Here is a 63,595-nt window from a genome sequence, read left to right on the forward strand (position 1 = left end):
TACACAGGCACCCAGGCTCAGCTCCCCAGCGCAGCATACAGCCAAGGAAGTAACGCTGTTACCTGGCAGCAGCAAACAGCTGTTACCCTGCAGTGGTACAGCCACGGTTGCACAAACATTGATTACATGAATTCCCTTCTGAAATCTTTGGCATGGTTTTTATATGGTCTACTTGAAAAAGCACCTAGAATCACCCACTTACACAATTGTCTGAAGTTAAAAGTCAAATTCTGGAACAAGATCTGACGTTGAAATGATTGATGTTATTGGTGAGGCTCCAGTTAATAGTCAATCCATTAATTCAGCTTGAAGTTAACACTATTTAAGAACTGGAAAATTTTTCAAGGAGGCCTGGAAAAAATAAGTAACACAAGAGATAAGGAAGGATGATTGGTTTCAGGTTTTAGATTCCTGTCTGTTAGTGAAACAATTCTGCAAGACAACTCTGAATATTAAAAAGTATTAGAATATTATTCATATTTTCTGTGAAATTAAATTTCATGTGAACGACAAACATAGATGCTTTGTCCATATTGATACCCAGTGACATATTACTGCTTTCTGAAAAAATAGTTGGGGGATGTAAATGACCAAAATAAAATAGATAAGTACTAAAAAGAAAATGCTTTTGAAGCATTGAAATACTTTTGAAGCCAGTACCTTACAGTAAGGAGCATATAGAGAAAAATATACATTTGAAAATCTCTACCAAAATAAAAGATGAAGGGAAAAAAGTTAAGCAAACAAGTGTATAGTCATAATGCAAAAAATTGTTGCTTCTATGGGCTTTTTGTTTGTTTATTTTCCAGTGGAAACTAATAAAAGAGAAAAAACAGAGAAGGCACAGAGTTGGAGTGAATCTTTGGTCTATAGCGCTGTATCCAAGAGGGATATGAGCAGACTGAGAGATTATTGTGTAATACTGGGAGATCTCTTAATGCAAACTAATACTGCTCTAACAGGGAAAACCAAGACAGAAAAGCCAAGTCACTTTTGAAGTCAGGATTCACAGTCAAGCAGTTTCCTGTTCTTAGCCATCACTTTTTTGTTTGTACATGTGTGGTCCCTCAAGGCTTGCCTCTGTAATCCATACTTCAGTCCTTACCTCACAGGAGAGGATAATTTGAAGGGAAATGTATCCTTTGTGTGTTGTTTCAAAAAGTACCTAATTAGTCATAGGTTGCACAGTCCTTTCTCATGCACATTCCTCTCTTACATAGTATTTTCACATTCTTCTCCTTTTGTTCCCCTTTCACCTATGTAGAATTGAGATTTTATAGAAAAAAACTTTTGCAAACTTAAATTCGTTTCCCTATTTGTGTCTTTACAAAGTGGAAAGATCTCTTTCAGGGTCTGAACTGGCTATGTTAGGAAGTAAAGTTAGTCAAATATTCAGGGTTAAAAAGCTATGGAGTGAACTGTAAATGGACATACTTGCTGTTCTGAGTGTGACTTCAACTTCAAACTGGGAGAATGTTTTGGGATCTCTGGAGCTGAAACAGAAGCGGCATGAAATGGAAACTGCTGAGGGTGATCTGCAATAGATAGAAGCCAGTAGGAAATGTAGTGTTTGAAGAGAGATGAAAACAAAAAGGGATCTGGAAAATTTACTCAGATGCCTTGACAGAAAAATATTGGGGAACTGTGGATTTAAAGCTATACGAAAACGTTTATGATGATTGTCCACCACTGTGCCCATTTTCCCACTGAAAGCTGTATGTAACTCTTAAGGAAACCAGAAGAGCTACATCTATGGAGAGCGCAGTCAAGCCCCACAGCCATCATGGTCACCAGTGCTTTTCATGAGGAAAATAATTACCAATAAATAATGTTAGGAACCACCACAATATTACTGTTTAATCTGTAATTAGCTTTCATTTGGTTTTGTGAATCCCTACTTCTTTTTCAATGAAGTAGCAGCGAAGCCACCTCAGAGAAACCTTTGTTGCTCAGTGTGATCACTCCTCTGACCTGGGCCTGCTTGCTGTACTCTGGTGTTAACTGACATTGCATTCATACATGTTTGCTTCATGAAATACATGTTAAGACAGGAAGGTAGAATGTTTTATGTACCTACTATCTATCTTTTCCAAAGAATACTTCAGAAGCATTTTCCTGGATCTTGGTAGGCTCTCAGTCTGTTCAGCATATGCAGCAGGAATCCTGCATTCCCACCTGCCTGAGAGTTCTCCCAGGAAAAGCTACAGTTCTACCTATATAAATACCATAGCACAGCCATATATGCAGGTGCCAGCTCTTGTGCTCTGCCCAAGAGATTCTTGTTCTTTCCCATGAGTTACTGAGATGCAAGGCAAAGGCAGCCCAGAGACACATCAGTTTGGGGGTGTTGGTTATTATCCCCCACCCCTCTCTCAAGTTTGCTTTGAGATTCAGTCTCTTCAGTTCCCAGAGAGAATTTCCAGCTTTACTTGTTCTCCTCACTGTAGCTCAAGACCCTAGTTTATATTTAGTATTCTGTGGGCTGGAGCACCTCTTCCACTTCCTGTTTTCTGCCAGACCCAAGAGGTGCATTGCTCGTTTCCTGAAGTCTGGGAACAGGGCATTACAGAAAGTCAAGCTCTTGATGAGGCCTGATACAACAGATCAGGAATACACTGTTTTAGCAATCACCTGGTTTCACATGCTGGTGAATAAGCTGCTAAGAAACTTCAAAAACATCATATTGTAACCTTCAAGGCTCACAGGCAACAAGAGAGGTAAAGCATACGTTCCTTCTTTTTCTCTCTAAGAGGAAAGAGAGGTTAGGTTTCTGCAGGGGAGTCCCATTGGGCCTTGAAAATACATGGAACAGTGGTGTGCAGAAAGAGTTTTCAAAATGGCCTGTCTCTTGAAAAATCAAAGAGACTGAAGGATAACAAGGAATAAATGAATGAATTAACAAATAGCTAAGTTATCTGAACGTTACATAGAAAATCTGGCTATGCAGTTTAAGACGAACCATTTGACTGTAGAAGTAAATTTCAGCACAGATTGAAATTTCCCCAATCAGTCTCCCAAATGCAGTAGAGCTTCAGTTAAGGCCCAGTGTGTAGTATCTTCTTTCCTTGCCAGTGATTAGGGTTTGAATGCTATGTTGAGTTTTTCACAATTTACCAAATAAATGCTAAACTGACCCAGCTGTTAAGAAATGCCTGATAAAAATCGCAGCTAAAAAGGTAAAGGAGAATGACTAATCCAAAGCAAACAGTGCTTTGCATAAATTAAGAAATAAATACGCAGTGATATATTGTAAACTGCAGAGTGCTTCCCTTTGGAGCACTCCATGGCTTATTGCAAGCCAGTACAATTCTGCCCCACACTTTTCTTTTATGGCCCCAGCTGTGTTGTTAAGCAATCTATCTGGACACAGTGACGTCGTCTAGTGATAGCAAATTGAGGGCAGGATAGAGGGCATATATAAAAGATATCCAGTAATATAATAAGGAATATTGATGTAAATTTGTACCATTCCAGAGAGAGAGCACATGTTGGTTTCTCAGCTGTTCAACATGCTCATAAATTATCTAGGCAGCAATACAAACCATTTGCTGATGATACTAAGGTATTCAAGCTGAATATGACAAATTGCAGATGGTTTTCACAATAAGCAGCTCGTGATAAAATAATAGGTGATATTCAATGCTAATAAAGAGTCATGTGTGTGAGAAAAAAAATCTTAATTTCACTGATACAGAAAACTTCATTGACACAGTCACCATCATCACTACCCCAAACACAAACACCTTAATTTTAGAATGCATCCTCAGCTGGGTCACAGTAATTTAGTAGAGCAGTAAAAACAAAAGCTATGAGTAGGTTGCAAAACTTTCCTAAAGCTCAGGCCACCTTGCAGAACAATATTGTACTTCATACATAATATAGTCCTGTACTGCCTGCTGCATCTGCAAAGCTTGCACTAGATAAAAGTGGTTTGGGCTGAAGGAACATTTTCCCTTGAGAGCTGACTATATAAAGAACATAGAGTGCACAGGCACCATTGTCATGAGCAGATACAACCCACTTACCATCCAAACATCTGGGTAAGGACTGATCATCCTCAGGCTGAGTCTTCCCTGCATTTTGGCATGGGCATATTAATGTGCATGTATGCATTTCCAAAGACTATAATATAAGGGAAATAATATAAACTATCATTTTATTATTATTCTGATTTTGTTTAGATAAAGAAGTAATGGTGAAGCCTCTCTCTATTCTGTCCAGCCTACACCAGGCAGGGTCTGCCCAGAGCATAATGCTCCATTTTTTCAATAACATTGCAGAATCACGGAATCACAGAATGGGTAAGGCTGGAAGGGACCTCTGGAGATCATCTAGTCCAACCCCCTTGCTCAAGCAGGGTCAACTAGAACATGTTAGACAGGATTGCGTCCAGGCAGGTTTTGAATATTTCCAGAGGAGACTCCACAACTTCTCTGGGCAACCTGTGCCAGTGCTCCGTCACTCTCACAGGGAAGAAATTCCCCCTCACGTTCAGGTGGAACTTCCTGTTGTTCAGTTTTTGCACATTGCGTCTAGTTCTTTCGCATGGGACAACTGAAAAGAGTTTGTCCCCGTCCGCTTGACACCCTCCCTTCAGGTACTTACAGACATTGATAAGATCCCCCCCTCTTCTCTTCTCCAGGCTAAACAGGCCCAGCTCTCACAGCTGTTCCTCACAGGGCAGGTGCTCCAGCCCTCTGAACATCTTTGTAGCCCTACACTGGATTCTCTCCAGTAGCTCCAGGTCTCTCTTGTAGTGGGGAGCCCAGAACTGGACACAGTACTCAAGATGAGGCCTCCCCGGGACTGAGTGGAGGGGCAGGATCACCTCCCTCCACCTGCTGGCAGCACTCTTCTTATTGTACTCCAGGATATCTTTGGCCTTCTTGGCCACAAGGGCACATTGCTGACTCATGGTCAATTTGTCGTCCACCAGCATTCCCAGGTCCTTCTCTGCAGAGCTGATCTCCAGAAGGGCAGCCCCCAGCTTGCTCTGGTGCCTAGGGTTATTTCTCCCTAGATGCAGGACTCTGCACTTGCCCTCGTTGAACCTCATGAGGTTCCTCTCCACCCAACTCTTCAGCCTGTCCTGTGTTTATCACTATTACATAGTGATAAACTGATTTAGCGATAACCAATAAAGAGTGAGATCTCAGATTTGTAACAAACATTTCAAGGTAAATGTCAGCTCAGTACTTAGTAGTACTGGTCAAAAAGACAGGTCTAGTGTTAGAGATTATTAGGGAAGGAACAGAGAACAGGACAGAACATAACTATGCCTTTTAGAAATTCAAAATGCCCCCCATTAGTTGAACAGTTTGAATACTGTACATCGTTAAGATGGTTTCTGTATAAGGAATGACTAAATGGACCTAAATTCTTCAGATTATCGAGTAGATGGGGAGGTGATAAAATAGAGCTCGACAAATCACAGGGGAACGGGGAAGATAAATAAATGGAAATTGTTCATTGTCCCTTATAGTACAAGACCTAGAGGATAGTGAATGACACAGTGGCTGGGACAAGTTATAAGCAAAGATAGATACTTCTTTATATATCACATACTTAAAACTATGGAGTCCTTTGGCACAAGAAATTGAAAATTTGAGAAATTTACCTGAGTTTTAAAAGGCTTAGATAAATTCAAAGAAGAAAAGGCCTTTTAGAGGCATTAGATAGATACAAAAACACTACTTTTCACTCGTCAGATTCTTAAGACATGGACATTGAGGTGTATGACCCTATGCTTGTCCTGCCTATCTGCAAATGACCCTGTTAATGACAGTACAGGCTAGATGAACCTTTGATTAGACTCAGTACAAATTCTCACGCCTTCATATAAACGAAGGGCAAGACTTCATAACAGCAATTAGGAATTCGTGGTAGAAATTTCAATAAGATAATAGTGCAGAAAAGCTCGGCTGAGAGCACTGAAATCCTAGCTGACTTATCAGGACTAGCTTTGGTGTCCTCTGTGACAGGTAAGAAAGGATGAGATTTACAGGGGAAAGGATTTAACTTCTCCTACCTTTGTCTGCCATTCTTCACATTTACTGCGCAGCACTTTTTGCTTCTTTGGGCTCCTCAACCCTGCTTGCCCAGATGCAAATGCTCACCCACCAGCCATATGTGGGCTATCAGAACAGGGAATGTGTGCCTCTAGCTCCACACTCACAAGACCCACAAGATCCCCCCCAGCAGCACCACACTCTAACCAACTGAGCTAAACCTGCCCCTGATCATCTAGTCCAACCCCCCTCTGCTCAGGCAGGGTTACCTAGAGCATGTTGGACAGGATTGCATCCAGGCAGGTTTTGAATATCTCCAGAGAAGGAGACTCCACAACCTCTCTGGGCAACCTGTTCTGCTGCTCACCCCTTACCTTCCCAGCCAGTCATTCCATCGTAGAAGGCTATCAGAATAGTTAAGCATGATTTCTCTTTGGTGAATCACGCTGACTACCCCTGATCACCTTCTTTTCTTCCACATGCTTGGAGATGACATCCAGAATGAGCTGTTCCATCACCTTTCCATGGACAGAGGTGAGGCTGACTGGCCTGTAATTTCCTGGGTCCTCCTTCTTATCATTTTTGAAGACTGGAGTGACATTAACTTTCTTCCAGTCCTCAGGCAGCTCTGCTGTTTTCCATGACCTTTCAAAGATGATGGAGAGCAGCCTAGCAATAACATCCACCAGCTCCCTCAGTTCTCATGGGTGCATGAGGGCCCATGGATCTGTGTATGTCAAGTTTGCCTAAAAGATCTCTAACCGGATCCTCCTCAAGCAAAGGAAATTCTTCCTTTCTCCAGACTTTCATCTCCAGGGTTCCAGGATTCTTGAGGGCTGCCTTTAGCAGTAAAGACTGAAGCAAAGAAGGCATTCAGTAACTCTGCCATCTCTGTATCCTTTGTAACCAGGGCACCCACCCCATTCAGGCCACATTTCCCCTAGTCTTCCTTTTGCTACTGATTTATTTGAAGAAGCCTTTCTTGCTGTCTTTGACATCCCTTGCCAGACTTAATTCTAAATGAGCTTTAGCCTTCCTGGTCACATCCCTGCATACTATGATAATGTCTCTATTTTCCTCCCAAGTGGCCTATCCCTTCTTCCACATTCTGTGTACTTTCTTCTTCTGTCTGAGTTTTGCCAGGAGCTCCTTGCTCATCCATGCAGGTCTCCTGCCTCCTTTGCTGCACTTCTTACTCGTAGGGATGCACCACTCTTGAGCTTGGAGGAAGCGATGCTTGAATATTAACCAGCTCTCTCAGACTGCCCTTCCTTCTAGGGCCCTAACCTACAGGATTACTCCAAGCAGTTCCCTGAAGAGGCCAAAGTCCACTCTCCTGAAGTCCAGGGTTGCAATCCTTCATATTGCCTTGCTTCCTGCATGCACGATCCTCAACTCCGCCATCTCATGGTCACTGCAGCCAAGGCTGCCCCCAACCTTCAACTGCCTCCAACCAGTCCTTCTTTGTTGGTTAGGACAAGGTCCAGCAGCTACCTCTCCTCATTGGCTTCTCCACCACTTGTGTCAAAAAGTTATCATCAGTGCTCTGCAGGAGCCTCCTGGACTGTTTGTGCCTATCTGTTTTGTCCTTCCAGCAAATACCATGGTGGTTGAAGTCCCCCATGAGAACCATGGGCTGTGATCATGAGGCTACTTCCAGTTGTCTGTAGAAGGCTTCATCATCTTTAGTATCATTAGCACTTACATAAAAAAGCAGAAGAGGGTAATAGTCTGACACGTGGACAAGCCTCAGTAGTCTTTTAATGCAGTATCATCTTGTGTAGACTAGGTTGTATATATACTCTTCAAAGGCTCTTGTGGCTTATATATACTCTTCTGGCTCTTTCTCAGATGGGAAAAGTTGGTTTGCTCTTAGTAAGAGGCCTGGAGTGAACTAATATGTATGTAATGTGGATGATCAGAACCCCAAAGTAAACTGAAACAATGAAATTCCATCCTAAAGATTGCAAAATATTTCTTAGACAAAATAACAAAATATTCAAGAATTTTGTATTCCCCAAAGACTGAGGGTCATTTCACAAAGCCCTTCCAGAGTCAGTTTCCTTAAAAGTTGTATCAGTTTTAAGTTCCTGATAAGACCTTTGTAGCAACTGCAACATATTTATCTCATCATTCTGTTGATGTTTGCCCATCCAAAGTATTCCTTTTAAGTTAGTTCCAGCTAGCCATAGTTGAAAGTGTTGCTCTGTCAGAGGCATCCCACCTCCCGGGACACAGAAGAAAATATCGACAGGAATTTAAATATAGAGAAAAGAAAAAGAAAGGAAAAAAAAGAGAAAGAGGGAAAAAAGAAAAGAAAAAAGGAAAGGAAAGGAAAGGAAAGGAAAGGAAAGGAAAGGAAAGGAAAGGAAAGGAAAGGAAAGGAAAGGAAAGGAAAGGAAAGGAAAGGAAAGGAAAGGAAAGGAAAGGAAAGGAAAGGAAAGGAAAGGAAAGGAAAGGAAAGGAAAGGAAAAAAAGAAAAGAAAAGAAAAGAAAAGAAAAAAGAAAAGAAAAGAAAAGAAAAGAAAAGAAAAGAAAAGAAAAGAAAAGAAAAGAAAAGAAAAGAAAAGAAAAGAAAGAAAAGGGGGAAGAGGGAAGGGAAAGGGGAAGGGAAGGGAAGGGAAGGGAAGGGAAGGGAAGGGAAGGGAAGGGAAGGGAAGGGAAGGGAAGGGAAGGGAAGGGAAGGGAGAAGAGAAAAGGAGAAAAAAAGAAAAGAAGAAAAAGAAAAGAGAAAAGAGAAGATGAGACAAGACAAGCATCTAGCTCTGCAGCTGGGCAAAATAGGAAGATGAGAGAAAGATACATTTACTAATAACTTCATTCATATGTGATGAGATCTCCAGTGCTGTTTCTGGACTACAGAAAAGTAGAGGAACTCTAAACTCCAAGAGCTCTGCTCACAGAAGAGAAGTGGAAGGATAGCTCACTAGCAAGGAACTAATAGAGATTTCAGCTCCCATAGGTTGCCTCGACCTTTGCAGGATTTTGGGTGTGTCACAAAGGCCTAAATCCTACTCAAGGTATCCAGTCCAAGGGCTTCTGAGCTCATTTTCATTTGGAGGGCAGATGGAGCATGCAGTGGAGCAGCTCCCAGGAATGAAAGTGAGCAAAAGAAATTTAAAGTTAATGCAATATGGCAGCGTCTGAAGGTTTCACAGCAACAGCTGAAGGACATACAGCCAAGCAGAAGAAAATGTTGGTTGGATTTGTAGTTATGGACAGACTGGGGATCCCTGCTGCAATACTTCCATTTGGGAGTGGCGAGGATGTCTGGTGAGTTGGCCAGGAACTACTAGCTATTCACTGAAGATTCTTCTTTCAGTAGAGCAAAAAAGCAAGTTTGATCAGGGTGATCACCTTGGAGCTTACAAATACAGATTTTCTGTAGCAGATGATTAAAGAGCTAAAAATATGGCTCTAGAAGGAAATCTGGGGGTCCAGAAACACTGGAGAAGCCAGCAGCCTGAAAACTGGCCAGTCAAAGGAGTTGAGTCAAGCCAGATATTTATGATAGTTTTGTGCTTATCAGTAACTCATAGAAACTTAAAGGAACATAGGAAGGCTGCCTCAGCTTGGATCATTAAAAAAACCCACAGTCTGTATGAAAGGACCTAAAATGAAGTAACTCATTTGGCTCGGCTCAGTCTCATACCTCAATTAAGCCTAGACAGAAAGAGCTAATTTGGAAAACCCGGTTCTAATAACATTGTAGAACATATTCACTGAAAACAGACTGAAGTTTTGTTTACACGGAAAGGTGAGGGCAGATGTCAGATTGCTGACTGCACTCTGAGTTGGCCTGAGTGAGTTAGCCTCAACTGGGAAACCACATTAGTGCAGTGCTGTGGTCAAACTGATCTATCCTGCCTTTCAGTACAGCTTATTAGTTTAGGCATATTGCCATATAAATGCAGCTAAATGACTTCCAGGATTGTGATATACAGCCATCTTAGAGACAGAACAAGCTTGCATGGCTAGAAATACTCTGAGATATTCAGACACTCATGTTTTTAAGGTACATCAGTCTCAACAGAAGGCACAGAGAAGAAAGTGGAAGGGTAAAAGAAGATATTAATGATCAGCCAGAAGACTTAAAGCTTGTAGGTTTTAGTATCTACAGACATCCCAAGAATCCTGCCTTCTAGGATGAATTGGGAGCAGTCCCATTTGAAGGCACTCAGCTAGCTGGGTCTCACAGATTTTTAAAGAATACATGAATAGAAACTGCAAATTTAGGAAGCAGTTCTGGATTTGACCAAGAATGTAACAGCAGAAGAAGAGCCACTGGAGAAGAAAATGGAATCTGACTGCCACATGCCATAGAAGTCCAACACTGAAAGAGAGAAAGAGGCTTGTGATATTATTAAGTAATTAAAGAAAGGAAAAGTTCTACTTCCAAAAATAAAGGGAAACTCACAGTAATGCAGAAAGTGAAAGAATCAGTGCTAATACTTTTGAGGGGGGAAATGGTCACAAAAAGACTATTAAAAATACATGGCTATTGTGTAACTCAGTGTTTCTGCAGTGATTTGAGTCACACCCTTCTTGCTTTTCTCCCCACTGTTAGGACTGTTATTATTGATAGAGAAAAAAAAATAACAGTCTGTTTCCAGTCCCCTTCTAACTCATGCTCTTCACTGAGGCCTAAGACAGTTTGCGGAGGACTGAATAAACCTTGAAGCCCTGTGATGGAAGAAGCCCACATGCACTCTGAAGAGGACTCCCTGTCAGAGAAGGAGGTTCTGGGGCAGTTGCCTGTCACTCACCATGATGTTGTGCCCCATGAAGGAAGTGACAGGATAGCAGAGGGCAGGGATGAAGGTGAGAAGCAAACAGGTAATACCAGTGTATGTGCTGGATGCAGAGCAGTACAGATTTGGTTCTCCTCCACTCAAGTTCCCATTTTACCTGGAAATTCTGAACAAGAAGTAGATCTGAGCCAGCAACATGAATTATCCTGGCTTGCTGGCTTCACTTAGTCCTTTCTTCTCCTGCTCCACACTCTTTTTCTCCTCCAGTCCATCTGCCCTGCTCCACATCCATTCATCCCTGCTTCTGTTTCTACTTATTCAGTTCATCCCTTATCCTTTATGGGCTTCCTTCTGCAGGCTTCATATGCACTGTTGCCTACAGAGTGCTTCTTCCTACCAGTGCCCATAGATGGCTCAAAGGAGGTTCTCCCCATCTTCTATCTACTCATCAGATCTCTGGGCCTCTTTATCCTTTCTTCTTGCAGACACATCAGAAAACCTCACTGCAAAGGGAGTTCAGCCACTGAGCATGTACTAGAAGCTGTGAAATATGTGAGTGCAGTGGGCATTGGCTCAAAGGCAAGGTGTTTTTGATTATGTTGGGTAAGAGATTAAAAGACCCAAAACCTTACTGCACTCAAGTAGAGAGAGTAATGTGGCATGTGACCCAAGCTGATTTTGAGAATTGGACCTTTCAGATAGAAACTTACATAGCTGAAAAACAGGATGGACTAATAAATTGTTTAGGTTTTGTTTTAGTTGGTAAGTATGTAGCCAATGCCAGGAAACGTATCTAAAAATGCCATTTGTTGAAAGATATGGACTGGATGAATGAAATCTTGTTTGCAATGGATAAGATGGTCTGTTTTTATTGAATCCTCTATACACTGTGGAGTCTTTTGATCTGATTTAAGAGGGGGAGTGAGTGAGATGGAGTCACTATTTTTTAAGGTTAGATGGGGAAAAGGTGTTTCTGTGTGTTTACCTGGTATAGAAGCAAGGGGGGACTTGCTCATTGAAACTTCTTCGAGTAAGATGAAACAAATACATTTTCTTCTGTTTGCTGAGAATAGGTACATGATCAAGTTGCCATGTTTCATTACAGTTCAGCCAACCTGCTGTCTAGGGCGGTAACATGAGCGGTCCTCTTCCACTCCCTCATACTTAGGCTGCTTTACTTGTGCTGGCTGACATACACCTGACTTTGCAGTTTGGGGAGTGAAATCAGCAGAAAACTAACCCTACAAAAATAGCCATTATTTTTGCCTATTCATTTCTCTGAAGTAGTTTATCAGAAAGCCAAAAAAGGGATGGGTCAGGAACACACACCCTGTAGAGCACTGGACTGGACCTGCTGTAGCTGTTACTATGGCTCAGTGAATATACAGTTACTCATTAGGATGTGGCAATTCAAGCATGCCCCTCAACTATAACATGCTTTGGAGGAAGTGTATCCGCTACTACAAAGATATGAAAGATATTGCATCAGGATCAGTATGGTTTCCCACACCAGACCCTGTATTGGTGTGACAAGTAGCAATAAATGCCTGAATAACTGAAGGAAAACTGTGGTAACTTAAAATGATATCTTCATATTTTTACAATGCACTGGACAACTGAAAATCTTTTGAAGAGATTACAAAGCGTCCATCAGCTCTTTTTGTTATACCTCAGTGATACCTGGTATATGCTAGTGTCTTGGAAGAACTGGAACATTGATACTCTGTGATAACAGTAAATGGAAACCATGTAACTGTGAGTTGTCTCAAAACAGGATGGTCAAGCTGGGCCTACAATCAGCAAGAAGGGAATTTCCATCAAGAAAAAAATGGAGGCTTTATGGGATTAGCCAAGTCTATAGGCAATCACATAGGGGATTTGGGGATTTGGCTGTTATTACAGCATGTAATAACTTGTGGTTTGGTGAATATTGTAAAACAATTGCATAGTTGTATGAGAAAAAAAGAAAACATTTCAGTGGTCAGCAAAGTGAAATAAATACTTTTAGAACTGCAAAGGGCTCTTGTAACTGTGTCTTTTGGGCTTGTGACTTGAACTACCAGTGTTTAAAATGCCTTGTGGAGGGGAAAAAAATGTTTTTGTAATTGTAGTGTTAAAGGACAAAAGTACCTGGCAGCTTAGTAATGCAAAATTCTAAATTCTCTAGAGAAGGCGCCGTCTGAATGGAACTCCTTGCAAGGCATCCAATCTGTAGGGTAGTTCAGTCTCTATTTGAGAAAGCAGGAAGAGCTGCTCTCAGATGGAGCTGGAAGTTTGTGATCAGAAAAGGCAGTGCTTACCTGAAGTGGTGCATTAGAAACAGGATTTCTAAAGATCAGGTTGGGAGTTAATTGGAAAAATTACCAGTTTTTTCACTATAAAAATGCAAACAAGGAGACCCAAAACAAAGTATGGAACTCCTGTTAGGAATTGTTTGCAGACCTTGCCTAGACAGCTACCTTGGAATGAACATTTAACTTTCAGACAGCTAATTTAAGGGACATGTCTGCTACACTCATGCTGCAGGCATCCCTGTAAAACAGCAACAACATGATCCCAACCATCTCACATCCTTTTTGGTATTTCCCAAATTCCCATTGCAGCCAATAAGTAAACAAGATGTACTCCAATTGATTTGCAGTCTGCAGCTGAAACAGGATCTTATAATTGAAATCATCCAGCAACCATCCCTACAGGTACTGTTGCTTCAGGACCTTATATGAACTTGTCATTGGTCCTGCCAATGGATCCTGCCACACACATGTAATTCTCAATTCATTTTTGGTTTGTGGACATGGTCAAAAAGTTGATCTTCTTAAGACTTCACTGCAATAAAGAGCACATTATACAAATCAAACCTTCCTGCATAAAAAGCTTTTCCACTGAATAAAACTGAAGAGAATAGTGTTATGATGCTCTCTCAGCTGATTGTCTTGTTTCTGGCTGCAGTCTGGAGGAAATTAAAGTAAAATTAAAGTAGATGTCTGAATAGATTGGTGCTTCTATTTCACATCCAAAGCTCTCCACTTTCAAATAACTAAATGGTTTAGGAAGGCTGCCTAGCCACCTCTGGTTTTGGAGCTGTAGCACTACATGGAATAGCAATATATCTAATACATGTGCACTTCACACAAAGAAGATTTGACATCAAAGAAGCCAGGCAGAATTTGTCCTCTCAAGAGCGCCTTGTAAACCAAGTTTTCAACACTGCAGATATGTCTTTAACACCATATTTTTCTTTTGTAAATTGCTCTTTGAAAGCCTTAAAATAAAAAACACATTCAGATGGAAAACATTTTTTTTATTATTGATCAGCGTCTTGTTCCAGATCTTCACTCTCCACCCTTCTCCCTGATCCTACATGAGCAATTCCACATAGTTTCAGGATTTGTCATTATTCATCTTTTACTTGACTTTATTTCCTTGTTACACAACAGGAAGTAAGGACGGCTGACAGGAGCATTCAGCGAAATAAAGGCCAAATGCTTGATAATCAGTACAGTGTGTAATATTGTTCTCAACTGTTGAGTATGAATACTGATATAATGAGAAAAAAAATACTTCAATTCTTTCCATTAAACACTTTCCTTCTAGGCTGGATTTCCACATGACATTTAAATAGCTATCAAACCAAAGACTTGTTCCTCCTCAGACAAGTAGGAAGGTTTTCTCCAAGTCAAATGCAAATGCAAACAACACAGAAGGCTATTGTTAGATAGATTTCAGGAATACAGTCTCTCACAGTGAGGTCATCAGAATGGCATCAGAAAACAAAGGAAATACAAGGTAGGATAATGCAACAAAGCTGAAAAAATCTTCCTCTATTCTTCTTTATTTCCCAAAAACTTTTGCTTATGGCTTAAAAAGGAAGGTTACAAATAAGGAAGTCTGAAATAGTCATTCTGTAGAAACACAAGATACTAAGAAAGTGCCCATTTATAGCACATTATATATAAAACATTAATTTAGAAAGAAAATGTGAACCTGATTATCTGGTTACATGATCTAAGACATTTTTTGTTTTTGAAATACTGGGAAATGAGGAATCATAATCCAGCTTCTGTTGGAAATGTTAAAATAGGCTTAACTTGCTAAGTTTTTCACTCATGAGAATAATCCCACAGTAGTTAGCAGAAACTATTAACATGAGAGACAACAACTTACAGAGGGTTTGCAAGTCACACCAAAAGACAACTTGATGTTGAGGAGATCTAAGGATCTTGAAAATGTTTTGGTAAATTCACCTGTATCCATCTTCAATGCAAGGAATGCACACTCTTCATTCTAGGGAAAAAACAGAAAATTAAAGATTGTTTTTTTTTCCTCAAGTGAAAAAGATTTCATTTCATTCATATATGTTTGGGATTAATAATAAATCTAACCATTTTTCTACAGCTTTAGGACTTGACTTTTGCAGTCCAAACAATACTGACATGAACAAATGAACAAAAACAGCATACTTCATCCTGAATGGTGTCTTCTGACAAGGAAAAGAGGAAAAGACTGCCTCAAGTCAAAGATGGAAGCACCTTCTCAACCTTCCCAATCAAAGATCAGAAACCATGACTTCTTCAAGGCTGCATTTTTTTCCCCTATCTTTGTACAAAGGCTTCTCTGGATATCTCTGCTCCCTCTGGAGCAGATTTCAGGTGCAGCATCTTCTTCACTAGCATCACATGGCATGAGATGGACATGACACATCAGGCCATATGCTGTAAAATAGCCACTGCTCTACGTTGCCTCTGGTGGGGTACCCTCAAAGGAAGAGCTCTTTGAAGAGCACAGGGTCCCACCGAATCATATATCTGTTGGTGGCATTAATTTCTATGGCCCACCTCATTTGTTTATGCGCTAAATATTGCTGTTTCTCAGAGGGCTATGAGAATGGAAGAAAGCACTGGAACAGCTGAGGGAACTTCTCCAGTGTGTAAGAGTGCAGAGGGGACTATGATTTCTCTGCAAGGACCAGGGGGAGCATGAGGCAGGTGCTAATAATATGAATATCATGGTCAGCAAATCAAATTATTCCTGGGTTCTTGAAGGTTGTTTCACCACCTTCACCCTTCCTTTGGTTGACTTCCTCTTCTGCAGCAAGGAAGTCCTACTACCCCTGATGCCAGACTGCATTGCCATGCAATACAGAGAGAAGAAGAGCACAGAAGGAAGAAGTAGTTTCAGGGGGAACAAGAAATGGGGAGAGACAAGAACCTGATATCCTTGCTGCCAAGTGCTAAGTTCACTCAGACATTGCCCCTCTTTAGAGAGGGTAATGATATATTTTCAGAGTTAACCAGCACCTCTTGAACACTTTTTGACTATCAGTTGGAGAGGTTGGATACCTGTGTTTCATGGCCTTTGCTGGGCTTCCATCACTATATGTCTCTCTGTGAAAACCTGAAGAAACAAGTTCACATGTAGATTGCCATTTTTTTCATTATAGTCCATATATTCATTTTCATATTAACTGATTACGGTTGTTGGTTCATTCAGAATACTTTTTTTTTTTAAGTTGAAATAATGCCTCAAAATGTTTGCGTATGTTAAACAGAATCTAGAAAGCTGTCCAAAGGAAAAATAAATTTAAAAAGAACACAAAATTTTGCCTCTCCATCAAACACCAAAAAAGGATTTTATTATTTCCATCCTCTCTAGAGTTAGGTCATTTTAATTCCAAACCACAGCTGCTGATAGAAAAATACAATAAATTACAGTATAATACATTATATATGATAGAAAACTTTTCTTCTGTTTGGAAAGAGAATTGGCTTCATGATAGTTAGCTACAGTGTTTTTTATAAAACTGGGATCCTGATTTTGAGGAGTAAAATACATGTTAATAATACCGCCATTGTTTTTGCAAACTGATGCTGCATGGTATTTTTAATAACAGTAATATTTCATAATGTAAGCTTCCATTTCACAAAAGCATATACAATAAATACATTCACTATACCATTATAGGATTAGTGGTCGTTTACTTTGACATTTTGTATAATCCAATTTGTCAAAAATCATGGATGAGTCATACATTTAACATTCCCGTCAGCCTATGTTGATTGTACCTGTTAACATTTTATGTTCAAGGACAATCATAATAGGATCTCAGTACAAGAATTATCACTCTAAGTGATATGGCCTTTAGATAACTTCCATCTCATGACTCTGAAAAGCTAATGCTTGAAAAAATGTCTTTATTACAGAAAATAAGAATCTGAGAATTAAGAAATTCCTTAGTAGTAACGCTATTCCTGTTACATTCAAAATCTTGAATGTAAGGGCAGTTGATGGCCTTAATGAGTCATTAAGAACACAGGAATTACAGCAATGACCCAAACTCCTAATTCAGTGCTTTATCTTTAACACTGACCAGTAGCAGCAGCTACAGAGGAAAGTATCAAAAACCCCTTCCTGACCAGCGGGCAGAGGTGGAACCATCCACTCGCTACATGTGGATTGTATTATCCAAAAAACGTGCAGTTTGGCAGAAGCTGTAGAGCATGAGGTTAAAATGCTCCATGTAACAAACATACCAATCACATACTACAGTTCTGATGCTCTTGATATGCACAATTTCTTTTTTTTCCCTGAATCTACATAAGTTCTTCATCAGAACAAAAAAACTTGTGAAAATTCCACATTTTAATCAAATGCTGTATCCAAATGCTGTATCCAAAAGGTTCTTTAGTCAGGTTTGAGTGTTCCCCATTTTCATTTAGTGTACAGGCTCATTCACTCCTGCTGTTAGGCAGAAGGGAACTCCCAGAGTGCCACCTCTAGAACATTTCATTATTTTATACACTTTTGTCACATGCTTCACATTTGTTGAGTGGAAAATATGAATAAGGAAGATGCATCCAGACTACATGAATCACAATGGAGTATTTAACTGATTCACCTTAAGTGGGTTTGTTAGGAGTTTTTAAGTAGATAGGAAACCTTAGGTTACCATTAGGCAGATGCTTGCCCAGAGAATGGGGGTCACACTACAAGTTCAGGCCTCATCTTTTTTAGTATTGGGCTTTCAAAGCTTGAGCTATAGTTAACCATGAAGTAAGTACTGAGAAAATCTGTCCTAGGAATTGCCATGTGTACAACAAACTGGAGGAAGGCAGATTTTTTGGGTGGGTTTGAGTGGGGTTTTTTTTGGCAGTGCTCAGCTTTACTGCCTTTAAACTTAGTTTTAAGCTCATGAATGCATCCTTGCTCTGGGCATCACCTTAAGTCCTCAAACCTCTGTTTACTCTGAGTATATTTCAAATCATAATAGAAATTATCCTCACAGTACTTCTGCAGTAGACAGAATTACTACTGTCCCATTTGCAGAGGTGGAAAATTAACGGTAGGGCTGTGCTGCAACCACTGCAATGACAGCACTGTGCGTCTACTTGCCAGGGACTGTTTTTAACTAGTTGTCCCATGTACTCACTGCAAGGTACATATTGGTGTGGTGCCCAGAACTTGGTACAGGCTGAAAAATTCACCCAGGAAGCAGGGAAAACAAACAGCTACAGAAGTTGCCCTTGCAGTAGCTAATTAAAAGCTAGTTTACATATATGAGTCCATTGTCTATAAAGGAAGCTGAGCGTATCAAGCTCACATATAGTCATCCATATCTGGTCAGATGAATCCCATGTCAGTCTACCAGTAAAAACACATTGCATCTGAGATGCTTTCTTCTATGCAATCAAGATCCAATTTTTCTTTTGTTATCATTAATACTTACCACAGTGGATATCACAGATCTGTAGTGGAACTGAATAATCTACATCTGTCCTCCAGCCCTTGTAAAAGAAAGAATTAAGTCTTATTCCCCTTTCAGCACACTAGTGCTGAACATTTGTCTTGGCAAAATGAGCACTGCTTTACTTGTTTACTCAGCTGACTGCATTTTCAATCTGTTTTTAAATAAATGCACTAGTGGTTTAGTGTACATTTAGCAAGTCTAATCACCTTTAGGCTTATAAAGGATAATTACAATTCTTTTGTGCAGAACTGTATTCTGACAGATAATGTCTTATTTACACAATAGACTATTTAGGCAGGAAAATATCAATTTTGCCACCAAATCTGTTTTTTCATTGGAGAAAGAAACATTCCACCGCCCAGACGGCTCTTGTCAGGCTCACTTTCATCTCGTGCCTTTCTTCCAAGGAGCAGAAGGTGAAGCTGACAAGGGCCTTTCCAGGCAATTGCTGGGGCCTCCCAGTTCTAGCTGTCAGTCCGGTGTCCCACGGTCTGCCGAGATCACTGCACTCCAGAGCAGGACCAAACATATCAGCTTCATGTTCATTTTCTATTAACATTGTCTAATAAAGTTCAGTTACACAGTGTGCAAAAAAAGTCAGAAATAGTTTGCTCAGCTCTGCTTTCAGGAGTGCTAATTCTAGCACACTACATACTCACTGTACTGCTTACTATGCCTAACCTTTTTCAGTTAATGCCAGTTTTTGAAACATTCATCTGCTATTCACTTGGATCTTTTGACTAACTTTTTATTCCAAAGCGATATATAAAGACAGGATTAGCAATTTCCTGTTGGTATCCCTGTATCTGCCACCAACAAAGCAGCAAGATCAGGAGAACAACTTCTGTGTTAATTAATATCATCTCAACAAGAGGTGGTGGCAGCACCTCAAGCTATAAATAATGCTCTTTGCCAGCTTCATTTACAGAGTAGTCAGATTTGGCCAGAAGAAGGAAGTTGCAAGAGTGCCTGCTGGTTTTCTTTCTTTTCTTTTTTGATAACTTGTTTATTTTGTACAGCGCACCTGGCAAAAATCAAGACACATACCTGAATGCAAATTGTGGACGCACACATTTCCCGTGACATAGTGATTGATAATGAATCTCCCTAATGAAAACAAAGCGGAAAACTATTATTTTCCATACCTCGGGACAGTGAAAATGTATTGTCTCTCTCCAGCTCTTTGGTTCATTTGCCAATAATGCTACATGTTTCAAAGCCTCAGAAAATTAATACAGTATATTCCTAGTGGAAGGTTATTTATTTTCTCCCTGGGTCTCAATGACCATATGCAGCTGATGTAGTTTTGCCAACCACAGTTTGTGAGGCACAGGAAGAAGGCTGATGTTCCTGCATTTAATCAAGTATCATAAAGGAGGACACCAACCCTATGGTTGCTGACACTGTTAGCCACTGAGCATCTTCACTTCTTTTCTCTAGTGTTCATGAACTTGAAGGAAAGACCACTTATTTGCATTTCTTGCAGATTTCCCATCACATTTTACACTGAGAACAAGTTCAGCCTTAGGGTATGGTTGTCCTAAATGACTGTCCTGCCACTTAAAATATGACTGTTTATGGTTTGTCCTCAAAAGAATATGTTAGTCTAATAACTACACGCCCTAACATTGCTCTCCTTAATGCAGCAAAACTCCTAAAGAAATTTGGGGTAAGTTAGGCCAATGTGGTCTTACTGCAACAGTATTGAATAGGGACTAGTAGGCAGAGAAGAAAGGTTTGTTTCTGGGAACACAGAGTTAAGTCATAATGAAAATTTGTGTATATTGCTCATGGTGTTGCACAGCAGCTGTATGTAACTTAGGTGAGCTCCCACGGTGTCACAGCAGAAGAGGATACAACAGCCTTGTACCAATGGGAATAAAATGAGCATTTCTAAATGCATCGGTGCCCTCATGAAACACCTGCTACAATACCTAGCTGTGATTTCTCAGTGCTCTCTCTTTACTCTTCTTACCTATCAATTCACATAGGGAACCTCTAAAACCAGAAGGTCTAAATTGCGCAGATCTTATTCAGAAAAAAGCCAGATGAAGGGTAGTGCCAATGTTTGACAACTCTTCTACTATACAGATCTCCACCTCTGCCAGTAATACAGCATTTCCCCAGATATCCTGCCCCTTAGGACAGACTCTTACTAGTCCCACCAGTGTGCTCTGTGATCTGAGTTGATTAAGAGAGCTGTTTTCTCCCAGGCCTTCTTTCTCAGCGATTATGCAGCTCTGGGATCTCCTACAGGGCTAGTTAGCGTGTTTCACTTGAGAGTGTGCAACAAAGTAAGCTCAGAGTTGGGAAATCCTGCTTTAACAGCTTCTCTGTTAAGCTCAGAGCTAGGTGTGTAATAAAAACCTAAAATCATTCATTAGAAAATAAATTCAGCTCTCAGTGTTACCTCCTTGAAGTTTAAGAAGTGCTGATTTATGGCTGCCTACTTGACAACTACCCCCTTACTACAGGGGTATATGCACCTTGTGCATTGAAAGCAGCAGAGGTACTGGAAAAACATCACACAGTTGCAGCTCATACCTGTACACAGCGGCAAAGTATGTCTGGAATACATCCTGAAAAGGGTACAAGTGGAAGAGCTATAGCATGCTCCTGTCTTCCCTGAGCCCCCTAAAGCACACTGAAGTCAGTGAGCACAGGCAGGAATCAGAAATCACAACATAGGAACCACAGAAATCACAACATAGAGATTTCTCAGCTTCTCCATCCATTGCGTGGCATCTCATACATGTGGCAGATGGAGCACACAACAAGAACACACATCTGGGGACAGTCATAAGGCTACTGAGAAGCTAGCTGCCAAACCAGAAGGATTCCTGTCAGCGTGGCGGTTCTAGTAACTCCTAGGACCTATTCTAATATTTCCAATATTCTCCTACTTGAAGGATAATGCCACTCTTCTGCTCTTTGATCCCACTTTCCAGATGTACCTCTCAGTAGATCACAGATCAGGCCAACAAGATAACTCTGGCATGCACAGTGGAAGGGCAAGGGCAAGCCACCAAACTGCACTGAAAATGTATGAGATACAGGCTTAGTTGCAAGAGAGGAATGAAACTCCCATTTCATGAGTAACTGCTGTCTGAAACAGGAATACTCCCACAGTCTTTCCCCTCTCTCCCCTCACTTTTGCTGGAAGAAGCAGTTATGTAGTCACACAGATAAATCAAAAAGCTAATTTGACTGAAAACTTACCTTTTTGTGTGCTGAGTTAGTTTTGGCAGCCATGGGATTTAGAGTGGCTTGAGATCATTGTGGAACTATGCTTTAAGTCCTACATTTCATGATGTGAAATTTGCCAGGTCTGCTGCATCAGTGACCCATATAAGAAATGCTAACAGTGCCATTTCCTATGTACATAATACTACACTACAAAAATGATGTTAAAAGAATATCAGTGTTTCACTCAGTAGTCACTTCCTTTGATGTGAGTCATTTGACGTCAACATTCTTATTTATATCTTTCTCCAGTGCACAATCAGAATTAGAACTACATACTTTAAATATGTTCCAGTAATTGTTCCAATATGTACATGCATGGGCTTATTAATGCATTCAGGCTGCAGAGTGATAAATCGAATAATAACGAATACAGTTAAACAAGTTAAGAAGGCTTACAATACATAAGAAATAATATATACAGACCACAGAGACCGACTGGCGCATCCCAACAGATTCACATGAGGCCAGCTGCGTCCTGTTACACACCAGCACTAAGAATTGTGCCTTGGTTTGGGATGTGAAGAAAACTTGTATCTGTTCTGCCACTGCAGCAGCTCTCATTTTCCAAGCTAATATTTAGGGGAAAAGAGTTACTTTTAGATGTACAGGAACCATATATTATATTTAAAATCATTGTGTTTAAAATAAAAGCTATTTTAATTAGTTGAGTACAATCAAATAACATGCAAGTAACTATCTTGATTTCAACAGATTACTTTTTATACTAATAAGCGCTGGATATGCTGGGGACTTTATACATAGAAGTAATGAACTGTCAAATCTCTTTGCTATAAATTACAAGCTACAATGATTTGAACACTTGACCAAAGACAAAACTTGTTTAATGGAGAAAACTCATGTCTAGAGATTGATTTAAGTATCTTTCACAACTTAATATTATGTAATAAAACAATTATTTACCTGGGAATTCTCCATGAGCAAATGGACATTTAACCCAAGAGCCTTGCTTGGTTGTAAACTGAAAGCAGAGAAATCTGTTAGGGAAACTGATTTTTCAATTTGAATCTGTGGGTCTGAATCTCAATTAGAGATGAGCGCTGCATTCCAGTTGGGCAGAAGGTAAATCCATAGCTTTCATGCTCTGTGGTATTTTCTGACCTTTGATTTAAACTGGGCTGGGCTAAACCCAGGTTCTTCAGACATTGCTACATATGCAATTCCATTGACTTAAAAGTACCAAAACTTAAAAGAAACCAATAATATGTCTAGATTAACTTTATGTAGCATTTTTTTGCAAACTAGAACAATAAAAGGTACTCCAATAAATGTAGCACAACAATCATTCATCTTTATTGTCAAATATTTAATATAGAAAGCTTTACACTTTAATACATGCTTTAGAGTTTGCAGTGTGTGACCTAAAACATTTTCTCTGCTTGTCTTAAGCAGAAAAAAATTGTGGCACAATCTGATTTTTGTCATATCTATCATTTCTCCTGCACCTCCAAAGAACCTCCTTTTAATTTACTCTTTCACATTTCCTTCATTCTTACTTCCTACTCATCAAGATGTAAAAGAAAACATTAATGATAAAGAATATTAACAATCCCTTCTTTTATAGCTAACAGAAGGAAAGGCAGTAAATAGGTTATTTACAAGAAAATCACTTTACCTTCATGCAAAGCCTTGGGTGAGTGTCTACACGAGAATATTTAACCTGCTTGAAAAGAGAGCACTCAGCATTAGCTAGCTTCATTAGCTAGTTCACAAAATTCATTGTCTGGAATGTTCTGGATTTTATTACTGAGAAAGGAACTGCTCTGTTTCCTGTATAAATATCTCAATGAGTTAATCACATAAAATAGTATATATAAATTAGTAAAAGATATAACACTACCTTGGGTTACTGAATAAATCACTTGCTTCTATCTGTAACATGTGGCATTTTTGACAGTCATTCTGATCTGGTAGAGCTAAATCAATTGCTTCTGTGATGGCTTGCTTACGTAATTCTGATTACGCAGTCTTCTTGTTCCAGGACCTTATTTACCACACATCACCAGGTCAGCAAAACAGGTAAACATATTCTCAAAAGTGCTGTTGAATTGAGGCTATCGATTGAGGCTATTCTCAATTTTCAGTATCCCTATTCAAGAAAAAAACTTAAACATAGACTGAATTTTAGACAGTCACTTAACTGACTCATAAAATGTTTCTTTCATGAATCACCACCACTTAAACCTCCAAGGACTTCAACATAAAAAGCCTCATCTAATAAGCAATTACTACCTGTATAAGTGACCTTGCTTAAGTGACTGTCACTCAAGTGACTGAGGGCCCTACACATAACACACATCATTAGGACCGAAGTAATATCTCTTTCCTGTAACTTTTTGAGAACAACTTAAAGGATGTCCTTTGGCTTGTCTATGGTATCAACAAGAGAGTCACAGGAAAAGTTCCCTAAAAGTCAGCTCGGATAAGGAAGCAGCATTGCCGTGGACAGAGCAAGACACACAAATTACAGAGCAGAATTCTGCAGCTTTTGGGCCTGAGTCAGTATGTGTGCATATTATTGGAGTGCGCCGCACCGTGTAGATTTAGTAGGGGAGGTTGACACTAACTGAGGATCTCTCCAGTGGTCTCTAGCTCACTATGGAGATGTTCTTCATTATTACAGTTGCATGCCAAAAAATGGACTAAATTCAGCATCAGATCTGTTAGGAAGAATTACAAAAAATGAAAAATTCATCCAATCCATGAGTATTAATATTCAGCCATTAAAAGCATTGGGTAAATACAGGAAAACTCTCATCATCTAATACTAAACTAATATCAGAGTGTGTTTTGGGTCATAAATATGATCAATGCCAGCCCAACATCATTTTAGACTTCCTTCTTTTTCTTTTTTTCCTGCAAATAATGAATTGTGCTTGTTGTCAGCAGATGGTGAGCCCTACAGGGAGCACTCATATGTGTCAAATTAAATATATTCGGTTTTGCAAGAACAAAGCTTTGTTGAAACTTAGGCAGAAAATAGTGAATCTGAATACACGCTAAACACTTGGCCAGGAGTTACTAATCTTTTCAGTGTTTCTTCTTCAGTTTTTATAAGACCAACCATTCAAAAGACTTGAGTCAACCCTCACAAATCTCATCAGAATAAGACTCAAAGTTTCAAAAATTAATAATTTACATTTGGTTTTATTTGCTTTTAGAGTTTTTACCTCAAGTTTACTAGCTTCTCTGCACAATCAGGAAGGCCTGAAACTTTCTTTTCAAGAGGAAAGTGGGAATTCTAACTAACATCATAAATCCAGTGCATTCAGTATCATGAGACTTCAGACGGAAGTATGAAGCAGTTTGTGCTACATACAATCCTTTTCAGTTTTAGAACATAAGTGCAGGAAGAGCTGAGACACTCAGCTCTTCCAATAGCCACAATTTCAAGATGTTGGACTGGGTTCAAAAGGGCACTTTGAAAAGATCTTAAGAGTGTAAAAAACAATCATGTGCTATTGAGGTACAATTATACCTCCTACATAAGATATAAAGAGATTTAGATTCATCTCGCTTAGGTTTTAGATCCTTGAACGTTAAATATATAAACCTGATCTAATCACAGTAGATTACTGTTATAGTCAGTGAAGAGAAACAAGCACTTTCAGAGAGACATCCCTCTGACATGCCCTACATACCTATCTTCATATGAGAAGAGTTATCCTCTGAATAAGTCTGCTTCATTTAATTATTTTAAAGGGAATCTGAGATGAATATCTGAGACTTGGACACTTATCTTTAAGGCAGCAAAGTCAGGGCAGATGAATCATGCCTTTACAATAAATGAAAAGCAGACGCTATTTACCCCAAGGAATCAGCAAACATTACTAGCTTCACAACTATCTCCACTTTCTGTTCCCTAATAGTGAGTTAGACAATTTTGAGCTCTCTGAATAAAGCATGTGATTATTGTACAAGCACAGACCATGATTATGAATAGTTTTGAGTATCAGAGAAGAGAGGAATTTGCAACTGTCCTTAGTCCAAAGTCTAGTTGTTCACATTATGCATTGGATTTAGACACAGCTTTCAATCTCACAGTTTGAAAAAATCTACATGTCTCTTACTTTCTCAAGAGAATTTTTTGAAGTGTTTTGTATATCTTCACAGTGGTCGTCAGACTTCATTAACCTGCACAAGTTAACCGTGACAAACACAGGACAGGCTGGCTCCCAAGCTAGGGTTTGTGTGACTGGATTATAAACAATATTATCCCATAATGCCTTCGTATCTGTGCACAAAGAGAGGAAACATTATTCAAGATGTCTAAAATGAATCAAAGTCACTCATAAATCTGGTAGCTATATATGTGCTTAAAATTAAAAGCATTGCTTTTCCATTTCCTTGTCATTTCCCCCAATCAGAACTGTAAACATGTTCTAACAGTGCAAAACCTGGGTTCATCATACCAAAGTGTTGGTATTTAACTGAAGTGCGTAAGAGCTTAGTCTCACCAGTCTCCCACTATGATGCCAGATAGGCATCTCCAGGGAACGGCACCTCAGGTCTGAAGCGGACTGCCCAGGCTCCTGGAAGTTGATCCTCTGCCCATCAGGTGCAGAGGGAGCACAGTGCAGGTGGGCTCCTAACTGAGGACCTGCACATCCTGCAAATACTTGTGAGAGAAAAACTTGAAAACTTGGCCATTTGGATGTTCAAGATGGCTGAACAAACAATACCCATGACTCTCGAGAACGTAGCTTCCCTTTGGAAATGTTCTGAAACAAAACCTTTTGATATTTTCTATTAGAAATCTTCCAGAACTCTTAATTCTGCAAAACCTTGTGCTATCTTATCTCAACCTTCTTCCTCAATGAATAGATATCAAAATACTGAAACTTTCTATGAAGTAGAAATTTTAATTCTTTCTTTACAACTACTGTTTGTAACAAACAGATAGGTACTATAAAGCTAATGTTTAGAGAAGATTTATTCTGAATTAAAAAGACCTGGTTCCCAGCAGTTCTGACAGAGTTTTACAAGTACATTTTGAATGTTCCAGGAGTCTGTAGTAATGTAGATGTTAGTATAATCCTCGTACAGCATAGCACCACAATTAAGATTGATTTGTCTCCAGGCCTTCTCCAGGCCTGCTCACTGGCTTATTAAATGACTTTGTTTCTGTTTTATTGTTTTGTGGCATCCGTTTATCTACTTCATAATAAAGATGCTCATTTAAAGTATGTTTTTACTCTTTTCTACTACTTCTTGTTCTCATTCATCCTCAGTCTTATTAAATTGCATTGCTTAGTAACCAGTAAATGCTCTTCTCTCCTTTTTTTTTCTTTTTTTACATAAATTAACACAAAAGAATTACTATATAGAGGGGCTTCTTTCTGATACACAACTGTTAATTAATTCCTGCTACAGAGCTAACACTATCATTCCAAATTTATTACATCGGTGATAAACGTGCCAGGAAAGAACCAGTCTGCTTTAGATATTCCAGTGTGCAGAGCTGTCAGCTTAGAAAGAGTTTAAAAATAAAAAATTTGGCTTGAAAGCTGGAACTCCACACTGCTTTATATTTTAAATAGCTGGGTGCTAGAGACTGAATTCCTTGATGTTACTGGAAGGAGGAGAGTTGAAGTGTAGTTTTAAACCAGTATTTCTCATATTATCTTCCTCATCAGAGCTATAAGCAAAGGGTCCGATCATTTTTGCCCATTGGAACTTCCTAAATGGACTGAATCAAGCTCGGAAAGCCTGGATGTGCCAAAGCACGTAGGTTGCCCTTCCTCTGGCTACCTAACGATTTGTAACCTATGCTTTGGCTGTCACCACTGGGCTTCTTACCTCTCTGATCCAGAGCTAAAACATGTCTCATACTCTGCAAGCAGCCTGAAGGCCTTCTGAGCTAGTCCTCTTTCAAGGGCAACAGTGAGAAAAGCTGAGGTAGGGCGGGAGGGAAAAGAACCACAAAGCAGAAGGAAGGAATTGTGGCATTCACAAGTCCAGACTCCTGTGCTGGAGAAGCATAGCGAGGTGCTTTCCAAGCACAGGAAAGAAAGAGGGAGAGATGGGAGAAAATTTTGAAGAAAACAACCTGTGCCCATGAGAACCAGCTTCAGGCTGAACAGCTACTAGGAACAGAATTTAGGAATTCATACTGTAGATGGCTAACAGGCTTTGCTTTGAAGATGACCCTGAAGCTAGATCTGGCAGCAGGACATAGACATAGCTACAGGCATAGCTTGAGTGTTCCTGTAAATGCTCTCTATTGTATAAATAGTATCCTTTTCCCTTTTTATTTAGTCAAACTGCACTCCACTGCTGCAAAGGGAAGATAGTGTCACAAACACTGCATTCTGCCACAATAAAATACATCAGAAATGTAGGCTGGGCTAATTAGAGAGGAGACTGCTTCAGTTTTAACAGAGACATACTGGTTCTGCAAGAATGTGAGAGAATTACAGTGAATATCTATGCAGTTTAATGGAATTTGGATAAGCTGTTATGGTTGATGTTTATAACTTCTCTCATGGTTCTTTAAAAATCAAGTGCTAAAATCCCTTAATAAGCTTTTTGGCACGGTCTGGGATGAAAAGATTGTTGTACTTACATTGAGTTAAACAAAATAAAACACTTTTAGGTTGCTTTTTTTTTCTATCTGTTTGGAAATCTTTCAGTAAAGAACTATATAATGTGACGATTTCATTTTCAGCTGTCACCTCTGACCAAAATTTGACTTTGCTGGAAAGCTTTATGTGAATAACTTCCCATTAAGTAAGGGAACTACACTCCCAAGTAACTGCTTGAAAATAATCTTACATTTATTACTTGTTTCCTGTCTATTGACCTTCACTTATTTCATATTCTTGCCCTTAATGTTGTGATAGCTACTATAATGAATTAGGAGACACACTAATTTGCATTGCCTGGTTATCTGTGATCCTATCATGAGTAATGGTGAAGGAGAAATTTAAAAATCACAGACACCCCTTTTGTGTCAGCACAAGCCCAAGACCTTTTGAGATTTTTGAGTGAAAAAATTCAAGGAAATACCTCCTACTCTGCTCTTTTATCACTCTTATATGTGTTCATTCTCAGCTCCCAGTTCCCTCCTTCAAGCCGGGTGTCAGGTACCTCCTTCAAATCTCTCCTTAAACCCCTCCTCTAACATCGTCATTCCAAAGCTGACCTCAGTGGCTTTTTACCTTCTGGCCAGTCAGTGTGTGATTTAAGAAAATGTGAGAAATTACAAAAAAGTTGCTTAGTGTTTATATTGTCATAAAATTTGTGAACAGCTTGATCTGAAAGAAAGTTATTTCATCTATCTATTCGCAGTATAACAAAACAATATTTCAATTTCCTTAAAGTTTTGCAATATATGATTTTCATCTTAGATGTATTTCAAATTGCAACATACTACTGAAACTGCTAGAAACTCCTCAGAGAGTAATCACACAATACTTGCCATTTTCAAAGGGGCAAAGTTGTGTCCTCCTTGCATCTGGAATTGCCAACCAACCCTACAACCCAAAAAGTCATTGTTAGCTAGAGGTTCTCAGACACACCAGTCTTCATCATTTCAAGACAGAATGTGACAAAACAACCTTCTTACCAAATATACAGATGCTATGCTTATTATAAAGCTCTGGGAAGTGTTTATAAGAGGATATTTTGCACTAGACATTTATAGCATTGTTCTTCATTTTGGGAATTGGAGTTGAAAGACCAGGTGAAACTTTCTAGCACTATGTTTCTCATATTTCTGAGTCATACATTCTGCATAATTTCATTTAGAAAGTCTGTCAGTTTAATACTTTTGTTCATTTCTTTTACGGTCTCATTATTTTCTAGGGGTATCAGGAGTCATCCAAGAGCAATGCAATACATACCACCTAATTAATACTATCAGATCTCCTAGCCTTTCTTATGCTAAAAGATATATCCTTAAAATCTAATGACTAACACTTAATCTAATCCTGGAAATACCTGTGCCTTTCTTAGTCACTATGCCCTAATTATTTAGATGCATGTGCAAATTTTTCTATTACTCACAGTTGTTAAACTACAATTCCTATTTATTTGCCCAGCACTAATCACATTATGGAATTTGTTGTATATATGCTGAGTGGAATACTATTATTTCAGTGACCTCCAACCTTTCAGAATGGAGTAAAACAAAACCCCTAGGTTTGCAAGAGAGCTCCTCGTTCATCTCCAAGATACCTCATTTTAGGTGTCTACAGTGTACACATCTGAATGTGACTGAGGTGCCCTAGCCGTATGAAGATCTAGTAAGTGCAGCCAGTGGAATCTACAGTGCTGTTCAGCTCATCCTAAAATAGGCATCTGCCTTTGGTTAGCTCAGCAGCTCTATAGGTGGCATCTACCTTTGGTTAGCTCAGCAGCTCTATAGGTTCCATTGTATTAACTAGCTGTCCGCTGACCATAAGAGTCTCTAATTCAAATGGAATCTCTAATTCAAATGTAGATATCTACAGCTAGACGTCTACATTTAGGAATCTTAACCCACAAGCTGAATCCCATGGCAAAATTCCATGAGAAACTATGTCACATAGTATCTTTACATCTTACAAAGCTCATTTTAAATTGGTTTGATCAGTTTTTGTTCCTTTCTCTGAAAGATAGTCCAAAATCTCACTTCTCAGGGTATCAGAAAAAATATTGTAGTTATGCTGAATCTATTCATGGAATGAAGTCTATCCCCCTTCATTCCTGTGGCCAGATGGGCATTTAGCTTAAACAAAGCTGTTGCTTCTCCCTGTAAGAGGCCCTTCTGATGTGTACTTAGACAACAATAATATTTCTCTTTGTATGTGTTTTACCAGCCTAATAAAAACAAGTGTTTTTAATCTCCTTTAAGACAATCTCTCTATTCTTCAAACATTCTAGCTTTTTTACCTACCTCTTCCATTTGAATTAATCTTTCTTAAACATGGGTACAGGAATTGTCTACAGTATCCCGTAGGTCTTGCCTGTACTTTCCTATCAGCATGGGAATTACCTCACACAATTTTTTCCATTTACATCACGTTTGTTTAATAATACTGTTACAAACTATTACACTCAGATCTTTTTCAAGCATCGTCATTTTAAATGAGGACCCACATTTTACAGCAAAATATTTTTGTTGTTAGTGCAAGAGCATGAACTTGCACTTGATGCTGTTACACTTCCTCCTCCTTTAGTTATTTCACCTATCAGGACCTCTAGTCTCCTCCAACTATCCTGATTCTCCTCCATTTTGGTTACACTTCTCAATTGTATTATCAGCAAAATTTATTAACACATACCCACTTCTTGTGGGAATGTCACTGATGCAAGCATTATATAAGAACAATTTTAACTTTGGTCCTTAAATAACTTTCCTGTCAACATTGTCCCATTCAACAGGATTTGTTGAAATACCCCTCCAGCTAGGTATTTATCTACCCTACAAATCTTGTTCTAACCCCCAGTTTCCCTAATTCATCTGCTAGTTTCCTAGTGATGCTATAGCAAATCCTCTGCTGAAATTCAGTCTGATTAAATCTGCTGGCTCTTCTTTGCTTTTATATATATATGTATATCAGACAAATTAGTCTTACACAATACTTTTGTAAATTAATGTGAATTATATTCCTTTTTCCTTTTATCTCCATGTTTTAATCTGTCTTTCCTAAAAAAAACTCAATTTGCATAATCTTAAGGTTAGAAAAGCCTTAGGAAGTTAGATCCAGAGCACTTCTGTATAGATTTTTCTTCCCTGCTTAGGACACAGATCCCAGATATAATCTTTTTAATTGGACGCACAATATATGTCAAACTCAGACTGTATTACCTCAATGCAAAGACAAGGGAGTAGCTGAGAATATTTCAGAGAAACTGATTTTAAGGATTCCTTCCCTTTTATCTGAAATGAAAAAGATGATCATGAGTCCAGGATAGTAAATAACTTTTAATGAAGGTAAATGAAGATATAGAAGGCCTATTCCTATAAATATGATCTCAGTGAGCATTTCTACTTACAAGTCCCCCCAGTTAGTTCAACAAAGCAATACTTTCAGCTTTAACTCACCACAGCAAATGCCCCTGCATCTTCACAGATAAACCACTTGCGGCATAAACGGACATAATAGTCTTGATCTCGAGGAAAGTTGGATACATTCACTGATACGACTTTCCTTGCCCGGTCTACATAATAGCCTAACTTTCCACCTAAGAAAAGAAAAATCAAATAAGAAATTATTACATCTCTTTATTACTTTATATATTTCTTACTTTATTATTTCTTATTTAATGTTCAGAATGTATTTCATAACTTGATGGAGACGAAATTCAACATCTATAGATTCTTATCTAGGGTGTTTGAATTAATCCTTTTTAATATCTAGATTTTCCTGAACATAATTTTATTTTATGATATATAATGATCTTCATGAGAATAAATGTCAAAGTTATTCTTTTTTAAATTAGCACTGTCAATACTGAGGTGCCAGGACACCTACTGATTGTAATTCAGCCTCAGTATTTGAAATCCTAAGTAATTCATCTACAGATATTTGAAGCATTAATCCTAGCACTATTACTACACAAGCTGATTATTCTCAGGTTGCAATTTTATTGTTTAGGAAATATATGCAACTATGTTAGACAAATACAATATTTGGAGGTTGCTTAATATTTTATTTTTATTTAAAAGTATTGCAAACTCAGGACAGCCATTCGGCAAAATAATTTCAATTGAAATGTGAGTTTTGTCCATAGATAAAATCTGTAGCAAGTAATGCAAAGTGCATGGAGAACACAAACCTGTTTTTAAAAGTTTAAGTATTAAATAGGGTGTTAATATCTTTACCTGCTATCTAACATCTCCAAGTCAGTATAAAGAAACACTTAAATTTTCCAGAACATAACATACAACTATATGATAATGATAAGTAACAGTAGTTGCATATCATCACTTTTTTTCCTGCTTATTCAGCTATGAAAACATATCATCGTACAGGCCATCAGAAATATTTCACAGCTTTAATGTATATAGAATATCAGCTCACCCAAACAGGCTGGAATGTGTTTTCCCACATCATTGTTTCTGCAATCTGCAAAACAGAAACCAAAACAGACTGCCAAACTATCCAATAGCTTCCTAACAGGAAACTTGTCCAGTACACCCCTTTTTAAAGACAGATTAACATCCTCTTCTAAATACACACTGAAAAGAATTTGTATCCTTACCACACACACTGATTATGTCATAAGTTGCATTAAGGATCCTATCTCACTGGTTTAGTGTTTTTGCGGTAAAATCTCATCAGCAGTTTAAATAAGTCAAAAATCTAGGCTATAGCTCTGCACTTCTTTACCCAGGACCTAATCATAACTTATAATTAAGTTATTAAAATAACTAATTATTAACTATTAACTATTATAATAACTAATAATTACTTATTATTAGTAATAATAATAATAGTGTAACTTATTGTTTCCTTGAAAGCCACTTCACTAGCTTACCAGGCTCATTCAACTGGTATAAACGATTGTGAACTTTTGCTATTCTGATTCCCCTGTAGGCTTCTTAAGAAATACCCCAGTTAGTTCCCTTGCCGGAAGTAGAGGGCAGGTGACACCTTCAAAACTAATATGTTTGTATCTCCGTAACTTAAAGCCTGATTTGAGAACACTAATTAGCTCATAGACCACTTCCTACTGTTTTCACCTCTCTTTGCTTAACTCAGGATTGAACATTTTGCTTTCATTTCCCTACACCGTTCTTTCCCCCAGGACAATATTTTCCAATGTTTTCCTTTGTTCATTCCTCCACGCAAAGTGGCTTAAAACTGGGCTTTGTAAAACTTCGTTTTTCCCTTCTGCATTCACAAAGTACATTTCTCCCTCAATAATGAAGCTGCCAGTTTATCCTGGAGACAAAAGGCTTTTTAAATACGAAGAGGCTTTGCTTGTACGAAGGTGCGTAACAGCCGTAACAGATCCGATAGTGCGTATAAGGGATGATACTGCACCAAGGGCCGCAGGCTGTGCCGGGGCAGGACAAGCATGAGCACTGCACTGAGCAAGGGGACCCATTTCATTTTTTGCACCACAACTTGCTTGCAGCAGCCACACTGTGTCTTGGTAACACAACAGTGCTGAATTCATCTCTATGGGCATGTGATAGGCACTTTACTTTAAAAACATGGAACAATACTATCTTATCCGGTTACACGAAAACAGGTGATAAAAGCCAGCTGAGAGTAAAAAGAAATTTCTTTACACTTTCTTATTAAACTTTCCTCAAAGGGATGACCCTTGCAGTTATTTCTGAAGCTACCAAAAGACAGCAGAGCCTTCATCTTACGCAGAGAGGGCGCATAGGACTGAACCGCAGACTGAGCCAGAGCATGTGCCTGGCAATACTGGAGGGTAAACTAGGACAAGTGCATAGTATAAAAAAAGACAGAGACTGGGGTCAACCTAAAGTAAGGTAGGCATTTGCATGCACAAAATAAATCATGTAGAAAGTGTAGAATAAAATAGATTTTCAACTGGTAGACATTGGCCCAGGTGTGCGTGATCCAGTGTCATTTAGATCAATGTATCCCAGAAGGTAATTTGGCTTTGCATTTTTTTTCCTTTGAAACAACACTTTAAAGATGTTTTCCTACCTTCAACATAGTATTCCTGACTCAACTTCACTTCACAGTAGTTTGGTACTGTTTTCATGGTCACATAGATGTGTTGTGCTATGTTGACTTCAAAGCAGTTGAATTGTACCTGTACCTGTTTGAAAAATACATAAAATGAAGTTTCTGAGTGACTTCTAGAATACAGGAAGACCACTGCTCATCAGAGGTAAGCAAGCAATAGTGATTATTCAACTGGACTTACTGTAGCATTATGAAAGTAAAAGAAGCAGATACCATTTAATGAAAGGGTTGTTCACCGATGCTCACTGAACTTCAAAAAGAAAATGATCTTTCATACTAACAAAAGTCCCAGTTTATAGGCATTTTACAGGCATAAACACTTGCAGAAGAGGAAAAAATACCTATTTAAACATTTTGGCAAATTTATTCATTCCAGTAACAGTTCGTGAGAGAGGGGGTAATTTAGGAGGCAAAATTTAGGTCCAACTATAGCAGGTCATTCCCTCACTGATACGAGTAATTATTTCATTCCTTTTAATTTTTCACAGTGGATATACTCCTGCTTGGTACAAGATATTTGGAGAGTAAAAGACATGTAACCATTCTACTTGTTGAACTAGAACCAAAAAAATCTGCATAAATATGTTTTTTGAGTCATGCCTATAAACATTACCTTATTCTTAAAGTTATTGGTTATTCATTGCCAGCCCTGCACTGCATATAGAGACATTCAATTATTGAGCAATATAGAGTGTAAAGTGAAACTGTAGTTTTGCATATGGAATCAACACAACATTTATAAAGCAAAAGAAGTAACCCATATTGTATGGGATTTATAACAGTAATCCATCAATTGCTGAAAATAAGCTATCATCTCTTTTTAAACGGTGGGTCAAGAATGGCTCCTTTTTTTTTCCAGTTGCAAATTGTAATAATAGCTCCGGGCTCAGTTTAGCACAAAATTGTACTCTGCTGTTGTAATTATTACCATGAGCTTAGAGATATGCACAAGTCTTTAGGCACTTAGCTCTCTTCCAGATGCATAAGTTTTATTGACATTATTAGACCAGATTAGGCACCCAAATATTTTTGTATGTCAGAACTTAAATCATACATACACACTTAAAGGTTCTTGTGACATTGCTCTCCCTAGCAACTGGAGGTACAAAAGCTTCCCCACAATTTGGTGGACAGAAAAAGAAAGCTAACAAGTTTCATTTGAAAATTAGGCTTTGCAGAGGCATCTTCTCTTGCAGAAAGATAACTGGAAGAATTATGAAAATGGTGGGGAACCAAAGTTACAGGTTATAAAAGGTCATTTTGTTTTCATTGGCTTTCATCTGACACTGCTGAAGCATACATTTCATTGCAGTTTTCCAAAAAGTCAACAAGAGAATAAAGAAAAAGAGATGCAGAATATATTCTTTTTTCCTCCAAAGGCTCATAAACATTTAAATGATAAACAACCAAAAAATGAATCTACCTTCTTTCCATTAAGCATCTTGCCTTTTTTCCTAGCAAACCTCACATTTGTGCACTGAGATTGTTGTGTGTCCAGTGAAAGAGAACATATTTCCAGCCCACGAATATTTTCTGAAATGAGTTCAAAATAGATTTTTAATTTCAGCATTTTTAACAAAAATAAAGACTAAATTAAAACAAAATGTACCATATCCTAGGTTTTCTGTCTAAGTGAAAAGCACATGTATTTTATCTCTCTAGAAAGAAAAAAAGGGGACATTACATATATACACACATAGGGGTGGGAGGAAGGATGTGATTCAATTTGCTCTAAATTAAAGCTTTAACTATGAAAACTCTTATGCAAATGATTAAGCCCATTAACTCAGAGTGAAGCACACCAGAAGATACTAAATTGTAACACACTAAGAACATGAATGGCAGGGTGTTATTAAAAATAGGCTATGCCAGGAAAGCCTTAGTGCTTTCATTTTATTTAGATGTAGAATTATAACTCCAGACACAAGGACTGTTTCTCCTTCTCTTGGGGCAGGCACTCATATCAGTTTGAGTTACCAGGGCACATGAAATTTGTGTGCGTGTGTAAGACAGAGAGCAAGAAAGATAAAGCCACCAGGACACTTGGGTAACTGGTAGAGGAAAAGTTTACTGCCAATATATTGGCAGTAAAAATTCTGTTGTTCTGAACTCATTATGTCAGTTCTCGTTCCCTTGAGTAAGACCAGGTCTTTATCGTGGATTTTAGTTAAACGATTCCATAACAAATCTTACTGATATAATTACATGAAAACCGCTTGGACACAAACATTGCAACGTGGAACAAAATTTGGCCAAACAGCTACAAACAAAACACGAACAAAAATGATTCAGTAGCAAATCTGCCTCCTACCATCCAGACTCAGTGTTCCTTTAACATTTAAGTGAAGAGAGCACTGCCTTCCTTGGATGCATTTCATCACTGTTGAGATCTTCATGCTTTTCATTACCATAGAAGATAAAGATGCAGGAGCATCATGGCAGAAGCTGTTAAAAATACCACCTGCAAATACAAAATACACAGATAGAGAAATCTCAGTTTGCACAGGCTATTTTTGAAGGCATGCACTACTGCTGCCCCAGAAGCCCCAAAGATGAAGCCTCAACTCTACTGAAATCGATAGGAAAGTCAGCATTGACTTCCACAGAGTCAGTACTTTACCTAAGACTTTCATGTGACCAGAGCATACACTTGGTTGGCTCCATCAGCAATGCAGTGAGTGACTACATTACATTATAGACAGGGTTTGACAATTTCCTGGTTTAGAGAAGGGGATGCTTCCAATAATTATGACTACCAGGACACAGCTAGACTAAAAGTGTGTCTACGTAATTAGATCTGACAGATCATGGCTGGAGTAGTAACGTATTTAAGCTTTTTTCAAAACCATTACCTGTATGTTTTGAGCACTCTCACGGGCAGTATTTTAATTTTAGAAAAGATTGGCTGATGGTCTCAGCTGCTGTTAAAATATCATTTTCACACAAGGGGGCACCATTGCCTTCCTAGTCATGGAAAAATCCGTCACACCTGTGGGATCTCCTCCTTTAGACTATGATGACAAGAACAGATTAAACCTTATCTAGACCTTCTTCAAGCTGTAAATGGTAGACACAGAACACATCTACTATGTCTCATCTTATTTTCCAATGACAATTTAGTCACGACTAAAGCCTCAGGACATGGGTTTGCACAGAGACTCCTACAGGCTAATGTAAGCAGTCTTATGGCCCCAGATCTCATCAGCTGGCCATATTTCATCTCACCCTACTTCCTAGAGCCCCTGCACAGAAATCAGTTATTCAGTGCTGAATTTATGTTAACGGAGTGGATTCAATCCCTCGTGCATTCCTTTGATGTTATACCTCAAATATATTTTTTGTAGTCCTGAATGAAACATCAGAGTTCAAAAGGCCGTCAGAATAAATAGCCAAGCAATTGGGTTTTGTTCCTTGGTTTTACAACATACAATGAAGCACATCTCATTTTAGGTGCAGTGAAAGCATGGCAATTTCCTTGAAATGCCTACCTAACTTTAGGACTTAGCAGCATGAAAGTTAAAAAAAACACTCAAGTAAAACAAAATTTTTCACTGTACTTTCTCCTCTCCTTGGAGAACCGCTGAGAGAACAAAAAAAGAAATTTGATTTTTATTAGTCATACTGCTTTACATACTCCTAAGAGGTGCTCAGCTATTATGGTGAAGAGCATATGCTGATGCAGATAGCAATGTCAGGATGCTGCACTGTGCCTGCTGTAAAATGAAATACAGGATTATGCTGCCACCTCAGATCAGCAGGAAAAGGCAAATCCCTCAATTTATGGCCAAGAATTATTGCCAAACATGGATGTCTATTGACTTATATGGAAGACACATCCACAGTTCTCATAGAGTAGAGGTAGGAGGTGGAGGAGGAACGGCAAAGGAATATTCTTACTTACCCCTCCAAACATGAAGAAAAGTGCCCTAAATTTACAAATTGAAGATGCATGGACCTGTACAAGAGCTCTTTCTATATTATGCGATTAGTCCTCACTTTGAGGGTTTCCAGTGGGAACAGAAGCCCTCTGTCAGGGATCAGGTACTAATACATGATAGATCTCATCACATTGTGAAAACAGGCTGACATAAATGTGGTACCTCAGCTTGAATTTGTCAGGCTTTAAATTGCCCTCACCTGATTCTTCCTTGGTATCAGGAAGTATAAATCCTGCATGATACATATCAGAAGTCATGTAAGACAAACACTTCAGACCTGAATCTCTACTCCATTATCCTTGCTTTATGCTATTACAAATCTTCTGGAGTCAACACGATATGCTGATATGAAATAATTGTAAAAGACTGCAAAAATCAGAATACCTTACCTCAAATCAGAGCAGAGTCAGATCTTAATTTTCTAAGGTAATATTGGTAATGAGAGAAGATAATTTGTACAAAACTAAGAAAAAACACAGATAACACAAAAATATACAAATTAAGCTTTAGGAGCACCAGAATACCATGACTTTTGAAGAATTTGTATATATGTTTCCACAGAGATGAGGTAGTTTTAAGAGGTAGTATGTACAGCAGGCAAATGTGATCATGTATAGTCCATCTTCCAAGAGAGCGTGGTGCAATAATCCTGCAGGTATCTCAGGATGGAAAATTATTCTAGAACACCCAGCCAATCCACCCACAGTTAACTGGGAGACTATTTTATTGCAGAATTACCTAATAATTATTACTAGTTACATAGTAAGTGATGATCAATCTCAGCTCCAGCTCTTAGCTCAAAAAACACTATTTTCTTGACTGCATCATATGACATAGAATTGTTCTCACCTGCGATAAATGACCAGACTATGTTGTTTTTGTATGGAAATGAATAGTACCAGGAGCAATTGCTTCTCCTTAATTCTTTTGTTGCTGGTATAAATTTCTTGACCCAAGCCTAATTCTGCCTGTTCCCAAGACTGTGCATAGATGATTTTGGGGAAATGATGTGCATGCATTGGTAAATGTTCACAGTTCTTCACAAAGTATTCTGTTCGGATGAATTTGACTGTATTATTTGACCCAACCTATTTGGTCCTTGTTATTACTGCCTGAGGTAGAGCATTATTAGAAGTGACAGGCTTAGGCCTATCTCGGGAGAATTATAAGTCATACCTAAGTGCACTATTTACATTGGATCAGTATCAGGAAGAGCCAAAAGTACAGTTTTAGGCACTACTGTGTATCCCTAAACAGGAACACTGCTTTCCTTGATCATGGTTTTTACCTTCAACCTGAGAACAGATAAGGAATATGCTGGATAAAATGAAATGACTCTTTCACTTTAGATTTTTTTTTAAATTAATTAATGATACATTTTGAGAAATGCAAAAGACTGCAAAACTCATTAACAATAATTTAAGTGGATCATCACATGTATGAAGGCATTAGTTTTGGATCACATTAAATACATAATACAAGGAAGAGATGACAGAAAATAATTTTCCTTCTATAAATCATCACAGTTATTTTTGTAATCACAAAATGAGACTCATTTTCTGACTAATTCTTCAGTAAAGTCTTACCTTATCATCTTTTAATCCCCTTTCCTCTTACACAGTTCCCTCTGGAACACATACCTCTTTCCTTTTCTCACAAGCAATTTGGTCTACACCCTGAAGACACAAAAGTACATCTTGCTGCACAAATCATCTGCTGCGTAAACCTTGCCTAGATTTTATGTTTATAAATTATAACTGTAATTAGCACTACATGAGAGAGGGATTGTTGCTGTCACAGGACATTCCTTTATTATGGACACATATAAGCCTTGGCATAAAGAAGCCAAGACTTATCATTCAGCATGTAGATACTTTCCGTGTAGTTTTGCCATCAGCTCAACCACAGCAGATTATTTTTTATCTGATGATGCAGCAATCAACCCAGAACTGTCATGACAGCAAAACACCTGAAGTACATTTAGATAACAGAAGCTAGAGCTGAGCAATGAATACGCAATGGAAATGATTAGATGAATAATTTGGAGCCTCAGGCAAGAAAATGAAATTGGAGAACAACAACAAAAAAAATGCAGAGAAAACCCATTAATAACAGGCTCAGGCCAACACCTAATAGAAACTCTTAACTTTTTTTTTTTTTCTGGTATTTCTTTCCTAAAAGAATTGTACTACTTAGAATACTAACAGTGCTAAATCTGTGAGTGTGTCTACAGCATGCTGAAATTGCTTCACTAGGGCATCATTCCACAAGTGTAAATTACAGTAGCATTTAAAAGCTACTTTGCATATTCTTTTCCACAGTATCTTCTGCATCTGCGCATTATGATGATTCAACAAATTTCATAAGCTAGATACACTCTCCTAAGATAACCACATGTTATACTTCTGTTAATAAATACCACATTTGCTACTTTAAAATACAACAATTATGAAATTGATTAGATTTCAAATTGACAGTGTCATTTTTAAAATAGATTTTAATGCACAGTAAATTCAAAAGGATTTCATAGTTGTGAAACTTTCAGAAAGGATTTTGAACTTTGAATGATAATGAATGACATGGTGTTATACTATGCCAAGCGTCATTTCTGAGACTGTAGGATTAAAAAAAAAATCATATGGTCATAATGTAGTACAGTGAATTTCAAATACTATGTAGCCCTTTATCTTGCTAATTGTGTGGAACTGAAGGGAGGAGGCAGGGCCAAAGCTACATTGCCAAATACTACTGAACTGACAGCTGTAAATTCTAGGAAATACAGTCATCTTTTTATTGAAGCTGAAAACAATGACTACTGCAGAGGTGCTGTGTTATACAGGTAGGGTCTTTTGAGGTAATATAATATAAATAATAAAAAGCATGACTACAGAAAGGGAAATATGGAAATGATCATACACCCATTGTTGCACAAGTGAATTAGGATGAAGCCTAAAAAATGTTTTCTCGTTACTGCTGAAAGGTTGTGTCATCCTACATGTTACTTGTATTAATGATAGTTAAGTCATTGCCAGGTAGCACTGGAAACCTAAACCCAGCTCTGCTTCATGTACACCATATTGCAAGATAGGGCTCTTTAGTTTACAAACGCTTCAGCGCCCAAAGTCTATATCCAGCTTAGAGTTAAACATCTAGTTTAAGCTTCTGTTCATCACCTAGGCACCTTTTGCAGTCAGTGGAGAAGGAGCACCCCCTCCCCTCCCTCCCAGAGGGAGATTACCTTGTCTTAAGATGAGTGGGATGAATCATCACCTGGTGGTACCTGTGTTGACAGTCTCTACTGTCTAGATCTGTATTTGTGTAATCCCTAGCACAGAGTTTAACTCATAAGCAGCAGTGTTGCAAACATCCTTCTCTTTGAGTCCAGGGCTTCAGCCTTGCTGCCCAAAAGATGCCAAGGCAAGCTTCAGCCAAGCAGAGGATAGGTCAATAGTCTTTTTTTCTCTCTTCTTCTCTGACTCCTTCCACACTGTGACTGTAACTAGCACATCAGCTGCCTAATCCAAACAAGACCCAGAATAAGACCCATTCATGGTCCTTGAACCAGCCATTGATGGCTCACTTTGCTGGTCTGTAGAAGACTATAGACTTTCTTGAGTGTTAACTCCATCCCTTCCAAAGCTATGTGAATTCTCTCCACCTCAGCAGGACATGAGGCCTATAAATGTCATGCTTTCAGAGTAAGAGTCATGATACCTGACGCTCAGTTCACTGCCCTATGTTATAACACCAGAATCTCACCCACTTGCAATGCAGCGCCACAGCTTCACCGTTTTTGTGGACTAACACATGGATCCAGGAAAGGCGCTGTGGAGAAAAGTGTCACGCAGAGCTGGGCCTCCAACCAGAGCTGTCATCTCAGGGGGGACTATCTGAGCAGCTTACACCTTGACAACTGCCCCATATCAAGTAACTGTGTGCACTGAAGGTGTGATTGCTGAAGACTTCAGATAAGTCAACAGCCTATATTATTCCTGTAACTAACAATAAAAGCATGTGAATGAAATGACTAAGGAAATTCCCCTAGAGATCATCTATGGTAAGGAAAATTGCAAAGCAAAATGTGCAATCATTATTAACCTATTGTTTACCACAGCCTACTAATTCCCAGTGTTTTTTATGGGGAAACTGGTGGTAAATACCATGTCCAATGACACAGTAACAGGACCAGGAAAGTAGATATATTATCTACAGTAATTTATTTTTATTTGTTCAAAACCAAATGTAGTAAAAATGTGAATGATGTATACTCACTGGAAGGTTTGCTTTTACAATGAATCCCCTGCAAATAGAAATAAAAATATTATATAAATGCAGTTATGAGGCAATAATAAAAATAAATATTGCTTAATCATTATACACAAATATAAACATACCTTAAACAAGTAAACATTTGCACAGTCCACAACAGAAATCACTTTTAAAATAAAAAAAGATTTTCAAATACAGTGAAATTCCACACCATTACTATTTATAAATGTCTATTGAGTACAATAAGGGGCACAAGATCAACATTATCTGTATTTTCAGATATTTCTATCAAAGTATAACAGTTGTAACAGGTATAACAATTACATCAGCTATAGACTTCCTTTTATCAGTTATTGTCATTTCATACTGTCTGGTAGCTTATTTATTGTTTTGTTATAAGCTTACAATGGAGTGTTTATAATTCAGTGTGAAGACAATTGATCAAAGAAACCTATTGATTTTTAATGTAAGATACCTAGAACACTTCTGATTATTAGATGAGTTTTGGAAGATCACACTAGGCCAATGGAAGGAGGTATTATGGTCAACTGCAAATCAAGTTAAGAAATAAGACAAATCTTTTTTTTTTTTTTTTTATGAGAATTATCTGCTCCAAAATCCTGAAAATGAAATTACTGAGGCACATAACTTACCAAGCTCAAGTGGGCAAGCATTTTTGTAAGAGGTAGAATAAACCTGACAGTGAGATTGTAACAGACTTCCAGCCATCTTTCATAAAAACCACGCTTCATTTTCATAGTAAAATAAACATTTAACCACACAGTGAAATTCTGTAGAGTATAACCAAAACATCTTATTTTGAATACCATCCATGGTATTCTAAATAAGGACTATTTGCAAAGCAGCAAATACTGTTTTCTGCTGTTCTGACATTCAAATTTCTGACATAACATTTATACTAGAATTCCTTAGTATATGAATTAAAACATGTTCCCCTCTGCTTTCCCTTAAAAACAGATTCTCATTCACAGTGTAGTCATCAAAAGGAGCAGTCACCACCTTGTCTCTTCTATTTTCAGGCAGACTGGCAGCTCTCAGTCCTTTCAAAACATTTTAGGACCTTGTCAATAAGCTGAAAATCCGCAAGTTTTAGAGCCAGCACAAATCTAATCTCTTTGTGGACATTTAGCAGTTCTCAGGCTGTAGGCAAATACAGAGTCTGTAGCCTGTATAAGTGTTAGGACATCATAAAATAACTATTGCTTGGTCTTCCATGAGGCTTTCATCTACAGGCATTTCTCTCCTCCCCACTAACATAGCTGAAGAGCAAAATTGTATTGTTGCTTAAGGGGTGAAATGACAGCGTGTCAGCTGTCCAGTGGCAGCTACCTGTCTATACCTAAAGAAGGAAATATAAAAGAAATCAAACTTCTTTACACAGAAGGATCCCAGTTTGGGAACAGTTATGTCAATGCTTTCAAAAATTCCTCCAGTCCTACTCAAGGATTGAAAAATGTAGCTGATATGACCTCATTTCTGCTGGAATGTGTTCATTAGAAATATTAATACATGTATGAATTATTTCTGCAAAAAAAGTATCAATGATAGTTCGCTGATTTATATTCCCAATGCAGATTCACCAGGAGAAAGAAGACTCTTGCTTTCTAAATAGTTCAGTGCAACACTAAATCAAAAGAAGTGGAACATGCCAGCTCATATAAAACTTCACTGGGATTTTAACTGCTGTTTCACAGCCCCCATTTTGAAATATTTCTAATCAGAACCCTGCAAGAACATGCAGCAGGACAATTTACATTCAATTTAATTCACTTGAGGTTCTAGATGGCCTTAGCGAGTGTAATAATAGACAAATATACAAAATGACTGCAAAAAATAGGATGAGAGAGTTAAGGAGCTAGCTTTCTTGGTGAGAAAACCTAATCATTGGATCAATTAATTGCTGAGCCACTGCTCATTGGAAGGAATTAATTCCTTATGAGGTTGATAATTTAACAAATTACTTCCCTATTTCTACCTTCTCATTTTATAGCCAGACTACTGAAAATATTCTGGTCAAATGGCTTTACAGAGTTCCCTACTGCCAGCCAAAATTTCCCAGAACATCATCTTTAAACTAGTTCGCTATAAATTGCTCTCTGACTAACCCTTCTTTTAAGTTATAATCATGCCGCAAAAATACATTAGAAACAACTAACAACAAGATTCCATTGAAGTTAACGACAGAAAACTCATAAAGCTCAGAGAATCCAGCCTTTCATTTTAAGAATACCAGTGCTTCAGTTTCCCAAGTTATGGCAACTGAAAAATGCAAATCATATGTAAATAAATTATTTTTATCTTCAAACCTGAAATGAGAAGCAGGAGGCAGGTCCTGCTTGTCCCTTGAAAACAAACTACCAACTTTGGTGGGGCTACAGGATGATGCAGAAATGTTCCTACATCTTTTAGTCTATCCAAATTAGTTCTTATATTGCGCTACTGCTCAGAGGACTCTTACTATCTGAGCACTTTCCTGTAACACTTTGTGTTTATTTTCTTATCTTCTCCACGGGGGAAAAAAGAAAAAGCAGTGGTTTTTGTTCTCCTAGGGGAATGTTTTGTGGTCATTGGGCATTTAGGTTTGTTCCGCCTGAGAAGGAGTTGAGAAGGTTTACATAAATAATCAAGCATTTGCACAAACACTTGCCAGTAACAGTGAGCATTTGGTCACAGCCCAATTTCTTTTTTAAAAAAGTGATTTCTTTTTATTGTACAATACCAAGGGCTCTTTATTTCCCTTTATAATCTTTTTGCAAAATAGTCAAAAGAGACCATTTGTCTCAGTGAAGAACTCAAATAAATTAACCAAGTTCCTCTCCCACTTTCTATATCTTTTGTTTTCAGGAATTTTCTGTGATGAATGTAACAGAAAAACATGACACACTAAAACCAGAATGGAAATTTTCTTCCCCTTTCACAAATGCTTTGGGTGCCTTTTATGCAGAAATATTATCTTGAACATGATAGTACATTTTATTCTGATACAGAAAGCATCTTAGATTCATATGTGCTTTGGCAAAGAGCCCAAGCAAAATATACTCACACAATGCACAAACAGTTAGGGATTTTCCTATTTCTCTAGGGTTTTCCCCATTTGTGGTATTACTCAACTGTAGCTAGAGGTTATCTGAAGAGACACCACCAACATGCAGCATTCTGAATAGAAGGTGCGGTGCCAAGTTTTTAGCTAGCGCAGCAACTTTTCTGCAAATAAAGTCAATGGTAATATCACATCACTTTGAAGATTGTAAAGAAGAAAATGAGATCAGCAGAGGAAGACTTAGATTTTTGGCAGGGAAGAATTTTCTTGAAGTAAAATTGATGAAGTAAAAACAAAGATTAGACCTATTTACCATTCTCTGTTAGAATCATAGAATCACAGAATCAGTAAGGTTGGAAGGGACCTCTGGACATCATCTGGTCCAACCTCCCTGCTCAAGCAGGGTCACCTAGAGCATGTTAGACAGGGTTGCATCCAGGTGAGCCTTGAAGATCTCCAGAGAAGAGACTCCACAACCTCTCTGGGCAACCTGTGCCAGGGCTCCATCACCCTCACAGTGAAGAAATTCCCCCTTATGTTCAGGCAGAACTTCCTGTGGTTCAATTTCTGCCCATTGCCTCTAGTCCTGTCACATGGGACAACTGAAAAGAGTTTGTCCCCGTCCCCTTGACACCCTCCCTTCAGGTACTTGTACACATTGATCAGATCCCCCCTCAGGCTTCTCTTCCCCAGGCTGAAGAGGCCCAGCTCTCACAGCCGTTCTTCATAGGGCAGATGCAGCAGCCCGCTGATCATCTTCATAGCCCTACACTGGACTCTCTCCAGTACGTCCATGTCTCTCTTGTCCTGGGGAGCCCAGAACTGGACACAGTACTCGAGATGAGGCCTCCCCAGGTCTGAGTAGAGGGGCAGGATCACCTCCCTCCAGCTGCTGGCAACACTCTTCCCAATGCACCCCAGGATACCATTGGCCTTCTTGGCCACAAGGGCACATTGCTGGCTCATGGTCAACTTGTCATCTACCAGCACTCCCAGGTCCTTCTCTGCAGAGCTTCTTCCCAGCAAGTCAGCCCCCAGCCTGTACTGGTGCCTAGGGTTATTTTTCCCTACGTGCAGGACTGTTAAATCTCCAGGGAATGTGGGAAAGCAGAATTATAGAAATTCTGCACTGAATATTCTGTCATGCAGGAAAGAGTTTGAGGCAAGTTTGGTTTCACAGCCTACCTGTTAGCTCTGTTGTACCTGGTTCATATAGAGTTGGTGGTAACTCTTCCACAAAGCCATAAAGAGTAGAAATTTTCTTGAAATTGCCTTAAAATGTATTTTGACCTTAATTCAAGGCCAGGTTGTCTGTCACTTAAAAAGTATTCATTTAGATGCCAGAAAAGCCAGCAAACATGGAGGAAGCAGTTTCTCTCCCTCCTGAGGAGGAGAAGTGGAAGAGCTATGATCTACACCCCTACTGTAGACTAAACTGTCAGAGTGATCATATTCAAAGTTTCCCTCTGTTCCAGCAATTTCTACTCTTTGACCACCAAGAGCAAGCACGAGACTGTACTTAATCTTACAACACAAGGAGCAAGGTGTCTTAATGCTGAGTAGCTTTACAATAACCAATTCTCAAATTGTAGCCAAAGGCTAATGGATCTAGTTGTGTTCTTTCTAATTTCCAGTTGACAGAGAATACTCTCCATAAATTCATCTTATTCTACAGAGGAACACAGAATTGGAGTGGATCTCTTAGATCACTGGCTGCAGACCATTAACCACAGATAACACCTCATCTAATCCCTTTAACAAATGATCAAGCTCCATTTTAAATCAGTCAGGCTTTTGTGTGCACTGCTGTTCCAGAAGGCCAGTTTTCTGACAGAAAGAAATATTTTAATTTCTAAGATAATACTGAGCTACTTAGTGAGCTACTTCCCTTTCTATGGAAGTAATCCATTTCTGCCCTTCTTTTCTACCTCTGCTCACCTGTTCCCATATTACTTGTGGAGGGAATAGCCTCTAAATTATAAGCCATAAGAGAGTCCTAAATGAGTTTGCATAGCCTCTAACGAAAAAAACTGATAATGCTAGTGGTCTCAGTCATCTCCACAATGAAAAAGTTCTTTGAGGATTGGACAGCTACAGTCAAAGGAAGTGCTGTGGTCATATGTAATTTAAAAACTTTGGGTGGGGACAGAGGGGATTCAGATCTGTATCATAAGCTCCTCAGACTTTCAACAAATTATCATAATTTCCTATGTAGAGACATTCAGCCCCAGCAACCATTTAAGGAAAATTTCACAAAGGGAAATAATTGAGTATGCTTTACCTTTTCCCAGAGCTATTTTCATAAGCCAAAGAGATAATGACTTAGTACTTTACATGTCCTTGGTGCTGGTGGGGGTTAGAACCCTGCAGAACTTTCCTCATTCTATTCTATTCTATTCCAAGGCAGATATAAATGTCACCTCTGTATTTATCTTATCACATATACAGAAACAGAATCATCTGCAGTAAGAGAAAGCACAGGCATAATTCCTGTACCATCAAAAAAAAATCATAATTAGATCAAGGTTAAGTATTTATGCAAAAAAGTATGCCATTGAAAGTAGATGAAAAGGAAAAGTAACAGCACTACAGAAAACACTTGGCAATTGAATAAAATTGTGGCAATGTTCACTGAGGGCCAGAGGAATTATAGTGATTAACACACATAATATGAAAATTTAGAACAGTTAAGAATTCGTAGTTAGTACTACTGATACAGCATCCCAAAAGACGTGTATTCAAAAAGAGCATCTGTATTTGTTTTGGTGTTGTCTGCAATTGCTTTCATTGCCAAGGTAAAACTGATGATCCTTATTTATTTTTGGCAAACCACAAGATTGTTCCTCAGCTTTCACTGACAGTGTGGTAATCAGACGCATGTGAACAGTATATAATGGAATCAGTAAGCAATCGCAGTTGGACTGTTATCGCAGTTGGACTGTGGTCCACGCAGAACAGAATTGGCACCTAAATCTATGGCAAAGCTTTACTTTGGACTACTGCTACTACAAGACAGCCAGGGATGTTGCAGGCTTTTTTTTTTTTTTTTTACAGAATGCTAAAAACAAAACGTCTGACTCATGACTACGCAAAGTCTGTCTCCAAGCTGGAACTTAGTTTCTCTTCAGATGTTTCAAACTGAACAAAAGCCACCTGATCACATCAGTGCAGCGCTGACCTGAGAGGACAAACGCTACTGCAAAGTGGGATATTCAGTTCAGGTTCAATACTGTGCTAATGAGGTCCCAGAGTTTTTGGATAAGAGCGGGCATGTGTCCAGCAGAGCAAGTTAATGTCTGCCTGTGTTATCACTATATGGACATGTTCACAATTAAACAGTGAACTGAAATGAACCAAGAGAGAAGAGAATATTGGGTTTATTGAAGATTATTGAATAATCCTTAGTAAGGTTTCACAGTGATCTAAAGGGTAGCCTCTTACCGATTTTTGCATCCTGCATCATTTGTCATTTAACAGATATATGCAAATGTTGTATTTGCAAGTATGAAATATTAATAAATTTTGTGTCTGTATGAACCTGGTACTGCACAGCTTGCTGTTCTTCAGAACTGACAGAAAACATTTCCGTTACAATCTAGCAGTATTTCAGTAATGAAGAAACACATGACTGACATAAGACACTCAGATTCCTAAGAATTTTTTTTACTTCTATTTACCTGCTATTATTCAGGCAAAAAATAGATTTCTGTCTGCAAGGGCAAATTCTTCAAGATACTTCCTCTCACATTGTATTGATGCGGAAGACTCTTGCTCCCATATTATAAGGACTATATACGGCATATAATTCCTCTAAATGTTACTATGGCTGTTTGGCTGTATTTCTTGTACAGGGCAAAATAAGTGAAAGAGTTGGCAGCATATTAACTATACTTCTGGGAATTCTTTGCAGTGACATGCATTCATCCTGTACATGAATGTCCAGACAAAACAATATTGCTTTGAGGTGTCATAACTGCGAAGAACATTCCCCTCTTGTATTTTAAGTGAGCTATGTGTAAAAATAATGTTGTGATACAAAAAAGTCCTGGCCTGCATAGAAACCACTAGTTCTTAAATTTATTGGACTAAAGCGAGTTATGACAGTTTGAAATAAAATCTGCCCATTCTATTGTGTGCTTCAATTTCAGGATTAGAAGCAGAATTTGCTTGGAGCAACAGTATGCTCTAACTTTTTTCCTTTTCTTTTAGAAACAAAAACAAAAAAACAGAATAAAACAAAAAGTTGTCAATCATTTTGATGTTGTTTCCTAAAATATTAATACAAGCTGCTAACAAAACAGAAATGCATACAATAGACAAAGTAAGACGCATTCTGAATCCCATACCCATAGCTGCTATAAATCAGCATCATCTCATGGACAGAGTGTCAAAAATTTCAAGCCACTCAGCTACTTGAGAGGCAACTAATCTACCAAATCAGCACTTCCACTCTAACAATGAGATGGGGACACTAGCACAGCATTAATAGCTATTGCAGTGAATGACTGGAGGTCTCATACAGAAGATGCTAGAACAGAATCAAAGAAATGGTAGAATAGAATCAAAATCAAGAAATCAAAAAAAAATGGTCACCAAGTCCAACCTCCTGTTAGAAGCAGTACTGTCACCAACACTTGACTAAATCAGCCATGACTTTGGCCACTTCTCAAAAACTCCTGGATAGGGATTCTACAATCTGGCCAGTAACTACAGGTGCTTCGAGGTTAGGATGGTATAATGCTCCTTGTAGCATGGAAGAGGCTACAAGAAAAGTTTAGTCAAGATCCCTCAGCAGCCCTGGATCTTGCAACCTCAGAGATGCCTGGAACCAGTGCCCCCACAGAAAAGGGGGCGGGAGGGAAAGAAAGAAACTCATTAGGTGCCTCCCTTTCTGAACTGAAAGCTACCTGGCTGCTTGTGGTTCCATATCTCATGACCAGAACTCAGCTGGAATGACATCTAACTCATTACTAACTTTTATTGGAATGGCATATTTTCACTTGTGAGACACCCAAGTCCCACAGAGTAGTGGGTAGCTGGAGGAGATTTAATAGCAACAGAGATCAAGCTAACATAGTTCAAGCCAAGTTTCTCTTTCAAAATGTATATGTTAAAGGAGGAAAACAGAACAGGGGTATGTTCCAGCTGTCACAGTCCAGCTTTTCAAGTTCCTACTTCTTGGGACAGCCAGATTCAACACTTTTCCTTAAGCTGAAGCAGTTTAACCTCACACAAGTTATCAATTTGCCATGCTGCCCAACAAATGACCCAGCTTCACAGGCCTCCTGTCAAAGCAGATAGGTAATAAAAGGGTGATGGTCTGAAAAAAGGACAGGCAAGAGGCAGTGTAATTTTTAAAGATGAGTGCTTTCAGCATTTGAAAGGAAGATCTGTTTCCCACTTCAAAGGTTATTTGCATTTTCTTCTCATCAGGAAAAAAATCAGAAATCCAAACTTTGGAAGAGTGGCTCTCAGTATCTTGCTGAAGAGAGAATTTCAAACTCTGTCTCTTAACTCAGGTGCCCACAGTCTAGATAGTGGAGTTCAGATTAACCTTGCGCTTAGCCTTTTCCCTTGGCTAATATGAGGCAGCACCATACTGAACATGCAAGTCTCTAATGCTTTCTTATGATATCCATTTAAGCTCTATTCAATACCTAGCACCATAGGGAAGGAGCACGGTCATGGAGTGGATGAATCTTCCTCAGATATTCTGTTTTTTATTATTATTATTTAAAAGCAAAAATGAACTTTCCAGTCTCTTCCCAACCCTTCTGGTGCAAATCACAGAGTCATACTAGAATTCGGAACGATAAAGCGTACTTGAAAATAGCTTCTTATAACACTTTCAGGACTTCGAAGGCTACATGTCAGGGCTGAGGCAGTGTTGAAAACCAAGAAGGGCAACATGGGAGCGGATGCTTCTATTGTTCATAGCTCCCATGAAAATGGTGTAGTCCTCTCTTCTCCTCAAATAGAGAAAAATCTCAAACTCAGACTTAGAAATATCCCTGATTACAGGAGGCATTTCTCCTACTGACAAATATTTTAAAAGATTTGCCTAGTTTTTACCCAAGGCTTAGCTTGCTATGTTGTTGTGTAAGGATGTAAGAATGTTCAAATGACCTCTCATGCCATGCTAGATGCAGCGGTAGTCTCTGATGGTGAACCTGAGAAGCACTGCGTTCCTTCCTTGTACTATATTATCAGCTAAGGGACTGTTTTCATTAAAGATTTCAGGATAATGGTATCAGACAAACTCTAATGTGCTTGCTTGAGTTACAGAAACACTCTCGCCACAGCAGCAGAAGAAAAGTCTTCTTAGTGCAAGTACATGAAAGACTTCTTTTTTTTCCAGCTGTACTCTTGACAATTTGGGAGAGAGAGGATTTATTTCTTAAATGTTAGTATATGTATTATTACAGTATCTCAAAGTCTTAATCTTACATCAGAAAGCTTGCACTAGAATCTCTGCACATATGCCTTTCCCCTCCTATTGGAGTAACATAGACCAATAAAACTTTTCCCTGAAACAGCTAGCACTGTGTGTATATATGCAAATTAAAATACATTCCAGCTTTGCCATGCAGAAAAGCACTATTGAGAATAGCTATAATGTACATTTCAGTTGAAACAGCTGCAATTTGAGATAATTGATATAGCAGCTAGGTATGAATAAATTTGGAAGTTCTAAGGAAGAATACATAATATGAAAATAATTATCTTAAAGTCATTATATAGTCCATTTCACATTTTGCTGCTAACATACATTAGTGCACAGTCAAACCATTGTTTTGAGAAAACAAAACTCTGGAATAATCATCTAGTTTGGTTTCATGTTATGGAACTTCCACATGCTGCAGTTGCTAACATTAGCGCAAGAAAAATTAAAGGAGGTAGAGGTCCAAAAGAAGTGCTCCAAAGAGGCAGATTCCACAAACTTTACAACAGCAGCATTGGTTGATCTACTTCTCCTGATCACACTATCACCCCTAGAGGCAGCGCTAATTCCTGGGCATAGGCCAAGTTTATTATCAGCATTCAGTACCTTCATATGCTGCTTCACCCTATGTCTCATTTTTAATTATAGCGCTTACTCACTGAAAACCACCTAAGCCACACACTCTCCTAGAGAGTGATATTTTTTTCAAGAGTGAAGGAGAAAATAAGCTACAAGGGCAAACTGAATGTTGGCACGTGGTAATATAACCTGTAGAAACACAATGCATAAAAAATCAGAAGGGATATTTTAAAAGAGCGCACATTGCTGACCAAAACTAGCATGAAGTGTGATACTATAAAGAGAATTACTAAAACACAAAATCATATAAATTGGGAAAATTATAATACAAAGATATCACAATCTAAAAAGCAATGAAGAAATCTGTCATTACAGACAGTGAAGGAAGAAGACTGGTCAGGGAGCGAAGGAAATGGGAAAAAGATCAAGAAAGTTTGCATATGAAGAGATAAAAGGGAAAAACAAAACTGGAGACAGTGAAATGTATTAAGTGCAATAAATTCTATTTCCTCAATGTTTTTCCAAGAAAAGACAAGACAATGAATGCACATTTAGTACTGTACAAAGTTGTTTATATGATTCATACTTTCTGAAAATACACGGGCAAGTAGAGGCAACTCCAAGACAATCAGTTTTCCAGAAATGATTGAAATTTGCCACACATATTCAAAGCAACTAGGCTGAAAATTTTTCCTTCAGGAGAAATGGCCATAGATCATTTGCAAAGTCAAACTTAGGGAGCAAAGTAAATTTTTTTTCATTTTTTGTACAGATACTTCCTCAATGTGATTGTATGTCCCATACAGTTTGCAGGGTGAATTCCATATTTTGCCTGCTGAGAGGTGAGAATATGAGACAGACTGTTGACTCTTCCAGAGCAATAATTTAAAATATCCCCTGAAATCCCATCTTTAGATTACACAAAAGAGAAAAATCACATACAAAAGCAGAAATATTGGGTTTGGAAAAGAACTCCAGATGCCATCTACTCTACACTTCTGCCTTAGGAAGAATGATCTTTATCTGAGTCATATCTGAGATATTTGCCTAGCATGTGCTTAGATCTCTATAAGCTCCCCAGGCAATCTATTCCAATGCTCAGTATCATCAGTTACAATGACTTTCCAACTTATTCATGACTTTCCAAAATTCTGGCCCACTGAGTTTATATAGTTGTGAAGGTCAAGACTGTAATGTATCAGTATCACATTCCAGTATACATGAATTTATCAGTTCTGGGATGAACTCTAGCCAAAATAGTTAAGAAATAGTCTGGAACTTCCATGGCAACACACAGCTGCTTAGGGCATATTTTCTATTTTGTGTTTTATTTACATTTTTAAGAAGTCAGATAACTTCCTGGCTTTCAAAAAACAGCCAGAAATCTTAACAAAGTCAGAAAAAAAGTTCTACAAGGAAAAATATTTTCCTGAGGATATGAAAATTACTGTGAAAATACCTGTACCAAAACTGATGTACAAAATGTAGGGATCTCTTATTGGAATGATGATAACACAATACATATAACTGCTAATGTGGGTGCCTGTTTTATACTGCTCAGAACAAAGAGAAAGATATTTGGACACTTATGGTTCCCAGAATCAAACGATTTTCAATCAAAGGTAGGAGGAAACTCCTTTCTTAGGTCCAAGTTACCTACTTACCTTGGAGTGAGGCCTAACCCTTCAATGCTGAGCCCCATCCCATAAAAGCCAGCAGACTATCTAAAAGTATCCAGTAGATATAAGGATTTTTTAATTTCGTTTAAATAAGTCCTTCTTATTTTTAATCACTCCTGCTTCTCTCACATGCATACACATTCTGGCAAGAGTAGAAAAATGGGAATATACAAATGAACATGAAAAAGTAACAGGTACAGCATTGGCAGCTCCAGTAAGTTTACAAATTAAGCTACTTCTAGACTTCACTGGAAGAATTCTAGGTAGGTCACACCACCTAATCCAGGAAAAGTTATTACCTCTGTTTTATCTATAAAGTTGTCTTGTCTAGATCGGAAGGCACCGTTTAGACCAAATTACAAGTGCTGCTTAAGGGCAGGAAAGAGAGAGAAACATGCTGTACTGTACTTTATTTTGTTAAGATGGGAAGAGAATTCATCTCAGAATGTCACCAGGAACTCCCCACTCCAGCAGCTGGCCCGGTGAGGGATGCTGGAGCAGGACCTGCTTCCTCTCACAAATGCATGGCTCTGCAGAAGAAAGAATCTTCTAGGTCACAGCAGACCCCGATTGCTTCAAAAGATGGAAATACGACACTGAAATGACGGGTTATCTAGTGCTTCCCTGGTGGTAAGATCTTCCAGTACAGTGAGAGAGATCTGCACTCTGTATCATTTTTTAATCCAGCAGCTTGCCATCTGCAAAGCACGGCTAGTCAGCAATACTCTGCGGCTGTGAAGAGAAGCTACTGCTGAACCACAATATCCCACACTGAGCTCTGGGCCCGAGCGGAGCTGAAGGATATCTCCCTTTCCCAAGCTCAGCACTCAAAGGGATTTGTGAGCTATGATCCCCTGCCTACAATAAAGGAGAGCTGCTCCCAGCTGCTGCTGAGCTTGCATACACATCCCCTTTTTCTTTTAATTTCTACCTCCTGCTACAGGCACTGATTAAACATATGCTGATGTCTGCTGGTGGATGAAGCTTCTAAACCTGCCCTGCATTCTAAACTTCAGGACACCCTGCTGTGTCTAGTTCAAACGTCACTTAATTGTGTCCCTAGCCTTCACAACCGTCCGTGGCACCTCTGTTCTTGCGGCTCCAGAAGCTCTTTGCTTTCTGTGCCTTGTAGACTTTTTCTAGAGCTGTTGAAGGAGGGAGAAGTGAGGAAGAAAAAAACAGAGAGGTACTATTGCATTTTTTTGCAAGTCCAGAATTGCACATCTTTCTCCACTTCCACAGCTCCTAAAAGAAGTTACAGCGGATGCTGTAGCCATGATGAACACTGAAGTGATTTTTGAGTCCCTGGTGGTATCTACTTGGCTGTTTTTTTCCCCAGGTATGACAACTAACCAATAGCATAGGAAACAGCAGGAAATATGAAAGCTAAGCTTCTCATGTCTTTGCTGAGATATTTTTCACCCTGGAAAGGGCAGATATAAATCACAGTCCAAAAGATAAGTCACCTAACCTTGTTAAACCACAACTCTCCTTACTACTAGCAGAGAAGATAACTAGAGATATCTGAGCAGATAGATTAATATCACTCTAATACAGTGACTCAACATGACTGAGCCCCTTAAGTATGAATGCTTTGACTAATGAACACTTAATTATAGTATTCAAAGCACTCAATTAAAACACATAATTAAGAAATGCCACATAGGAAGGTCAGCACTATTTTGTATGTGTGAAAACTGGAGAGGTGAAATGGCCAGGGCCATACAAGTGGGCATGACAATGAAAATGACAAGCAGGGATGCAAAATCCAGGCTTTCCATCTCGGGCACTCTCTTCTGGATTGCACTTCATCAAAGCACATTTTAGCATAGGATATGTTTTACACTTTTTATATGTTTCTTCCTGCCATTAGAAATACATATAGACAAAAAAGTGTATTTGCATATACAGAAAAAAGTGTGGTGAATCATCTTCCTTTCTTGTGACTTCAATTTGATATTTCTGTCTCTCTCTCTCTGAAAAAAAAACAAGCCTCTGTTCTTGAGCTATGTTTTCAATGTCTAAAATTAATTCTTCAAATGGATTTTAGAGAACAACTGAATTATAGTCACCTAGCTACTTATTTTCTTAACTTTAGAGAATTGGGATCACTTTTAGAATATTCATTGGTCACTTTAACAAAGCATAAAGCTTGCCAAGGCATATCAGCTGAGTTAGCGGCCTAGCAACTATATTATATCACTGATTTTGCAGTGTACAATATTCAATTAGAATAGCCTGATCCATGGCATAAGTGTTCAGTAAAGCAACACTACATATTTGGATTAGTGACAGCATGAACAGGCAGCAGCTATATAAGGAATTCGCTGCTAATATCCTTTATAATTACAGGGAAATCCCAGATTCAATTTCGGGTTTCCTTCTTTATCCATGGACTTCGGATAAGTTACTACATTTAATGGGAGACAATACAAATACTACTTCATAGTTTTCTGGAGAGTTTTTTTTAAATGTAGTGCTCTTGATTTTTACCAGCTGTTGATTCAAATTTGGCGTAAGCCTATTTCTTTGTGTACAGCTTGCAAACAATGTGGATTGTAAAATGAGTAGGGCACAAACCCAATTTCAATTGCAGGCTGGGATTCCCCTCTGCTTTCACAGGGAAACTTGCTTGATAACTGTGTTTGCTATTGGGTGAGACATGGAAACCAAGCCTGTTTTATTTAATCTTTGAATACTAGAATATCATAAGAGCTCTAAAGACAAGCCATAAAAACAAGGAAGAAAAAATAAATCATAACATATAATAGAAACTTGGTTGTTCCTTTGCCCACATTCAATCTATAATTGTATTTTTTCATGCTGTTTAAATTTTTCTGTAATGCTTGCATAAACTTCCAATGCCTTTTTGTTCTTTTATTTCCTATACTGGACAGAAATACAACAATTTCTGGTGCAGTAATGAAATCTGGATATGATACAAAGCAAGGATGCGTAGCTGAATATTCATAGTCAACTAAGAATAATTCATTAAGTCGTAATAGGATCCATAATTTAAATCAATTCAGTGTGAAGTTTTTTAGGTCATATACCTCAGAACAATTGTGTCACTATTTCCTTCTTAAGACATACAACCGATGCTTTATTCTGCCAAAGAACACTCAAAAGATGTCAAAACTACTTACAAATATTTGAGGACACAGCTACCTCAAAATCTAGTCCACTGCTCAAACTAGCAGTGGACTAGAGTCCAAAAATTCCAGTTATTAAATCTGCTCAAAATCCTCTAATCATACCCATGTCTTGAAAAATGCAGAAAAATGAAAACAAATTGCTTTATGAAGAATGATACAATCTCAGGGTTTACTTTGGAGAAGAGAAACTCTCCATACAAATTTACGGGAAAAAAAACAAAGAAAAAAACCCAGTTTTTCTATAATATTCACTTGCAACAACAGCAGCTACAGAGAACTTCTGATAGTTTTAAATTTACAGTATCTCATTTCATAAAGCAATTTTCTAAACAAAAGACAATTCTATCAACGCTCTCTCTTTTCATAACACCAGTTTGTGACCTGATGTGCAGGAGGCAGTGCACATATACTCAAAATATTTTAAAACAACTCAGATGATAGGAGTGAAACTGAAGCCACAGATTGTGGTGGATTGTACAGGAATAGTGAGATTATTTCCAGAGGAAAAGAAAGAGTTTCTTCTAATAAGCAGTCATGAGACTCTAAAGTTCGTGTGAGTAAAATACTTTGCACTAGATTGAAAATGCTAAACTGGCAGTAATTTGTCATGTTGGGATCATTATTCTTCCCAGTGAGAAAACATTTTTGTCTTAAAAAGTCACTAATGCATTCAAGATTCTATTGAATACAACTAACAGAAACACTACACACAGAGCATGCACTGATTCCTATCTTTTAACATGACAAATGACCTTTATACTTGAACTGGAAACAACCTGTTTCCCCTGTAAATTAACAAAAATATGCATTTTCAATTATCCATCCTTCAGCACTGGAAAAAAGTTTGAAACAACCCTTTGAAGGCAAAGAGGGATCCAGTCTACTTAACGTCAGGAGTGTGTTTACGTATTAGGCATCCAGCAAATCAGCCTTTCCATAATATACACACCTGAGATGCAACAGAGGAAGATGCCCTTGAACATCCCCAGACGAAAACTCTGTCCCCTAGATTGAATCGCACCCAAAAACCTGATATTGTTCTTTATATTTGAGTCTGACAGTTAACTACTCTGGCAGAACAAATTAGAAAAGTAAATTATACCTATTTTAAGTTCTCTCTATAGCAGCCCAAGGAGAATAAATTATTTTAATTGCATGTGTTTTTGCATATGTAAACATGCATACATAAAATTTGGTGAAAAATGCTGGGGTACATCAAGAGATTGCTCTCTTGTGAGTGTATTTTATTATTTTAAAACATTATATAAGTAGGTAGCCATTGTACATAATTCAAATTCAGGAATATAAAACAACTTTAAATATAGTGGTTTTTTTCCTTCAATCTAGTATTTTTGAGGCATCTGTAGTCCTTATGTATTCTAGGACAGAATCATAAAGTATGAGATATAAAATAAATTGCTGTGACATTTACTCACTTAATATCAAACAGTACCACCAAATTTAGACAATCTTTAATATGTCTTAGTTGACTGCCCTAGGGACTACAGAACACTGCGGCTTTTTCAAACACCACTCTGTACGTACAGCCAAATTCTTCCATGCCGGCAGTCTCACTTCTTCATAGCAGCTAAGCAGTAACTGTCCTTTACTGAGACTGAAAATCAGATTCTCTGTTATTTTATCTTATTTTTTATTTATCTTTCATTTTATCCCCCTTACTAAACATTCAGAATTGCATTAGAAGCAGCCTATCTCTGTACTGCCCCTTTGTGGGCATATTTGGAAACGTGCAAAATTCAAAGACATTAAAAAGCCGGTATGGTTCACACTCCACTTTTATGCACATACATAAGTCATTAAATTTAACAGCAGTCACATTCACAGCACAAAATGAAAAACATGTTTTATTCTTTCTCATGCTGTAAATCGTTTATTCACAGGAAAGTCAATGCTTTTCATATTCCTAACGTAATTATAAATTTCTGAAACCTTCTCTCCCTCCCCCCTTTAGCACCAGTGCTGTTGTAACAACTGAATCTCAAAAGTAATGAATATGGATTAAATCAGTTCTATTACTGATTTCCAAATACACAAGACATTAAAAAAAATCACTAAGAACAACAGCAGCTGAATTTAGGGTAAATTTCATTTTCTTACTACTTTGCTAGCAGTCATCTTCGTCACTTCAGATACTCTGGAATGTTCAGGACAGTTGAAATATTTTTCCATTTTTGCTTCCATAGTTTGTTTACAATTCTTTTGGTAGCATACAACTATTACATTAATAGATAGCAAATAGGAACAAGAAAGAGATTACCTGAGAACATGAAAGTCCACATTCTTCAATCCTGGGAATAATCTGACAATCAGAATTCCAGAAAAGAATTATTAGAAGAGTCTGAACATGAACAGTTATCATCCTAAATTGGCAAAAAAAAAATGCAAAACTTCAGAAGAAACCTTCTAGTCTGGCAATTCTTTCCCTCATGCCAAAACTTTAATATGAATTTTAGTCCCTCCCACAGCACCTCTGAGCTCCTCCCTCTAAAACTTTCCAAAGTCAGAAAATTGCTAGTTGTGGGAAATATAAAGTGTGCTTGACTAGTTCTTATGTTCCTCACTGAAAAATGGGAAGCTTGAATTTCTGACAATTGCAATAGAAAAACTCTTCCTTCTGGATTTCAGTATGTCAGATTTGGATGAGTTTTAGCAAATTTCTTCTCTGTAAATTCTAAGTATAAATAGGAATTTTGTTTCTAGCAATGATATATGAGGCAGGTTCACTGGACTCCAAACACTTTTTCTCTCTTCTTATTTTCCTTGGTTTCTAATGTATTGAATTCAAAAAAAAGTTTTGTTGATGTAAGTAGTCTTGGAAGACTGGTTTCTTGTTTCTCATCGGTGTGAAAGGCAGCTTCGTTTGTACTACGAATGTAAGCCTTGAATTTAGTTAATGAATTATTTATTTGTATTAGCAGAATCCTCTTGTTCTATAGCCTATCTATCTCCAGTATTTGGATTTTCAGCACGCTCAGGAAGTACTTCCACTTTCTCAAAGGAGCAAAATGCCATCAGCTCTGAAAGCAGGGCACAGGTGACTCACAACATCTAAACAGCTGTCCACAAAAAAACGTAAGAAAGAATGCAGGAGTGCCTTTCTGGCTGCCCTTACTTTGTCCCCCCTCCTGTACACCCACCAGGAACAAGCATTTGAAAGACAGTCTCAGGCTACAGGCCACACAGTGTGTTACACCCAGGGGTGGAAGAGGTGGGTCTCTCTCCATAGAAGGTTGGCTCCAGAACAACAGATGTGTAAACCCAGGCCCTCAGTGCTGTTGCAAAACCTTTCCCACCAGCTAAAGTAGAGGATACGCAGTTAACACCATCTGCTAGGATCTGGCTTGACATATTTCTATCTTGAAGTATTTTCTTTAAAAAATAGGTAAAAGATAATGTCTACTTTGCCAGTGCAACTACAATACTTATACTTTACACACTTTCATGTGAGTCCAGTTTGTCATTATTTCAATGAAACTATGTTTGGGAGATGAAGACCAGTATCAGTCACAGTACTCAACCAACCATTACCAAATTATTTGGTTAAAAATAACAGCAGTTAAATTTTGGCATTCATACATAAAAACACACTGGATCAACAATCCACCTACCATTCTCCTGTGTCCAACAGAGTCAGTAGCAGATGCTTAGGAAAAATAAAAAAGAAGTCAAGTATATTATGCTACTTGCATATATTATTTTAACGTATGTTACTAAGTTCTGACAATCTACAGCTTATGGATTTCCTGAACTGAAAGCTATATGTGCAACACTGGTTTTAATAGCTATTTCTGGACCTTTCATCCATAAATTTATACAATAACTCTTTGCATATATTTATCCCTTTGGATTTCAAAACATCTTGTGGCAATGAGTTACACAATTAAACTATGTGCTTATTTGTTTTTGCTTTTAAAATTGCTGCCAAATAGTTCAGTTGGGTTCCCCTCTTGTTTTAGAGAAACAAGTACCATCCGTTCTCACCTCACCTTCACATACATCTTCACCACATCATTAGTGACTTTATTAATCTCCAGCATATCCTCTCTATTTTTTCTAAGCTGAAGAATACAAAAGTACATTTTTACTGTACCTCTGTCTCCAGAACCGCACACAATATTCAGGAGTGACCAGATCAAAGATCATTTGTATAATAGCACAGCAGTGTTCACTGAATTCGTCAGAGGCATGATTGCCCTCTATCAAAAAGCCATTTCAGCTCTCCCGTAACGTATCACGTTTACCAATACGTCTACTGCAGGTGAGCCAGTTCAGTACACGCTCGAGTTAACAGTTCAGAATACTGTTTCAGTTCTGTTGTACAGATTTCTCAAACCCTTTTGGATGTTTTGTTTTAAACTTCTGCTAAGGCTTAAACCTAAGACAATTCCTCCAAGTTGTCCCTCAGTAAGTTTCCTGTAATGAACTCCAAGCATTTCTTTTTGTCGCTATGTTCCTTGAGCATAAGATGTCCTTTCATACCTCTGTCACGAGTCAGCCCATAGACTTTCTAGGAGCCTTCCTCCTCATCTTTCAGTAAAAGAGGAGGGTATTCACCTTTCTTAAAAGTATTTTTGGGTTGAGAACTGAGAAAAGATGTTTTCTTAATGGTGGGTTTTGAGCATCTTATATACTTGTGGTTCTGGATTTTCACTACGTTACTTTTGAACAAGCTCCCTGTCCCTGGAAAGCCCCTACCGTTTTAGTTGTTCCTTTTAATTGTCTTTTGAAGACTTGCTCATTCTATATAATTCTTTTTAACATATGTTAGCATGGCAGATTTTGGGGGGATATTGTGTTGCTATTGAAGAGTGGCTCTTTGAGTAGCTCTTTGGAAATGAACCAAGAGTTTTTTCTCTTCTTACAGGGCCCGCGATTACTTGCTCCAAGCAACAGTCATTTATAGTGTTTGCAAATTTAGTTTCTGCATCAGTTCCTGAGGCAACAATCATCCAGTTTCCATATGAATAATTGATGTCTCTCAGTATTATTAAGTTTTCTTCTCTTTCATTTTCTCTGGTATTTTATAATACATCTCTGACACCCTCTGAATAAAGTGGTCAACAGTGTTGCCCAGGTAGCAAACTCTTTCTATATAGGAACAAAGTTTCTTCCAGAAAGTTTCTGTAATCCTTATGTTCATCAGGCAACAACATTGTTGTTATTTTCTTTATTTGACAATACATTTTTAAAAATTATATGATATCATGTCTACACTAATAGAACTTATTTTTCCATTCCTGTGTAATCTGTATCCTGGAATCACAGTGTTCTACTTATTGTTTTTATTCTGTCAAACTGCTGAAATCCAGTTAGGCTAGCATTTGCATTAGAAGCTGAGCAGTACAATTGACTCTTTTTTTTTTTAAATAATATTGTCATTTATGTAAAGCATCTGTGCCTGTGAAATTATTATGACTGCTAGTTTTTAGGATCCCTGCTCAAATGCAACTTTATGTCCTGATAATAATTCTTGATAATAATTTCTTGATAATAATTTTCTTTCATTTCTTGTTTCTTGCTATATCTTACTGGTACTTCAATCAATAGTTTTCTTGTGTATGGTGTTAAACTTTTATTACTTCATCCCCGAAGAACTGCTGAGAGCAAATTATATACTATGTTGCTTCTAGCAACTCTCCCCCCATCTTAAGAATAAAGACTATTAAGAAACTCTTTAATAGGAAGTGCCTCATTTTGCACCTTGCAGTAGAAATGCTTTGTACTCAAAAGCTTTAGTAGAGCACTGATCAAGGATGTAGGAAAGCCAAAATCTAAAAACTTCACAGTCCAAGTAGGGTTTGAGTCCAGACCTTGTGTTTTCTAGGATGGTTGCCTGGCTGTTCTGTTTCTTTAATGAAACTCAGGAACAGACTCTAGAATTCAGAGCAAAACCCAGTATTCCCCATTCTCCATTCTCTCTTGGGATAGCCCTCATCTCTGACTATCAGTTCATGTTCTCTCTTGATAGTTGTTCTCTGGCTTCACAAATCTTGCATGCTTGTCTATACACTGGCCCCATTTCAAG

General features: G+C 38.3%; 1 protein-coding gene across 1 annotated transcript; it reads right to left on the reverse strand.

Annotated features, from left to right (window-relative positions):
* Positions 1 to 14,076: 14,076 nt before the first annotated feature.
* IL17REL (interleukin 17 receptor E like) lies at positions 14,077 to 59,929 on the reverse strand. Its single transcript, XM_062600050.1, has 17 exons — positions 59,828 to 59,929; positions 42,637 to 42,664; positions 36,738 to 36,887; positions 35,850 to 35,959; positions 34,385 to 34,499; positions 32,777 to 32,821; positions 31,798 to 31,937; positions 31,561 to 31,632; positions 29,188 to 29,242; positions 25,838 to 26,001; positions 23,383 to 23,430; positions 22,671 to 22,728; positions 22,173 to 22,318; positions 19,551 to 19,610; positions 18,483 to 18,540; positions 16,099 to 16,153; positions 14,077 to 15,043 (listed from the first exon to the last, which is right to left on the reverse strand). Exons 1-17 carry the CDS (start codon positions 59,927 to 59,929, stop codon positions 15,016 to 15,018), a joined length of 1,434 nt encoding a protein of 477 aa, XP_062456034.1. The 3' UTR covers positions 14,077 to 15,015.
* Positions 59,930 to 63,595: the final 3,666 nt, after the last annotated feature.

Source organism: Rhea pennata, chromosome 1, assembly GCF_028389875.1.
Source record: "Rhea pennata isolate bPtePen1 chromosome 1, bPtePen1.pri, whole genome shotgun sequence".
Taxonomy (NCBI): Eukaryota; Metazoa; Chordata; class Aves; order Rheiformes; family Rheidae; genus Rhea; species Rhea pennata.

Coding starts and splice junctions, on each gene's coding strand:
- IL17REL (XM_062600050.1), bottom strand. CDS start 59,929: ATGATAACTGTTCATGTTCAGACTCTTCTAATAATTCTTTTCTGGAAT. Junction 35,960..36,737: donor AGGAACACTGAGTCTGGATG/GTAGGAGGCAGA, acceptor AACTCATTTCAG/AAAATATTCGTGGGCTGGAA. Junction 16,154..18,482: donor GATCTGTGATATCCACTGTG/GTAAGTATTAAT, acceptor TTGTTTCTTCAG/GTTTTCACAGAGAGACATAT.